Source organism: Chrysemys picta, chromosome 1 (genome assembly GCF_011386835.1).
Source record: "Chrysemys picta bellii isolate R12L10 chromosome 1, ASM1138683v2, whole genome shotgun sequence".
Taxonomy (NCBI): Eukaryota; Metazoa; Chordata; order Testudines; family Emydidae; genus Chrysemys; species Chrysemys picta.
Window position 1 is genome coordinate 350098214 of NC_088791.1, and position 70825 is coordinate 350169038.

At 49.5% G+C, this 70825-nt stretch overlaps 5 protein-coding genes across 5 annotated transcripts; 4 read left to right on the forward strand and 1 right to left on the reverse strand.

Moving 5' to 3' along the window:
• Nucleotides 1-13140: 13140 nt before the first annotated feature.
• LOC101935235 (olfactory receptor 51G2-like) lies at nucleotides 13141-14149 on the forward strand. Its single transcript, XM_005311408.2, has one exon. The coding sequence runs from the start codon at nucleotides 13214-13216 to the stop codon at nucleotides 14147-14149; it is 936 nt and encodes a 311-aa protein (XP_005311465.2). The 5' UTR covers nucleotides 13141-13213.
• Nucleotides 14150-29569: 15420 nt separating this feature from the next.
• Nucleotides 29570-30993, forward strand: LOC101941812 (olfactory receptor 51G2-like). Its single transcript, XM_008175563.2, has one exon. It carries the CDS (start codon nucleotides 29570-29572, stop codon nucleotides 30503-30505), a length of 936 nt encoding a protein of 311 aa, XP_008173785.2. The 3' UTR covers nucleotides 30506-30993.
• Nucleotides 30994-41433: 10440 nt separating this feature from the next.
• On the forward strand, nucleotides 41434-42369 carry LOC101942082 (olfactory receptor 51G2-like). The gene has a single exon (XM_005311431.2). It carries the CDS (start codon nucleotides 41434-41436, stop codon nucleotides 42367-42369), a length of 936 nt encoding a protein of 311 aa, XP_005311488.2.
• A 10156-nt stretch (nucleotides 42370-52525) lies between these two features.
• LOC101942337 (olfactory receptor 51G2-like) lies at nucleotides 52526-53461 on the forward strand. The gene has a single exon (XM_024112023.2). It carries the CDS (start codon nucleotides 52526-52528, stop codon nucleotides 53459-53461), a length of 936 nt encoding a protein of 311 aa, XP_023967791.1.
• Nucleotides 53462-66896: 13435 nt separating this feature from the next.
• On the reverse strand, nucleotides 66897-68093 carry LOC101942601 (olfactory receptor 51G2-like). The gene has a single exon (XM_005311433.4). It carries the CDS (start codon nucleotides 68057-68059, stop codon nucleotides 67124-67126), a length of 936 nt encoding a protein of 311 aa, XP_005311490.4. The 5' UTR covers nucleotides 68060-68093; the 3' UTR covers nucleotides 66897-67123.
• Nucleotides 68094-70825: the final 2732 nt, after the last annotated feature.

Sequence of the window (70825 nt, forward strand, 5' to 3'; positions counted from 1 at the left end):
CGTCTCTGGTTAAACATCCTTGGGCCATGAAAAAAAGCTGCAGAGGTGTTTTTCAGTCCCAGTCCAGGCCCTTCCTGAGCGCTCTGGGTGCTGCGTGATCCATCGGGGCTGCTCCAGCTGTGGTCAGGGGCTATTCCAGGGACACGGACACCCACCCTTCCCCCACTCCCTCAGCCAGGTGCTTCTGACTGAGTCGTGTCAGAGACGTGATTAACACAGGAGTCCATGGAGAAGCCATTCAGGCAGCCCCTCCCCCATTGATGGCCAGGCCCAGGTTCCCTCTCTGTCCCCTTTATTTGTCCTGCCCCAGCTGCTTGCAAAGGGGTAGAAACAGGCTTCAGCTCCCCCACAAAGGCATAGCTACCTACTATCCCGGCCCAGCTCATTCACTGTTGGTGACCATCTTTTCAAAAGGCAAAAGTAGGACACATGCAGGAGCCCCATCCCCTCTGTGACCCTGCCCCTGCCCCTCTTCTTCCACCTTGAGGCCCTAACTCCTACCAATCTTCTTCCTCCAAGGCACCTCCCTCTGCCCCATATCTTCCCCCAAAACCCCGCCCCTGCTCCTTCTCTTTCCATGAGGCTCCGGTCCGTCTCCAGGCCAGAAGCCAGAGCCGGGCCATGGTAGAGCTCAAGGAGCCAGAACCACTGCGAGGAGCCCCAGACCCTCCACCTGCTCTGGACAGGAGGCTGGGGGGTCAAGAGCAGCCCCCAGCCTGTGTCCTTACCCCCCAGGATGTACAACTCAGGGAAGGAGGAGAGTCTGGGGCTCCTCACAGCAGCCTGGGCTCCTGGGTTAGCTCTTACTACAGTCCGGCTCTGGTCTGGCTGGGGGTGGAGCATCAGGGGAAGTGGAGGAGCAGGTGACAGGGCCTAGTGGGAAGAGATGGGGCAGGGATGGGGCCTCAGGGGAAGAGATGGGGCAGGAGGCGGGGCTTGAGGAGGAAAAAGAGGAGACGAGGGTGTGACAAGACTGAACCAACACTGAGCCCAGTAAGCAGAGCTGTGGGGGGGGAGGGGGGGGGAGGGGGGATGTCCTGAGTAAAGGAGGAGGATGGGGCTAGAGGGAAAGAGAGCCTGTGTTTTGGAGAAGACTGAATTAATGTGACCCCACAAAGGGGGTTCTCGTTTCAAATATCCCAGGCTGAGAGTAAGTCATTGCAAGGACCTTAGAGGGAAGGGCAGGGTGCCTGCAGGGCTACCTCAGGCCCCAAGGGGACACTCTCTGGTGGCCCCCGTCCGCAGGGACTTGGCCAGAATGTGCTGTGCTCTTGGAAGCCATTACCAATGGGCGGAGGTCAGCCCAGCTCTAAACTCCGCTGTGGCAGGGGGAGAACTGGCCAGAGAATCAAACCTCTGTAACTGGCTCCTTGCCATCCCCGCTCTCTGCAGCACAGAGGGGAGCTCTGCTGGCACAGCAGAGAATCCATCCAGGCCTGTCACCGCTCAGATGGCTGGAAGGCTGGTCCTGTGGTGTGGGGACGGCTCTGTGACTCAAGACAGATGGGTTTGATTCTTTTGCTGTGTGTGACCATGGGCAAGGCATTGGGTGTCTCGGAGCCTCTGCACAGGTGGATAATAGCCCTGCCCTGCCTCACAGTGGTGACGGGAGAATAAATACATTCAAGGTGCTCATATACTCTGAGACCCTAAGATCAGGACTACGTCAGGGTTCCAAAGTGCAACACTTCTGACATATGTCTATAATAGGCCTCTTATCAAAGCTTCCTGTGAGAGCCGGCTTGAGGGAAGCCCTGTGACTCCAGCCCCTTGGTGTCCGTGGCAGAAAAGGGGGTGCTCGGCGGTGACAGAGAGGGGTAGGGAGTGGATTTCTGAGGGCAGAGATTGAGTGTCACAGAGTCCCTGAGTGTTTCAGTCACCGGACCGGTGTTTGCCAGCCATTGAGGCTAAATGGGTCTAACTGCCAAACAATGGTGGAACAGACAAAGGAGCCTCATCTTAGGCTACGTCTACACTATGGGGGGGGGATCGATTTCAGATAAGCAAATTCAGCTACGGGAATAGCGTAGCTGAATTCGATGTATCTGATCCGACTTACCCCACTGTGAGGACGGCGGCAAATCGACCGCCGCAGCTCCCCCGTCGAAGGCGCTTACTCCTACCTGAGCTGGTGGAGTACGTGTGTTGATTCGGAGATCGATTATTGTATCCCAATGAGACGTGATAAATCGATCCCCGAGAGATCGATTTTCTATCGCCAATCCGGGCGGGTAGTGAAGACCAGCCCTTGGAGAGTCTGGTTGGGAGAAAGCAGTCAGAAGGTAAAGGTCAGCTCCACACCTTGGCCCTGTAACACGCACATGGCTGATCACTACGGTGACAGGGACCAGTTTCACACCGGGAGGCTTTGAGAAAAGGCTGCTTCACAAGAAAGGGGCTGTAGGCTGCGTGTCCGTCCCTCCTTGTCAGTCTCTGAGGGAGACCACACCTCCTTGCTGTCATATACCTGCACAGGGGAGCTGAAAGTGGGGAATTAGCTACACTTAGTGTTCCGGTCCTACGGCCGGGCAGAACAGTACAGCAACCAACAATTGGTCGGGTCTGATCTGGAAGCAGGACAGAGAGATTTAGTAGTCCTTGAGTCCCAGGCCCTCAGCCAGAGTGGGGCAGTAACCAATGAGTAGGCTCCCTCTTGCAATCGGGGCAGAGAGGCTAAGCAGTCTATGAGCCCCGGGCCCAGTAAGCACGGGGCTGCAAAGCAATGTGTAGACTTTGGCCTGTAAGGCTACACAGTCTAGTGGCCCAGGTAAGGGTGAGCACCAATGAAGTCTAGGGGCTCGAGAATGCGGATATGAGGCCCGAGGAGCACAGGCCTCCTGGCCTAAGGAGGGGGAGTACTGCCAGCCATGGGGTGGAGTGGCAGGGGGGACAGGAAATGACTCGTTTAGAGGGTAAAGAAACCATATATCCCAGTTTTACTCTGACAATCCTAATTCTTCATGACCAGTGCATATCCTGGTTGAGGGCCTGTCTTCATTCAGAGTAGCAACTTGTTCAAGTTGCATCCAAGATAACGGTTCACTCAAGGCAATGATTCTTAGAGTCAGAAGGAGCTATTAGATCATCTAGTACAGAGGTTCTCAAACTGGTAGGGCGGGACCCCGTGGGGGGGTTGCAGAATGTATCCGGGGGGGGCATGAGAGCTTTAGGGAAAAAGCTTCCCTGTGCACATTTCACCCCCAGCAATGAATAACTAGCTAAGCTGATTTCTCTAGACAGATCCAGTCCTCAGACGGTGCTGTGTGTTTGACTCCAGGTGGCGCTGTGTATTTTGACAGATTTCTGTTAAGTTTGTGTAACTCACACACCTCCTGGGTGTGGTGTTCTGTCCTGTCTAGTGACACTGAGACCACTTATAGAGAGAGATAAAATGAGTCTATTCTACAGCCTTAGCTAAGAACCTGTTGGCTTTTAGCTCATGCAGTAGGTGCTCATGCACTAAGAGGTCCCAGGTTCAATCCCACCCTCTGACAACCAGGGTCTGTTGGCGTTATTCTTGCATAGAATTATACAAAGTCTTTACCATCTGTACATGGGTCCATTTGCTACGGCGCGGTGTGCACATTTCATTGTAAGCAGGGACCACAGTCACACTTTTGCTTTTGCTCTTATTCCACTGAATTGTTCGCTCAATTGTGCAACAGCAGCAAAAAAATGAAAAACATATATATCAGTATACGTATGTGTGTGGTGAAAGGGGTCTAAACTACTACAGACACAAAGAAGGGGTTGTGATCAAAAATGTGTGAGAATCACAGATCTAGTCTGACCTCCTGTATAGCACAGGCTGCAAAATTTCACCCTTTTATCCCGCTATTGAGCCCAATGACTTGTGTTTGACTAACACATCACTTGTGTTCCTCTAAAGCGTGTCTTCCAGGAAGGCATCCAGTCTTGGTTTGGAGGTATCAGGAGAATCCACTGTGAAGGTGCACCCCATAAGGCTTTATGGAAATATGCTTCTGAATGTATATCTGACATAACTGGAATATGTTTTAGGCTACATATGCCATGTAACCTATCTCTGTAAAGGTTATGATCTACTGAATCTATTCATTCTATTTGTATGCATGTGTCATTTTTGTATTCGAAGTTATGAATATTGGCTGCTTACTTGATTGATTTTTAAGTAGCCTTAGGAAAGCATTTGGTCAGCTTCTTGAAAAAGGAATGTGCAAGTTAAGTGCCCAGTCAAGAAGCATTTAATGGACAATGGATCTTGGAAGGCTCCAATCCACATAAAAAGTCTACATGAGGATGTTCAAGGTAGCATGTGAACCATGGCTGCTACCTGTAAGTTCTGAGTCATGCTGACACAGGCTTATGCATCGGATGATATGCTGGGGTCACCTGCCATGGCTGGGGACTGGGCTCATTGACCCAGAAGGTCCCTTCTAGGCCTATGTCACTATGGGTCACATTCACCCATTTTGCGTCATACTGGGAGTTCATGTGGAGTTACGTATCCACTATGACCTTACCCTGGGCCCTTGCCAATGGATTTCTCCATCAATAGATTTAGGAGAAAGTATGACTCAGCGTTATCGTCTGGAAAAGGAATTGTTCTTGGATTCCTGTGTAGTGATGTCACAGGAATTTAATTCCCTGAGTTTCTGGTAATCTCAGCATGCTGAGCTGCCAGCTGCCCCTTCCTCATCCACTTGCCCCTGAGAGGAAGGATGGTTCAGTGGTTAAAGTGCTGGCCTGGGACTCAGATGAACTGGCTTCAGTTCCAGGTTCTTCCACCAACTTCTTCTGTAAACTTGGGCAACTCACTTAGTCCCTTGTTGTCTCAGCAATATGTGTTTTAATATGGCTCAATGTAAAGGTTTACATCTAGGAACAAGGGACACAGGCCAGCCTTACCAGGTGGGGGCCCCAATCCTGGGAAGCAGTGACTCTGAAATGAAGGTTTCACTGTCTGAGTCTATGCCTGCACAAAGGGTATATAAAGGATGAAACCTCCTGACCAGTCTGTGTCTGGGGTACTGTGCCCATCAGCTACTCTAACCAGCCCTCCCATCACTATGCAGCCCCCTCCAACCTGTACAATGCCCCTTCAGCAGATCCTACGGGCAGTGGCTACTGTGACAGGACCTGGTAGCACATCTCCGATGAACCTGTGCTAGCCGGGAGCTGGGGAGGGTCCTAGAGCAGTTGTGAAGGCACAGAGATTGTGGGTGGGTGGGCCTAGCTACCGGTGGATCACTGAGATCTGTGCCTAACTTTGGGGATCCCTGTATTCTGGGTCACCCTTTTCATTGGTCATGGAGAAGGGAAGGGAAGGGACCTCCCCCACTGGAATGACCTGAGGGAAATTTCCCTGTACATATGTAACCCAAACACCTTCTGGGTGTGGCATTGTGTCCCACCTAGTGGCACCGAGACCACTTAAAGAGAGAGAGATAATATGAGTCCCCACTTGTAATACCAACAGACCCCTGTCACCAGGATCGAACAGGGGACCTCTGGAGCTTAGTACATGAGCCTCTACCGCATGAGCTAAAAGGCAACTGGCTCTTAGCTAAGGCTGTAGAGCAGACTCATTTAACTCTCTCTCTTACTAAGTGGCCTTAGTGCCATTAGATGGGACAGAACAGCACACCCCAGAGGTGTGCGGGTTCCATACTTCCCCTAGCTGAGGCAGCGTGTCCAGAGCTTCAGAGTCTTCCCAGATGAGCCCCCACTGGTAACGCTGACAGGCCCAATTATCGATGGGTGGGATAGAACCAGGGATCTCTGGAGCTTAGTGCATGAGGCTCTATCGCATGAGCTAAAAATCAAAGATCCCTAGTTAGCCACCCGCCGATGACTGGGGTTTGTCAGCCGTACACATAGCCTTGTGGAATCGCCCTTCCCTGGCTTGCACCCTGGGTTTGTAATGTAGGAAAGGGGGCTGGCGGGGAGAAAACTGGTCCTATATTATTATATTTAATTTTATTTCAGCAAGATCACAGCTGTGACAGCAACATTGTTGCCACTGGAGTGCCACCAAGGTAGCCCTGTGACTAATCAGAACCATACGAACAGTGGTAATACGCCCGGATTCCAGGAGTAGAGCCTGCAGCAGGGCTGGCGCTGCAGTACAGTTGGGCAGCATCACCCCACGTCCCCTGTGATTTGGCCTCCTGCAGTTTGCCATTGGCCATGATGGGGGTTACAGCTGCTGCACACTAAGCCAAGGAGAAGAAGTTCCCTGATGGCCAAGTGGCTCCCCAGGGAATGTGCAGACATGCCTCATAAAGACAGTTGCCTCCCTGTCTGAACAGATGCTGCCTGTGCAACCTGTCCGATGACTCCTTGTCCTTTAGGGTGAAGATCTCTGGTGTCAGCGGCTCCTCTTGTAGCAGGAATTGGTACGTTGGCAGGTTTCACTCTCTTTAAAATGCGAAGTGAAGGGGAAAGGCTGCAAGCTGTTTCCATTTGCAGATGTTCTGTGCAGCAGCAGAGGACTCAGCTGGGCTGTTGGGGTGACTCAGTGACGGGGCTGGAGGGCAGGCAGCACTGGGAAGTTTGGGAACCCCTCCCCGACATCTGCCCATGCTCCATGGTAGGCTATTCAAGCTACACAGAAATCTGACATTCAAAGCGAGCTCAGAGTGTTAAAACCCCGATGCCCCGAGTCAGGATTTCTCAAGGAGTTCCATTTCTAGATGTGCCGTGTGCTCTGGGCCCGATCCTTCCAGGGGCTGAGTGAGAGGAGACCCCACGGAATATCAGTGACTAGTTCCCAACTCACCTCAGGTTTATTTGCTCCTGAAAATTTAATCAGCAGATGCATTTTCAAAGATTTTATTCTCTGACTTAATTGTGAAGGCAGGAATTCAGAGCTGTGTTGCTCTGTGGCAACAGGTCCAATAGGGCATATTTCTATTTCCTGATTGTCTGAGGGTTTCAGCACTTCTGCACTGTAGATACGCCTCACAGTTACAGGGCTACCTGCATCTCTGCCCCCTCTGCCCCCTCTCTGAGTGCCAGATGTCAGGCCTTGTAGCCTTCCCTGTGATTGGGCTGAATCCCTCCATTTTTCCACCCTCAGACTGGTCCCAGGGCTACAGCCCACTGCCTGACGACTGTGATTGCTGAACAGGTCCAAGTGCATTTGGCACCTGTGATTCTTCCCTTTAGGAGTCCGCGACTAGTGGCGAGAAGAGTGACCTGCCAGCCTTCTTGACCCAAAATACTGTTTAATCTGAACATCAGGAAGAAAGCGTAACATGGGAGAATAAGAGGGTTTTCAAACAACAGTATGTACACGTCTCTGACCCGAAACTCTCCCTCTCTGACGGGGACCCAGGCCCTTCAGACTTCCCGAGTGCTCTCTGTGCCTGTCAGTCTGAAGAGCTTCTCAGCAACAGCTGCCCCAGCGCTGGACAGACTCCCAGCCCTGGCAAAACAAGCTGTGTAACGTGGCGGGAGCCCAAGAATAGGCTCCTCACAGCTTGTAGCTCCGGTGTTGTCTCTCGACCTCCCTGAAGTGCTCACTGAGAGATGACCTTTCTTCAGCTGTTGCTTCCCTTCCTGCTTGTTTTCCAGTAGCCTGGAAGAAGAGCCACACTGGTTTCACCCAATACAGCCATAACATAAACATCCTAGTAGTTAACCCAATATAATTCTATAGCAAACATCCCAACAACTGGGCTTAATGTACACTTTCATTATGGCAACGTTGTCTGTCCCAATACCGTTCCTAGGTGCTACGGATTTTATGAATACAGGACAGAGACAGTCAGAGAGAGAGAGAGAGAGAGCAATAGACTACTTTCATTGGTGAAATGAAGTTCTATGTCCATACATTTGACTATGAAATCCACTTCCTGCAAACCCTCATCGTGTCTGAATAACAGGTGCTGGGGTTACTATGTACTACAGAGTGAGAGCTCAGAGAATGAATATTTTATATACCGATCCCAATGCCTGTTACCACTCCAGATACAGGTCACAGACTGACAGAACAGAACCTGAGGAGAACCAGTCAGCTATTAACCCCTGGACAGAGGAGCTACTTTTGTTTACTGACAAGCAACTGAATGTGATCTTTTCAGGTTGTCATGAAATCCAGATGACAGATGCTACACTTTAAGTCCCACTCTAACCTGAGAAATCATCTCTGAAAGAAGATCAGAGGGAAAAGAATGGGTTGACATGTGTGTACTAAAGGACAGATGTGTAAATGTTATGCAAAAACTTTTCATTGTAATACAAATATTACAAACCAGACTTTACTTATCTCAGGCTAGGTCTACACTACCCGCCTGAATCGGCGGGTAGAAATCGACCTCTCGGGGATCGATTTATCGCGTCCCGTTGGGACGCGACAATCGATCCCCGAATTGACGCTCTTACTCCACCAGCGGAGGTGGGAGTAAGCGCCGTCGACAGAAAGCCGCAGAAGTCGATTTTGCCGCCGTCCTCACAGCGGGGTAAGTCGGCTGCGATACGTCGAATTCAGCTACGCTATTCACGTAGCTGAATTTGCGTATCTTAAATCGACTCCCCCCTGTAGTGTAGATGTACCCTCATAGAATTGGAAGGGACCCTGAAAGATCTTCAAGTCCAGCTCCCTGCCTTCACTAGCAGGACCAAGTACTGATTTTTGTCCCACATTCCTAAGCAACCCTCTTATGGATTGAGCTCATAACCCTGGGTTTAACAGACAAATGCTCAAACTACTGAGGTATCCCTCCCACCATAACATGCATGTATATTGAAAGCCAGCAGCAGAGTTGTTGGAATCTCTACAGGAAGGAGCAGTGGTAACTTTACTGCTTAATGGCTTTTGCTTTAGAAATTATTTCAGAAGTGCTCCACATACTGTTTGCAATGGGTTTGTGCTATTAACTCTTTGTTCACTGAACAGCTATATGATAGTCTCTCCTGGTAAGTGACCAGAAGCTGTTTCTAACACTTACATTCCAAGTCGTGCACTCAATAACTCTGCAATACTTGTGCAAGACTTTCCAAAATGTCACGAGAGACCAGACCACTGGTCTGTGTTTCAGCAAAGAGTAGAGCTGAGGTGGAGGAAAGGGGAGTGTAACAGTGGTTGTATAACATTAACGCCTATCACATGTTATACGAGCATAACTTAAGTAATTTACACACTCAACTGGATATTAGTGCAATCCTAGTGTTTCCACTATGCACCCATTTGTGACGCCAACCCCTTCCTCGCCCAGCTGAAGTAACTGTCTGTGTTAGCTTGTAACTTGCCAGGTATGAACAGACTCTTGCATGGGGAAGAGAAGGCTGTAGGATGATCGAACTCTCTGGATTCAGTCAACGCTGGCCAGGGAAAGCATTTCAGCTTCTTTTGGAGGGATCCTTGGGGAATAGCACACGTTTTGAATTTACACATGTAAATCTGGAGTGATGCAGTTAAAATCAATGTTATTGAATTAAGAACTTGTCCCTAAGAATTTATTGCATGTACTGCAAAGAGGCGGTGGAAAAATTTGAACTTTCAGGAGTGGAGAAAATAGAAAAAAACACATATAATGACGCAATGAAACACCTTTATATATAGCTTCAATGCAGGGCAGATAAAAACAATGACCGTTTTCACCATTCACTTGCCATGTGTTTACACACACATCGTGATACAATGGGCTACATTCAGAAGTGGAGGGCCAGAAAGCAGTGCTTCTATATCGTGATGCCAACTTTTCCCAACCTAGTGCAAAAAATTTCCCAAATCTGGTGAAAAATTCCCAGATAAAGTTTTTTATTTCAAAATCTCAAAGGAACGTAATATGTGTGTTTTTAATAACTATAACATATATATTATATCCAAATTATTCATTCTAGATATTGCACATTTATTATAATTTGTATACGTATAGACATGTTTTTCAATTTTAAACGTATGTTACTTATACAGTAAATAAAATATTTAACACATGAGGAGTAGGATTGAAATTATAGAAAACAATGTATTTTAAACAAATTTCACTATTTTAAAATCAAAAGTATTAATAAGTACGGCATGTGCCCTGCAGTGTACTGTACATCAAAGTTACTTTGAAAAAATAAAAAGTAAACATATAATTATAAAATAAGATAAAAAAGAAAACAGAAAGAACAAATAACACTCTTTTATATAATTTTCCTTATTATTATAATCTCTGAGTTTTATCCATTTTCCGACTCATGGTCTGAGTTGTCACTAGGAACATCATGACCATCATTAATATTTTTACTAGTTTTACTAGTCATTTTTACTGTATATATTTTTATAATGTAAATACAAGTGCTTAATAGTAACTACAAAATTAGAACATTTCTCTTGCTTTGCTTTCAAAGCTGACCTTACAACTACACTAGAATTGAGTGTTTTGGTTGTCATAGTTTATTATTTTGGTTTTTATGTCAGTTACTATGGAAACAATTCTTTCACATGCTGCATTTGAATGCGGTAATGTGAAAACCTTTTTAGCCAGTTCAGATATATTTGCAAACATGAATTGACCTGAATAATTTAAATTCATGAACTTTCCATTTTTCTACAAGTTCCTCAGTCTCAGTTTGCACCAAAACATTGCTAATTATAGCTGTACATTTATCTTTCTTTAATGTTACAGCGTCAGCAATTTTGGAATCAGGGAAACATTTTTTAACTATTTCAGTCAAGTGTTCTACAGATTGAATACTGACATTGAATACAACAAAAATGATTAGGGGTCTGGAGCACATGACTTATGAGGAGAGGCTGAGAGAACTGGGATTGTTTAGTCTCCAGAAGAGAAGAATGAGGGGGGATTTGATAGCAGCCTTCAACTACCTGAAGGGGGGTTCCAAAGAGGATGGAGCTCGGCTGTTCTCAGTGGTGGCAGATGACAGAACAAGGAGCAATGGTCTCAAGTTGCGGTGGGGGAGGTCCAGGTTGGATATCAGGAAAAACTATTTTACTAGGAGGGTGGTGAAACACTGGAATGCGTTACCTAGGGAGGTGGTGGAGTCTCCTTCCTTGGAGGTTTTTAAGACCCGGCTTGACAAAGCCCTGGCTGGGATGATTTAGCTGGGAATTGGTCCTGCTTTGAGCAGGGGGTTGGACTAGATGACCTCTTGAGGTCCCTTCCAACTCTGATATTCTATGATTTTATGATTCTATGATTGTGTTCAGCAAAGTAACAGGCCATTCTAATCTCTGCATTTTTAACTTGCTCTTCAAATTTTTGTGCTTTTTTAATTTCACAATCTTGTTTATTAAACATATCATCAATTTTCTTTGTATTAGATACTGTCTCAACCGTTGTTTATGGTTTTTACCATTAGCGTGCTTATCTAAGGCTTGGTCTACACTAAACCCCCAAATCGAACTAAGGTACGCCACTTCAGCTACGTGAATAACGTAGCTGAAGTTCGAAGTACCTTAGTTCGAACTTACCTCGGTCCACACGCGGCAGGCAGGCTCCCCCGTCGACTCCGCGGTACTCCTCTCGCCAACCTGGAGTACCGCAGTCAACGGCGAGCACTTCCGGGTTCGACTTATCGCGTCCAGACAAGACGCGATAAGTCGAACCCAGAAGTTCGATTGCCAGCTGCCGAACTAGTACCTGCCTGGATTTTTACATCACATCATTTGCAATAACCTAAAAAATGATTATTTTCTACTTTCTGCAGCCAGTCTTTGTGTTTACCTTCTTGAAGCCATGAGTCTTGAAAGGCTTTTTTGAAAGTAGATGGCTTCTCTTTTGGTGGAAGTTCACCCCAAGTCTTCAATACTCTGTCGGGGGTGCTATCCCATTGTTTTTGTTTCACCGTGGACAGATCTTTTTTTATTCCTGCAGTCCTCTTCCTCTTCTCACCAGCCTTACCGGTCTCTTTATTCATTTTTTATGTTAGATAAAAAATGGAAAGAGATCTCTGAAATAATGGAATGTGATAATTAGTATAATGTATATTTCAATTTATATTTAAATCAAAGAAGGGAACATATTATATATTATTACCTAACACAGAAGGCAAAGATATTTAATATTTGGCTGGAGAAAGGTGCTGTTAAAAATTTATGAACAGCTGAAAGCTCTAGTCCACATTCTCTGTGCAACTGCAAGCACGAAATACAAAATTTTAGAGATTTAATGACAGATCAAGAACTAATCATAATCAGTAAGTATTGCAATATATTTAATTATTGGAAGAAATCTTACCTAGAAGATAAATTTGATAACCATCTCCTCATTACCCGCCAGCCAGCTGTTGCTGAGGTTGGTTTGTTGTGAGTGCATGTGCGCACTTGTCCCTTCACTTGTGCCCTCATGAGATAGTATGTTGAAGCACCACCAGTAGGAGAGCAGCACAGCCCGATTATGAAAATCACATGACAAATATTCACCAATCGAAGAACGCATTTTGAAGGAACTGACCACTGGACAGGGCCGGCTCCAGGCACCAGGCACCCAAGCACATGGGGCGGCACCTGGTAAGGGGCGGCGGGGGGAGCGCGGCATTCCGTGGGGAGGGGGGGCACTCCGGCGGCACGACAGTCGGCGGGGGGCGGGCTCTGGCGGCGCGGGGGGGCGTTCCGGCGGTGCTCGGCGGGAGGCGGGGGCGGGCTCCGGTGGCGCTGCGCGGCGCTCGGCGGGGGGGGCAGCGCGGGGCTCGGCGCTCGGGGGGGCGGTTCTGGCGGCGCTCGGCACGGGGGGCGGGCTCCGGCATGTGGCGCTCGGCAGGGAGACGGCGCAGGCGCGGCGCTGGAGGTGGGATCCGGCGACGCTCGGCAAGGGGCAGGGGCGGGCTCCGGCGGTGCGGCACTCGGGGGGGGTGGCGGCCTCCGGCGCTCGGCGGGGGGGGTGGCGCGGAGGGGCGGCGCTCTGGGGGGGTTCTGACGGCGCTCGGCGGGGGGGCGGCGCAGTGCTGGGCTGGGGGGCTCGGGAGGCGGCGCTCGGCTGGGGGGCTCGGGGGCGCCGCTCGGCTGGGGAGTTCGGGGGGCGGCAAAAAAGCTAGAGCCGGCCCTGCCACTGGATACTGGGCTAGATGGACTTCAGGTCTGATCCAGTCTGGCAATGCCTATCTTCCCATAAGTGGTGTAAATTCAAGACTATGTTTTTGCTGATCTTCCTTGACCTCTTTGCTGTCTTTAAATATCCACTGAGAGCAGAAAGATGTCTTGTTAAATATCATCTAGTCTTCTGTTCTTTCTCCTTTCAGGAAGGAAAGTTCAGAACTCCTCAGACCTGCCCAGTACATTATGTCAGCTGTCAATAACACCAAATTCAACTATGAAGAGTTTCTTCTCACTGGGATACCTGAGCTGGAAGACGTCCATCTCTGGATCTCTATCCCCTTCTTTTTAATATATGGTATTTCTATAGTAGGAAATTCAGTCATTCTGTTCATCATAAAAACAGATCCAAGCCTCCATGAGCCCATGTACATTTTCCTTTCCATGTTGGCCATCACAGACCTTGCCTTATCGATAGCCACCATGCCGACGACACTGGCTATATTCTTGTTTAACTCTAGGGAGATCAGCCCCAATGCATGTTTTGCCCAGCTGTTCTTCATCCACTCGCTTTCAAAAATTGAATCCTCCGTACTCCTGCTGATGGCCTTTGACCGCTTCATTGCGATCCGTGACCCACTGAGATATGCTTCCATCTTAACCCCACCAAGAATAGCCAAGATGGGACTGGTATTAGTGCTAAGAGGGGTGGCCGTAGTATTCCCACTCCCCTTTCTACTGAAACGGTTCCGATACTGTCGAACCAATGTTCTCTCCCATTCCTACTGTCTACACCAGGAGGTCATGAAGATGGCTTGTTCAGACATCACAGTCAACAGTATCTATGGCTTGTTCATAATAGTCTCCACGGTGGGGTTGGACTCACTGCTCATCCTGCTATCTTATGTGATGATCCTCAAAACAGTGCTGAGCATCACATCCCAGGCGGAGTGCCTCAGGGCCCTGAACACCTGTGTCTCCCACCTCTGTGCCGTCCTGCTCTTCTACACACCAGAGATCGGCCTGTCTCTGATACACAGATTTGGGAATAGCTCTTCTCACTTGCTTCAGATTCTTCTGGGCTACATCGCCCTTCTGGTCCCGCCCCTGATGAACCCAATTGTGTACAGCGTGAAAAGCAAACATCTTCGTGCGAGGATAATCAGGGTGTTCATCAAGTGAAGGGTCAGTTCATCACCAGGCTCCAGCATTGGTTACATGGGAGATGAAAAACGCGGGCCACCTATTCCGTCCTGGACCTTTACATCCAAGATGATATGAGCTTCTGACCTCCACACTGTAGAGAAAGGTTCAGATGGGTTCTAAGGCCTGGAGCAATGGGAGAGGTGCTGGTGAGGGAGGCTAGCACAGTGGGGGAAGGTGACCAAGACAGGCAGCAGCATGTACAAAGTGATTATGTTCGGGGTGAGCCAGGGGACCAGTGGGATGTTGGTTCATAATGAGCCCTATCAGTGGAGGCTCCAACCTTAGAATTCCTGTTGATACAGTCAATAAAGAGAAGGGAGGTGGATGTTGTTTCCCATTACACCTGGCCTGTCACTCTCCCGTCTCTGGTTAAACATCCAAGAGCCATGAAAAAATCTGCAGAGCTGTTCTGCAGTCACAGTTCTGGCCCTTCCTGAGCACGTTTGGTGCTGCGAGATCCATTGGCACTTCACCAGCTGGGGACAGGGGCTATTCAAGGGGCACAGACACCCACCTTTCCTCTACGCCCTCAGCCAGGTGCTTGTGACTGAGTTGTGTCAGAGTCGTGATTAACGCAGGAGCCCCAGAAGAAGCCATTTAGTCAGCTCCTCCCCCATTGGTGGCTCTGTACACTGTGCATGTGCTGAGCCCCGCCCCTCCTCCGTCTGTAAAGTCCCCGAGGCAGAGCAGAGCTGCGTGTGTCAGTGAGGGTCTGACACACAGGAGTCCTGGCAAGAGACTCAAGCCCAGGTTCCCTCTCTGTCCTCTCCATTTGTCCTGTCCCAGCTGCTTACAAAGAGAGGGAAATGGTCCTCATCTTCCCCCACAGAGGCACAGCTAGCTCCTATCCCAGCCCAGCCCATTCACTGTAGGGTGACCACCTTTTCAAAAGGCAAAAGCGGGACACATGCAGGAGCCTCATCCCCTCTGAGACCTCACCCCCCCCCCCATTCTTCCGCCTTGAGGCCCTACCTCCTACTAATCTTCTTCCCTGAGGCACCTCCCTCTGCCCCATCTCTTCCCCCATGACCCCTCATCTCTCCTCTTCCCCCGAGGCTCTGCCCCCTCTCCAGTGCACAAGCCAGAGCCGGGCCATGATAAGAGCTGTCCAAGGACCCAGAGTCACTGTGAGGAGCTCCAGACCCTCCACCTTCTCTGGACAGGAGGCTGGGGGCCCAAGAGCAGCCCCCAGCCTGTGTCCCCACCTCCCAGGATGTACAACCCAGGGAAGGAGGAGAGTCTGGGGCTCCACACAGCAGCCTGGACTCCTGGGTTAGCTCTTACTACAGCCCGGCTCCGACCTGGCTGGGGGCGGAGCATCAGGGGAAGTAGAGGCACAGGGGGCAGGGCCTAGTGGGAGGAGACAGGGCAGGAGGCGGAGCTTGAGGGGGAAAAGGAGGAGCAAAGGGGTGTGGCAAGACTGAACCAACGCTGAGCCCAGCAAGCAGGGCGGTGGGGAGGCTGCTGAGTAAAAGAGGAGGATGTGGCCATAGGGTAGGAGAGTTTGTGGTTTGGAGAAAACTGAATTAACGTGACCCCACAAAGGGGGCTCTTGTTTTAAGTATTCCAGGCTGAGAGTAAGTCATTGCAAGGACCTTAGAGGACATTAGCGGGAAGAGCAGGGTGCCTGCAGGGCTTCCTCAGGGTCCAAGGTGGCTAGGGTGACCAGACGTCCCGATTTTATCGGGACCGTCCCGATATTTCCTTGTTTGTCCCGCGTCCCGACCGACATGCGGTCGGGACAACCGGACAAACAAGGAAATGCCCCGAGCCTCGAGCCCGGAAGTGCTCGCGCCCCCCCCCCCCCGCCCCGACTCCGCCCCCTCCTCCCCCGATTGGCTCCCTCCCCGAATCCCCGCCTCTTCCCCGGGCTCACCATTCCCCCTCCCTCCGCAAGTGCTGGAGGGAGGCCCGGGAGACGCAGGGGAAGCGCGGGGCCGGGGTGAGTAACAGTCCGGCCTGGCCCAGTGCAGGCAGGACTCGGGTGGTTGGGAGAGGAGGGGGGCGACCCGCGGGGCCAGGCGACGGGGGAGGAAGCGGCCATGGCGCTCGGCGGCTCTGGCGCCCCCGAACCCCCCGAGCCGGGGCCTGCAGCAGCGCGTACGCTGGGCCCAGCCCCTGGCTAGGCACGTCTGGGCTGCCCAGCTGGTGCTATCGCGCGGTGGCCCCGGGGCGGAGGCATCGGCAGCCCAGCCCCGTTCGTTCCCCTGCGGGACCCGAGCAGGACGGGGGGCTGGGGCCTGCTGCCCCCACTCCGGGGCCGCCGCGGGATAGCACTAGCTGGGCAGCAGCCCAGACGCTGGCCAGGGGCTGGGCGCAGCGTGCGCGCTGCTGGGTCCCCGCAGCAGGCCCCGGCTCGGGGGGTTCGGGGGCGCCAGAGCCGCAGCCGCGGAGCGCCATGGCCGCTTCCTCCCCCGCGGCAGTGGGAGCTGCAGCAGCGGCTGCTCCCGAGTCCCGCTGCCCGGGGGGACAACAACAGCCGCCGCCTGGCCCCGCGGGCCGCCCCCCTCCTCTCCTTACCACCCGACTGAGTCCTGCCTGCTCGGGACCAGGCCGGACTCTTACTCACCCCGGCCCCGCGCTTCCCCTGAGTCTCCCGGGCCTCCCTCCAGCACTTGCGGAGGAAGTTTTTTTTTTGGCCCCGCCCCCCGCCACGCGTCCCGATATTTGTCTTTGGTGATCTGGTCACCCTAAAGGTGGCCCCCATCCTCAGGGACTTGGCCACCGTATGATGTGTTACCGATGGGCATAGGTCAGCCCAGCCCCCAGGCTGCTCTAAACTCCGATGTGGCAGGGGGAGAACAGGCCAGAGAATGAAACTCCTGTAATTGGCTCCTTGCCATCCCTGCTCTCTGCAGCACAGAGGGGAGCTCTGCTGGTGCAGCAGAGAATCCAGCCGGGCCTGTCACCGCTCAGATCGATGGAAGGCTGGTCCTGTGGTCTGGGCATGTCTCTACGACTCAAGACAGCTGGGTTTGATTCCCTTGCTGTGTGTGACCATGGGAAAGCCATTGGGTGTTTTTGAGCCTATGCACAGGTGGATAATAGCCCTGCCCTGCCTCACAGCAGTGGCAGAAGGATAAATACATTCAAGGTGCTCAGATACTCTGAGACCCTAAGATCAGAGCTATGTCAGCATCCCACGGAGGAACACCTCTGACATTTGTGTATAAAAGGCCTCTTACCACAGCCTCCTGTGACATATGGCCTCTGGGAAGCTCCCTGACTCCAGCACCTTGGTGTCTGTGGCAGAGGTGGGGGAATTCGGCGGTGGCAGTGAGGGGTAGGTAGTGGATTTCTGAGGGGAATGATGGAGTGTCACAGGGATGCTGAGCCTTTCAGCACAGTCACTGGACCGGTGTTTCCAGCCATTGAGGCTGAATGGGTCTAACTGCCAGACAATGAAGCAAAGGCCACAGGGGCCTCATCCTAGATGTCTGGCTGGGAGAAAGCAGTCTGAGGGCAAAGGTCAGCTCCTTGGCCCTGTAACACGGACATGGCTGAGCGTGGTGATTGGGCCCAGGCTCACACCGGGAGGCTTTGAGAAAAGGCTGCTTCCACAAGAAAGGGGCTGTAGGCTGCGTGTCTGTCCCTCCTTGTCAATCTCTGAGGGAGCCCACACCTCCTTGCTGTCATATAACTGAACAGGGGAGCTCAAAGCGTCCTATGGCTGGGCAGAACAGTACGGCAACAAACAATTGGTGGTCTCTGACCTGCAAGCCGGACAGAACGATTTAGTAGTCCTTGAGCCCCGGGCCCTCAGCCAGAGTGGGGCAGTAACCAATGAGTAGGCTCCCTCTTGCAATCGGGGCAGAGAGGCTAAGCAGTCTATGAGCCCCGGGCCCTGTAAGCACGGGGCCGCAAAGCAATGTGTAGACTCTGGCCTGTAAGGCTATGCAATCTAGCAGCCTAGGTAAGGGTGATCACCAATAAAGTATAAGGGCTTGATAATGCAGGTATGAGGCCCGAGGAGCATAGGCCTCCTGGCCTAAGGAGGGGGAGTACTGCCAGCCATGGGGATAGCAGGGGGGATGTGGGCCCGCCCAACTCCACTGCGTCCCAGCCACTGGGTCCACGAGGATGCACCCACAACATGCTGACCTTGTATCAGGCCATTTCCCAACCAGGTAGTTACCTGGTTTCCTCGGGCTGCTTCCTACTCTCCCTCTTGAGTGTACCTATTCCCATCATCACAGGGAACGCTGGCCAGTCCACAGGAGGCAGCCGCAAAAGCACTTCGGCAACTCAGTCGGCTGGCGGCCTGGGGAACTCTGGCCGTCCTCAAGCGGCAGCCCTGGCAGCCGCTCTGCAGGCCTCAGAGCAGAAGAATGAAGGGGGATTTGATAGCTGCTTTCAACTACCTGAAGGGGGGTTCCAGAGCAGGCAGTGATGTGTCTGTCTCCTGCGGTGACTCCAGCCTAACTGAGCTGCGGGGCCCACCTTTTGTACTTCTCCTTTCTGTCCCGCCCTTCTGCTTCCGGCAGGGCGGACGTGGCTCTCCTGGTTCGGCCCAGCAGCGGGGGTACTGTGGTCCCTCTTTGTCACTCTCTGAGGGAGGACACGCCTCCTCGCTACAGGGGCAAATAGATGGGAAGATGCTCTCAGACCCACAGGGAAATGGCTGGGTCCCAAGAGCTCCTTGGCATCCCAAAAGAATGTAGGTTGGGCCAGTCCTGGTTCTTTATCTCCAGAGCAAAGCCTGTCTAACTTAGCTTGTAGTGATACGTGCGATAGATGAGTGTAAACATGGGACAGCTCCCTGTTATTTTAAAATCATTTTCTTTAATGCTTTGTGCTGTTTCTTAATAAAACTGCTAGTTTTAAGGAAACTGGTGATGACTGTATAACACAAGCACCCAAAGGGAATGGACTGAGGTGTCCCATCAGACCTGCTTGGTGATAAGCACTTAGCATAGATGGGGTGTTGTTCTCACTTTGACGAGTGGGACAATTGTGAGATTCCCACCAAGACAGGAAAGGACCTGATTTAGAGGGTAAAGAAACCATATATCCTGGTTTTACTGTGACAATCCTGATTCTTCTTGGCCAGCGTCTATCATGTTGAGTGCCTATCAGCATTCACAGGAGCAACTTGTTCAAGTTGCATCCAAGATAACGATCCACTCAAGACAGTGATTCATGGAGTCATAGAATTTAAGGCCAGAAGGAGCCATTAGATCATATAGTCCAGAGGTTCTCAAACTGGGGGGTGGGCCCGCCTGGGGGTGCGGAATGTATACGGGGAGTGGTGGGGTGAAGAAACTTTAGGGAAGAAACCTTTCTGTGCACAACCCACTGCAATGAATAACTAGCCAAGCTGATTCCTCCAGACAGATCTGGTCCTCAGATAGCACTGTGCTTTTGAGTCTAGGCGGTGCTGTGCATTTTGATAGTTTTCTTTTAAGCTCGTGTAGCATTATTCAATGACATTACCATCTGTACGTGGATCTGTTTGCTACGACGCGGTGTGCACATTTCATTCTAAGTGGGGACCACAGTCACAGTTTTTCTTTTTCTCTGATTCCAATGCATCGTTGGTTCATTCATGCAACAAAAAAATAAAACTCAAGTGAAAAACAAAGAAGCCGAACCTGATTCAGTTTGAGTCCTTCCCCCACATATATCAATATATGTATTTGTGTGGCAGGTGAGGGGGCATAAACTCTTAGAGACACAAAGAAGGGGCTGGGGTGTGATCAAATAAGTTTGAGGAACCACTGATCTAATCTGACCTCCTGCATAGCACAGGCTGCAGAATTTTACCCAGTTACCCCTGTATTGATCCCAATGACTTGTGTTTGATCAATGCATCACTTTTGTTCCTCTAAAGCGTGTCTTCCAGGAAGGCATCCAGTCTTGGTTTGGAGGTATCAGGAGAATTCCCCACCTTCCTTGGGAGTTTATTTCACTAGTTAAGCACCCTCACTGTTAAAAATGTGTGCCTCATTTCCAAATTTAATTTGTCTGGCTTCAGTTTCCTGCCACTGGTTCTTGTTATACCTTTCTCTCTTAGATTAAAGAGCCCGTTAGTAGCTGGTATTTCATCCCTGTGAAAGTGCTTGTACATTGTCATCAAGTCAGCTCTCAGCCTTCCCTACGTCTACTCACTGCACCCCTGTTTATTCAGCCAGCGGTAAGTTGGAAATGACAGAGAAGGAGAAAGACCTGGGTGTATTAGTCAGTCCCAGGATGACTGTGAGCCACCGATGTGATGCGGCTGTGAACAAGGCAGATGCGATCCTAGAATATGTCAGGTGAGATAGGGAACTATTAATATCCTTATACAAGGCACTGGTGAGACCTAATCTGGCAAACTGTGTAAAATTCTGGTCAATCGTATTCCAGAAAGAAGAATTGAGACTGGAACAGGTGCGGAGAAGGGCTCCTAGGGCAATGGAGGGCCTGGCTTATGAGGAGACTAAAGAACGTGGCTGGTTTAGCCTAAAACAACACAGGCTGAGCTGGGATTTGATTGCTCTATAAATACGCCAGTGGTGGGGGGTAAACGCCAGGAGGGAGATGAGCTCCTGAAGCTAAAGGCCAGTGTTGGCAAAAGAACAAACGGGGATCAACTGGTCAGGAGCAAATGTGTCTGGAAAGGAGAAGGAGGTTTCTGACCATTCGAGCAGGGAGGTTCTGGAACAGCCTCCCAACAGGAGCAGTGGGGATTGGGGGGGGGAAACAACTGAGCTTGTTTTAAGATGAAGCCGTGACTCTGTATGGAATCTGGGGGACACTTTAGGATATTACGAATACCAATATTGTATAATTGTAATGAGTTATGCCAGATGTGCCATGTAAGATATCTGCAAATATTATAATTTGCCAGATACGATAATTTTGTTTATATGTTTGTATCACCTTTGTATTATGAGTTATAGATAAGTATGTCTGTCTGTATTTCAAACTTGTGCTATGCTTCTGGGTGACATCCTCAGACAGTCTGGCATCAGCACTGTGTAGCTTGCTTGATGGCCCATTAAAGCACCATCAGCTATACAATTGACCCATTGAGAGAAGGCAGACGCACCATATGACTCAGCAAGGCATGCAGGGGCATGCCTATGGACAGAAAAGGCTTTCAAGCCATGTGCTGGGCAGCTTGTGTTTGAAACAAAGGAAGCACAGGCCACATGGCAAGAGACTATAAAAGACAGCTGCATCTTCTCCATTTTGTCTTCAGTCCTGCTTCTTACCTCTGGAGGAACTTTGCTACACACTGAAGCTCTGAACAAAGGATTGAATGACCCATCCAAATTGTGGATGTGATTCAGAGGGACTTTCAAACCAGCAAACTCACCAATACTGCAGGAACCTGATATATGGCCCTGCTGGGCTGCCCCTCGCTCTCATACTGACCGCACCCGCTGTCTCTTGAACTGAAATATCGCACTACTGTGTATGCTACATTTCTGAACTTGAGATAAAACCAGGATAAATTTGCCCTTTTAAAAGAAAACTAGAGTGATTAGTTCCAACACCTAGATAGCTATATAAATATTTATTAGACAATAATATATCAAAATTACTTTTCTTCAGAAATAACTACTATTCTTTCCTTGGCTTTATAGCTCTGATATTAATGACACCTAAAAAGATTGAATAAAACTTTTCTGCCTGACTGGTTTTGAAGAATTCTGAAGACAAAATGCTGGTCACGTTGTGGCTAGGTGGATTCTTCCAGGTTTCAGGAATCCTCTCAAATACCCTATGGCCAAAAAAGTCACCCACGTAGTAGTATGCTGATGCAGTCTCTGGATTCTAGCAATATTTTTGTTTCACCTCAGAAATAAAGTACAAAAATACATCAGATTTTTACAGTAAACATTGTGTAAAAGATTTCACTTAGATATTTTTTAAAATATTTATAAAAAGTTAAGTGGCATAAAATTCATCAAATTGTATTTGAGTAAGTATTTTTAAGATCACCTAACCATCTTAGTGCAATGCTTACCATTTTGCCTTTCCTAGGTTGAGAATCTCCCTTCACATACATAGTTAGCTTTATAAATATATTTAAAAACACTTGGATTATAAGAGCGAGAATAAAATCCCTCACCCAGTGCACTTTGATTAAACCTTAATTTCCAAAATATTTCCCTTTATGTATTGGAACAGTAATAATGGTTTGCACCACTATATGTTCAGACAGTTACATCACACTCATCACTATAACTTTAAACATGTATAGCATTTTTCTTCAAAGAATCTCAAGACATTTTACAAGGTTTATATCCTCACAATACACCTGAGAAGTAGCTAAACATTATTAGATCCAGTATCCCAGGCACAAAGGGGCTAGTTAGAGGCTCTGTATTACTGTTGTATTACAAAGACTAAATCATAATTATACAGATGGGGAAAGGTAAAGTAATTTCTCCAAGACCACATAATAAATCAATGGCAGAGCCAGAAATGGATTTGAGGAGCCCTGATTCAAATTTCCCCTCTCTAACCACAACAGCCACTATTGGGGGTGAGGGTTTGCCTTATGCTTTCACTTAGAGCTTGTGAAAACAAAATGAACCATTTCTCAAGTTTGAAACTGAATGCAGGAATCAGAATATGAAGAACCTAATGTAAGCAGAGTCAGGATGAGCTCTACCCTGACATCTGGTGGTGAATTATGGCGAGGGTGGAAAAGAACTCCAGGGACTGATCTTGTTTGCATAGGCACACCCACCCGCCTGGCATGAAACAACAGCAACTCAAAGTGGTTACTTTGGCTGGTGTGGGATCCCCAGTTTTCTCTGTTATTGGGGCAGGAAGAATAAAGTTTTGTTACCCTGATTCTGTGAATCAAGGCCAGTGGAACTGTTGTATGACAGAAGGACTGAGTGAGTCCTTCACCATTACCTAAGTAGCACTTGCTTGACAAGGGGCATGGGTTACAAAACCCAGTGAAGGGAGAGAGGATGGGGACAAGTATTTGTACCTGATGGTATGGGTACCCTCTGAGGGTTTAAAACATCAATTGCACTATCTTCTCTCTCCGCTGTTGAATATCAGAGCTAACTTTGATTCCATTAGGAGTCTAGTTACAGGCTGCTGAGCTGAATTTACTTTGGGCCAATGGTGCACTAGTACTGGGGCTCCCCTATTATGAGCTGAAATTACAAAAGAGCTAAAGCTGAGATCACTGAGTGCTGTGTTAACTAGTGGGGGAGACTGAAGCTATATTGCTACGCGGCTGGCGGAGCAGCTAGCAGAGTGGAGCCTTGTGGGGACGGTTGGAGCGGAGCTGAGCGGCTCACAGGTCGGTGAGCAGAGCGGAGCCTTGTAGGAGCGGCCCAAGGCATGGCTGAAGTTGAGCAGAGCTGAGCGGCTCACAGGTTGGTGAGCAGAGCGAAGCAGCTGCCAGAGCAGTTTGTGGGACGGTGGGAGCGGCTCACGGGACAGCTGGTGGAATGGAGTGGCTCGTGGTGAAGGCTGCGGCGGAACCCCACGGAGAGGCAGCCGGTCAGCCTCGGATCATGTAAGGTGCCCCTTAACACCCTGCAACCCCCACCCCCTTGAACTCTGGGGCTGCACTGACCAGGGACAGAGACTTTGGGGGGTTGTTGGACTTTTGGGACTTTGGTGATTCTTGGGTTGCTGGACCCAAGAGACTTTGGGGTTGTTGGACTTTTGGGACTTTGGTGACACAGCCCAATTTGCTGGGGTGGGTTTTTTGCTCATGGTTTGTGTTATGAATCCTGTTTGTGGTGTTTTTTCCAATTTAATGCTGATGTTGTTTACCTCATGTTATTAAACATTTTCTGTTACACTCAGACTCCGTGCTTGCGAGAGGGGAAGTATTGCCTCTTAGAGACACCCAGGGGGTGGTATGTAATTGTCCCAGGTCACTGGGTGGGGGCTCGAGCCGGTTTTGCATTGCGTTATTGAAACGGAACCCCTAGATACAGAACCCGGCCCTTGTTGCTGCCAACTTAGATGGGCAGAAGGGTTACACTAGTATTAAAATTTACATTAGAACTAGTCAAATCTCACTGGTTTAAATTGTCCTAATAGCACAGGAGATGCAGTTTTATCATAAGTCTTGTGATATTTGGTATTTTCCTTAAGTTCTGGTTTGTTGAGGGTCCTCCTTGGACTACAGGACAATCTTAGTTTGCATTTTTTAAAAACAAGTAAATTTCCAGCCTTTATGTTTGTTGGATGAAAAACAAGGAACAAACAAAACCTTTAAGATCTAATCCTTAAAGGCTCCAAAACCAGAAGGCAAATAAAACTATTTTTTTCTGTTCTGACACAGGTTAGCAGAGAATATGAACTGGCAACAGAAAATGGGGCTCCCAATAGGACAATAATTCTTTACTCTTGCTAGGAAGCTGTCAGTGGATTTTGGGGAATAATGTTATTCAGTCAGTTAGTCTTTCCTGGCGTACTGCACCCGCTGGTGATGTCTAACTAATAATAATTAAGAGCCAAGTTTTATTTCATGCAAATTGTGTCCAGCGCCATAGATTCGCTGGTCAGAGTAAACACGCGCTGTATAATATTAAAGTATCCTTCCTAAGGAAATAACAGGAGGAGAGAGAAACCAAAAACATCTGTGGATCACAATAGGGAACCGAGCAGTTTCTTTGTTACTGACTGCACCAAGATGTGACTGTTCAGGGAGCATGGGAGAGGAATGCATCTGAATAATTAAAACTAATAGTTTAGCTTTGATGTAAATAGGTGTGGATGACTACAGATGCACTGCACTTCAGGCTCAAGAAAATGCTGATAGATCTGAGCCTTAAGTGGCTTATCCCAGGTCTGTGATGGAGCAGGGAAGCTCCCAAGTCCTATGCTAGCACCTTAACCACTGCACCCTTGACTCTCTTTTATGTTTCATCCTAATCTGTGACTCTCCATACTTTCATTGTCTGTCATTGTCATATTCTTCTAAACAAGATTGTAGTAGCGCAGTGCACTGAAGTAACTGTATGTTTAAATATGTATTATGACTAAGTCTATAACTCACTGATTCCAGACCTCTGTGATGTAGTTTGCTTCAGCTCTCAGTAGCTGAAGCTGGAGCTGAAGGCAGGACTGGGGGTCTCCCCTCTGTGACTGCGGCTGGAGCCAGAGCTAGAACCGGGACCCTTCGCTCCCCCGCCCTGCAACTGGACCTGACTTTGCAACCAGGATCCTGCGCCCCTGTCCTGCAGCTTTAGCCGGGGGCTGGAGCCGGAGCCCTGTGCCCCTGGCCCCATGGCTTCTACTGGGGGCTGGAGCTGGGACCGTGAGTCCTTGCCCTGTGGCTTGTGGTGCGGGCTGCAGCAGGGGCCGTACAACCCCTCTCGCAGCTTCCTAGGGCCCCCTCTCATGGCTCTGTGCACCTGTGTCTGTCCTCGTCTCTCCCAATGTGTCTTGATATTTCACTCTTGCGATCTGGTCACCCTAAAGAAGACTCACCAGGTGGGGGATAAGCTTCCCCTAGGGCCTATTGTTTCCCTAATGTCCCATTACTCCGAATAGGCCCTTCACAACCTGAAGGGACTTCCCCTACTGGAATGATCCCAGACAAATTTCCATGTATGGAGCTTATGGAATCTCCCTTCCCTGGCCTGCACCCTGGGTTTGTAATGCAGGAAAGGGGCTGCTGGGGAGAAAATAGTCCTTTCTTCTTCTTCTTCTTATTATTATTATTATTATTTTTCTATTTTATTTTATTTCAGCAAGATCACAGCTGTGACAGCATCGTTGTTACCGCTAGGCTGCCCCCGAGGTAGCCATGTGAGTAATCAGAGCCATAGGAACAGTGATGAGAAACCCGGATTCCAGGAATAGAGCCTGCAGCAGGGCTGGGGCTGCAGTCCAAGTGGGCAGCATCACCACATGTCCCCTGTGATTTGGCCTCCTGCAGTTTGCCATTGGCTCTCACGGGGGTTAAAGCTGGTGCACACGAAGCCAAGCAGCTGAGGTTCCCTGATGGCCAAGTGGCCCCCAAGGAAATGTGCAATCATGCTTCATAAAGACAGTTACTTCCCTGTCTGAACAGACACTGCCTGCTGCCCCTGCAACCTCTCTGACTCCTTGTCCTTTAGGGTGAAGACCTCTGATCTCAGCGGCTCCCCTGCTAGCAGGAATTGGGTACGTTGACACGTTTCACTAGCTTTAAAATGTGAAGTGAAGGGGAAAGGCTGCACGCTGTTTACATGTTCCAATGTTCTGTGCAGCGGCAGAGGACTCAGCTGGGCTCTCAGGGTCACTCAGCGATGGAGCTGGAGGGCAGGCAGCACTAGGTAGCTTGGGAACCCCTCCCCTATATGTGCCTATGCTGCACACTTGCTTATTTAAGCTACACAGAGATTCAAAATGATCTCAGAGTGTTAAAAAAATGTGCCCCAGGTAGATTTCTCAGTGGTTCCCATTTCTAGAGGTGCCGTGTGCTCTGGGCCCAATCCTGCCAGGGGCTGAGCGAGAGGAGACCCCACTGAATATCAGTGATTAGTTCGCAAATCACCTCCAGGTTTATTTGCTCCTGGAAATTTAATCAGCAAATGCATTTTCAATGATTTTATTCTCTGGTTCTATTGTGAAGGCAGGAATTCAGAGCTGCTTTGGTCTGTGGTAACAGGTCCGATAGGGCATATTTCTGTTTCCTGACTGGCTGAGGGCTCTAGAATCTCTGTCCTGTAGACACTACTCAGAATTACAGGGCTACAGGCATCTCTACCCCATCTCTGGTCTCTGAGTGCCAGATGTCAGGCCTCATAACCTTCCCTCTCATGGGGTAGAATCCTCTGATCCTCCTACCCTCAGACGGGCCCTGGGCTACAGCACACTGTGGGTCGACTGTGCTTGCCCAGCAGGTCCAAGTGGGTTCAGCACCTGTGGTTCTTCCCTCTAGGAGTCTGGGAGTAGCAGTGAGACCAGTGACCAAACAGCCTTTTTGCACCAAAGTATTGTTGTATCCGAACAGTAGGAATAAAGCGTAACACGGGAGAATATGATGGTTTTCAAACAGCAGTCTGTACACGTCACTGACCTCCAAACCCTCCCTCTCTGACTGGGACCCAAGCAGGGTGGTGTGTGCCTGTCACTCTGACGAGCTTCACAGCAACAGCTGCCCCACATCTGGACAGACTCCCAGTGCTAGCAAAACAAGCTGTGTAATGTGGCTGGAGCCCAGCAATAGGCTCTTCCCAAATTGCAGCTCCGGTGTTGTCTCTCAACCTCCCTGAAATGCTGACTGAGCGATGGCTTTTCTTGAGCTGTTGCTTCCCTTCCTGCTTGTTTTCCAGCAGCCTGCTATGAAACTAAGAATAGACATACTGGTTTAACCCAATACAGCCAGAACATAAACATCCCGATAGTTAACCAAATATATCTATAGAGCAAACTTCTCCAGAACTGGGTTTAACATACACATAGCATTATGGCAGCTCAACTGCACATCTATCCCAGATGTATTCCTGGGTACTGCAGATGTTATGAATACAGGACACAGGCAGTCAGAGAGAGAGAGAAAGCGACTACTTTCATATGTGAAATGAGGTTCCATTCCCATGAATACTCATGCATTTGACTTGAAATTCACTTCCTGCAAACCCACATCATGTCTGAATAACAGGTGCTGGAGTTACTATGTACTAGAGAGTAAGAATTCAGGGAATGAATATTTCCTATACTGATCCCAATGCCTGTTACCACTCCGGGTATGGGCTACAGATTGACAGCACAGAACCTGAGGAGAACCAGTCAGCTATTAACCCAGTGACAGAGGAGCTACTAGACTTTTGTTTTCTGACAAATGACTGAATGAGGGCTGAGACGCTGCGATCTTTTCAGGTTGTGATGAAATCCAGATGACAGACGCTACATTTCAAGTCCCACCCTAACCTGAGAACTCAGCTCTGAAAGCAGATCAGAGGGGAAAGAATGGGTTGACATGTGTGTACTAAAGTACAAATGTGTAAATGTTATGCCAAAACTTTTCATGGTAATACAAATATTACAAACCAAACATCCATGACAGGCACATATATCAAAAGCCAGCAGCAGAGTTGTTGGAATCTCTACAGGAAGGATCAGGGGTAACTTTACTGCTTAATGGCTTTTGCTTTAGAAAGTATTTTAGAAGTGCTCCACATACAGTTTGCAATGGGTTTGTGCTGTTAACTCTTTGTTCGGTGAACAGTTGTATGATACTGTCTCCTGGTAACTGACCAGTAGCTGTTTCTAACACTTACATCGAGGGACATGAATACAATCCATCTGCAATACCTGTGCAAGATTTTCCAAAAAGTCCTGAGAGAACAGAACCGCTGGTTAGTGTTTCAGAACGCTTGCTGCGTTGGTGCCTGGACCTGCCCCTGCATGTACGTAATTTATGCCCATTACCTCTTACACGTGCATGGCTGAAGTAACTTGCACACTCAAATGGATATTAATGCAAACATAGTATTTGTATATTCACCCATTTTTTATGCCAAACCCACCCCGGCCAAGCTGAAATAACTGTCTGTTGTCAGCTTGTACCTTGCCACATATCGACAGACCATTGCATGGGGAGAGGGTGCAGGTCCTGTGAGGATGAATAGAAGCCTGTAGGATGATAGAACTCTCTGTATATAGTCAACACTGGCCAGCCAAAGCACTTCCCCTTTTCTTGGAGGGATTCTTGGGGGTCAGAGTATATCACCGGGAGCTTAAGGGAAAGTTAATGGAGCCTCCTTCTGACTGAATTTATACATGTAAATCTGGAGTGACCCTGTTGAAGTCACTGTTATTGAATTAAGAATCTGCCCCTAAGAATTTATCCCATGTGCTGCAAAGAGGCAGTGGCATAATTTGGACTCTCGGGAGTGGAGAAAATAATATATATATATATATAGAATGAGACAATGAACATGTTTATAAATGGCTTCAATGCAGGACAGAAAAATACAATGACAGTTTGCACCATGCACGTGCCATGTGTTTACACCACACAGGTCATGATACAATGGGGAACTCCCAGCCACAAGACAACAACCAGGTCAAGAGTTTAGCAGGATTCAAAGAGGGACAGGATGTTTATATAGGTAACCAGAAAATCCAATTCCTGATTTACACCACTAAACATATCTAATTACTGGGTGTCAGGGAAATTTTCCCTGGGAGTAGATTATCTCATGGCGGCCTATTGCAGGGCTTCTTACATCTTCCTCCAAAACATCTGGAACTGGCCACTGGATACTGGGCTAGATGGACTGCAGGTGTGATCAAGTCTGGCAGTGCCTAGCTTGCAATCGGTGGTGTAAATCCAAGACTATGTTTTTCTGATCTTCCTTGAACTCCTGAAAGTCTCTAGACTTGCACTCAGAGCAGAAAGGTGTCTCGTTAAATATCATCTAATCTCCTGTTCTTTTTCCTTTCAGGAAGGAAAGATCAATACTCCTCGGACCTGCCCAGTACATTATGTCAGCTGTCAATGACACCAAATTCAGCTTTGCACTGTTCCTTCTCAGCGGGATACCTGGCCAAGAAGACGTCCATCTCTGGATCTCTATCCCCTTCTGCTTAATGTTTGTCATTTCGATAGTAGGAAATACAGTCATTCTGTTCATTATAAAAACAGATCCAAGCCTTCATGAGCCCATGTACATTTTCCTTTCCATGCTGGCCATCACAGACCTTGGCTTATCGATAGCCACTATACCGACGATACTGGGCATATACTTGTTTAACTCTAGGGAGATCAGCCTCGATGCTTGTTTCACCCAGCTCTTCTTCATCCACTTTCTCCAATGTACTGAATCCTCTGTGCTCTTGTTGATGGCCTTTGACCGCTTCATCGCAATTTATGACCCGCTGAGATATGCTTCCATCTTAACCCTGCCGAGAATAGCCAAGATGGGATTGGTGTGTGTGCTAAGAGGGGTGGCTGTAGTAGTCCCACTCCCCCTTCTCCTGCAACGGCTCCGATACTGTCGAGCCAATGTCCTCTCCCATTCCCACTGCCTGAACCACGACGTCATGAAGATGGCTTGTTCGGATATCACAGTCAACAGCATCTATGGCTTGTCAGTTAAACTCTTAACGATGGGGTTGGACTCACTGCTCATCTTCATCTCTTATGTGATGATCCTCAAAACAGTGCTGAGAATTGCTTCACACGCAGAGTGTCTCACGGCCCTGAACACCTGCGTCTCCCACCTCTGTGCTGTCTTGCTCTTCTACACACCAGAGATCGGCGTGTCTCTGCTATACAGATTCGGGAAGGGCTCTTCTCCCTTGCTTCAAATTCTCCTGGGCTACATCTCCCTGGTGGTCCCTCCCCTGATGAACCCAATAGTTTACAGCGTGAAATGCAAACACCTTCGTGTGAGTATAATCAGGGCATACTTCAAGTGAAGGGTCAGTTCATCACCTGGCTCCAGCGCTGGTGACATGAGAGATGAAAAACATAGGCCACGACAATGGCCCCATATTCCATCCTGGACCCTTACATCCGAGACGACATGAGCTACTGATCTCCACTCTGTAAAGAAAGGTTCCGACTGGTTCTAAGACCTGGAGCAATGGGAGAGGGGCTGGTATGGGAGGACAGTGCACTGGAGGAAGGAGACCAAGGCAGGCACCAGCATTTACAAAGTGACTTTGTTCGTGGAGAGCCAGGGGACCAGTAGGATGTTGGCCCAGAAAGAGCTGTATGGGTGGCTGCTCTGACCTCAGAATTCCTGCCTATGCACTCAATAAAGTGAAGGGGTTTGTGTTGGGATATGTAAGGGTTAAGTACAGACCTGGGAAACCGCTGGTGTGCTGATATGTTATTAGGGACTAGAGTCACAGGCAGGCACTGTTTCTTTGCTTAATATATAAGTGTCATCCCTCGCCCTACACTTCAGCTTGTTGGGAATAAATAAGGGTTGCAGCTGCTTAAGAAATGTAATTGTCTAAAGGATACCCTTTGTGTAAAGAACTGTTATCTCCCCCTCCCTTCCTTTCCCAGATACATAAATGAGAACTACTCCTGGCCCCTTCCTCCCTGCCCTGAGAACTGCTAATTAAGGGAACTTGTAGCAACAAATTACTGCAGAGAAATGTATTTTCAAGGTAAAAATGCCTGTATAATATATGTAATGCTGTGAATAATAGATACGGGTGGGTATACTAATAGTATGGGTGTTTTTATTACGTAATAAGGGTTTTTGGGGTGTTGTAACGGATGTAGGCATTTACATACTAACTTAGGTAAAAAGAGTGTGCTTTAACTAATCCAGTGCTTACTCGACAATTGGGTCGAGGGGAACAAGTATCGAAATTACTCAAATCCACCTCTGGTCATCCCGCTCTCTTCTCTAACTGTTTGGGTGTTGTTTCCCATTGCCCTGGCCTGTCACTGTCCCGTCTCTGGTTAAACATCCACAGGCCATAAAAAAGTTGCAGAGCTGTTCTGGAGTCACAGTCCTGGCCCTTCCTGAACACTCTGGGTGCTGCGTGATCCATGGGGGCTGCAGGAACTGTGGACAGGGGCTATTCAAGGGGCACGTACACCCACCCATCCCCTACGCCCTCAGCTAGGTGCTTGTGACTGAGTCGTGTCAGAGACACGTTTATCGCAGGAGCCCAGGAAAAGCCATTCAGGCAACTCTCCAATCCCCCATTAATGGCTCTGAACACAGCAGACCTGATCAGTCCCCTCCCCACCGAGGCAGAGTAGAGCTGCATGTGTGAGTGAGGGTCTCACACACAGGTGTCCTGGCAAGAGACTCAGGCCCAGATTCCTTTCCCAGCCCCTCCATATGTGCTGTCCCAGCAATGCAAAGGGATGGAAAAGGGCCTCAGCTCCACTGCAGAGGAATAGCTAGCTCCAATCCCAGCCTATCCCATTCAGTGTAGGGTGACCACCTTTTCAAAAAGCAAAAGTGGGACACATGCAGGAGCCCCGTCCCCTCTGTGACCCTGCACCTACCTCTCTTCTGCCCCCTTGCAGCCCCATCCTCTGCTCCTCCTATTTCCCCAACACCACACCCCTGATCCTCCTCTTTTCACGAGACTCCACCCCCTCTCCAGGCGGGAAGCCACAGTTGGGCCATAGTAAGAGCTGCCCAGGGAGTCAAAGTCACTGTGAGGAGCCCCAGACTCTCCACCTGCCTTGAACAGGGGGCTGGGGGGCCCAAGAGAAGCCCTCAGCCTGCGTCCTTGCCTGCTAGTACCTACAACACACAAGGTGGATCGTCTGGGACTCCCAACAGCGGCCTGGGCTCCAAAGGCACCTCTTACCATGACCCGGCTCTGGCCTGGCGACAGACGCTTGTGGGAAAAGGAGGATCAGAGGGCGAGACCTGAGGGGAAGGGAAGGGGCAGGAGCAGGGCTTTAGGGGAAAAGGAGGAGCAGGGGGTGCATCAAGCCTGAACCAATGTGGAGCCCAGCAAACGGGGAGGTGGGTGGCTCTTAAGTAAAGGAGGAGGATTGGGCCAGAGGCTAGAAGACCTTATGTTTTGGAGAAGATTGTAGAATTGCGACCCCACAAAGGGGGCTTGTGTTTTAAGTATTCCAGCCTGAGAGTAAGTCATTGCAAGAACCTTAGAGACAAGGGCAGGGTGCCTGCAGGGCTACCTCAAGCCAAAAGGGGGCACTCTGGGGTGGCCCCCATCTGCAGGGACTTAGCCGGAGTGGGCTGTGCTCTTAACAGCCTTTACCAATGAGCGGAAGTGAGCCCAGCCCCCAGGCTGCTCTAAACTCTGCTGTGGCAGGGGGAGAACAGGCCAGGGAGTCAAACCCCTGGAACTGTCACTGCTCAGATGGCTGGAAGGCTGGGCCGGTTGGTCTGAGCATGGCTCTGCGACTCAAGACAGCTGAATTAGATTCCCTTGCTCTGTGTGACCATCGGGAAACTATTGGCTGCCTCTGAGCCTCTCTGCAGGTGGATAATAGCCCTGCCCTGCCTCACGGTGCTGGCAGGAGGATAAATACTTTCCAGGTGCTCAGATACTCTGAGACCCTAAGAGCAGGGCTATGTCAGGGTTCCACAGAGCATCACCTCTGACATTTGTCTATAAAAGGCCTCTTATCACAGCCTCCTGTGACAGCTGCTTCTGGGAAGCCCTGTGAGTCCAGCACCTTGGTGTCTGTGGCAGATGTAGGGGTGCTCGGGGGTGACAGTGAGGGGTAGGTAGTGGATTTCTGAGGGGAGTGTTGGAGTGTCATGGGGGCTATCTGCCAAACAATGGAGGAAAAGCCATGGGGGCCTCCTCTTAGATGTCTGGTTGGGAGAAAACAGTCTGAGGGCAAAGGTCAGCTCCACACCTAGGCCCTGTAACACAGACATGGCTGAGCACTATGGTGACTGGGCCCAGGCTCACACAGGTTTCAGCAAAGGCTGCTTCCACAAAAAAGGGGCAAAGAGATTGGAAGATGCTCTCAGAGACACAGGAAAACTAGGCTGGGTCCCAAGAGCTTCTTGGTAGGGACGGTGAGTTGTATGGGCCCGTGGCGCCCGGGCTCCAGCAATGTTCGGGGCCGGGTCTCTCCCCCGTTCCTGCCTGCTGCACCCGCGCGCCTCCCCTGAGCAGGGCCGGCTCCAGGCACCAGCCGAGCAAGCTCGTGCTTGGGGCGGCAGATTGTACAAGGCGGCATTCCGCCCAATCCTAGGGCGCCACGGCCACTTTTTGTTGTTGTTGTTGTTCCGCTCCGGCTGCCCTGTAGGGGGCGGCGGTGCAGACGAGGGGAGCACCCTGCTGGGAGCGGGCTGCATGCTCTGTCTACCCCAGCCGGTGCCAGGTCTGTAGCAAACCCGGCAGGGCAGCCCGCGTCCTTCCCTCCCCGCTGACCGGAGCGGCACAGAGACATCCTGGCAGGTGGTGCGGCGATTGGGGCCGCGTGGTGAGCTCCCTGCTGAAGCCCTGGCAGCCCCCACTCTCTCTCTCGCCCCGCTCCCCCCCCCACTAGCCAGGGCACATCTGCAGCGCAGGGAGTCCCCCTGCACCCTGGCTACGGCCACGCCGCAAGTTTTTTTCCTTGTGTTTTTTTTTTTGCTTGGGGCGGCAAAAAACCCAGAGCCGGCCCTGCCCCTGAGTGTCCCCTGGCCCCCACTTGCTGCCCCCGTGCACCTCCCCCAGGCCTGGAGCATCCCTGCCTCTTCCCTGCAGCTCCCCGCTGCCTCCACCCTGCTGGCTCCTGGCATCAACTGCCGCCGCAGGGTCCCAGTGCCCCCCATCCACTAGTGCCAGGCACTGACAGTGGTGTGAGGTGAGTGTGGTCTGCCTGCACCCCAAACTCCTCATCCCCAGCCCTGCCCCGCCCCAGAGCCCTCACCCCCCGCACTCGAATCCTCTGACCTAGCCCTGAGCCTCCTCCCACACTCCAAACCTCTTATCCCCAACCACAGTCCACAGCCCCCACCCCTGCACCCCAACCCTCTGCTAAGCCCCTCCCACACCCCAAACACCTCATCACCAGCCCCACCCCAGAGCCCTCACATTTTTACATTATTTTAAAAAAATATACAATAACTCCTTGCTTAACATCATTTCCATCATCACCAAGTTTTGGGGTTGCTGGATCTGGGGGGAGGTGGGGTTTTTTTTGGGTCCAATAGAGAACTAGCAGCAGGCATTCGGAGCTGGGCTTGGCTTATGCCCCTTTCTATTAAGATTGTACATGGCCTTCCTTACCCGGTGTGTGCACGTCTCATGCCTGAACATGAAGAGAAACCTCTGAGCTGTGTCTCAGTTACTCCGTGACTCTGCAAGCGTGTCACTGCTATGTCCGGCTGTCTGTGGCGTAACCCTGTTCCGTGCCACAAGTACTCCTGTTCTTCTTCTTACAACCAGGGGCTCTGTAGCCCAGTGCAGAGGGAAAGAGCATCTCTGTCACTGATGGACTGTGTGACCAGAAATGTCCACTAACCCACCCTCAGTGCTTTTGTTTGTGGGTGCTCCCCTTGAGATACAGCCAGCAGCACCAACTCCTGGGATTTCATTGGGAGTATCACACTAGTTCCTGTCTTTCTTAAAGGCCCAACTTCTGAAATCAAGAGACTGTGTAGGAATCTCAGCTTTCAGTTTTCCTAAGGAATTTTTTTTAAGTGTGTTGCAGAAAAGCTAGAAACCCTGAATCAGGTGACCCCAAAGGCTTAGAAACCAAAGGCACATGAAAATGAACACCACATTAGAATATTTTAAAATCTCATTTATTTAAACCAATCTCATGAATTTGAGAGTGTGAATCATAATTTTTGAATGGGGCTTGGTGATACTGGGTACCTAGTTTAAGAGATCTGAAGAGCAAGTAGCAAAAGACACAAAAATTAACAGCAAGCTTTTTAAGGTACATCAGAAGCAGTAAGCCTGCCTATCAGTCAGTGGGGCCATTGGATGATTAGGGGGCTGGTGCACATGACTTATGAGGAGAGGCTGAGGGAACGGGGATTGTTTAGTCTGCGGAACAGAAGAATGAAGGGGGATTTGATAGCTGCTTTCAACTACCTGAAGGGGGGTTCCAAAGAGGATAGATTTAGACTGTTCTCAGTGGTAGCAGATGACAGAACAAGGAGCAATGGTCTCAAGTTGCAGTGGGGGAGGTCTAGGTTGGATATTAGGAAAAACTTTTTCACTAGGAGGGTGGTGAAGCACTGGGATGGATTACCTAGGGAGGTGGTGGAATCTCCGTCCTTAGAGGTTTTTAAGATCAGGCGTGACAAAGCCCTGGCTGGGATGATTTAGTTGGGATTAGGTCTTGCTTTGAGCAGGGGGTTGGACTAGATGACCTCCTGAGGTCCCTTCCAACCCTGATATTCTATGATTCTAAGGGGGGCCCACCCACCACTCATGTTGGGAACCATTAGGAAAGGGATAATTAACAAGAGAGAAAATAACATTTAGCCTCTAATCCATGGTATACCCACACCTTGAATACTGTGTACAGTTCTGGTCTCCCCATCTCAAAAAAGTTATATTTGAATTTGAAAAAGTACAGAGAAGGGCGACAAAAATGTTTTGGGGTATGGAACAGCTTCCACATGAAGAAAGATTAAAAAGACTGGGACTGTTCAGCTTTGAAAACAGAGGACTAATGGGGGATATGAGAGAGGTCTATAAAATTATGAATGGTGTGGAAAAAGTGAATAAGGACATGTTATTTACCCCTTCAAAAGAACCAGGGGTCACCCAATGAAGTTGAAAGGAAGTAGGTTTAAAAGAAACAAAAGAAAGTACTTTATAACACAACGCACAGTCAACCTGTGGAATTCATCGCCAGGGGACATTGGGAAGGCCAAAAATATAACTGGTCCAAAAAAGAAGTAGGTAAGTTCCAGGAGGAGAGGTCAATCAATGGCTATTAGCCAAGATGGTCAGGGATGCAGCCCTATGCCCTGGGTGTCTCTGAACCTGACTGACAGAAACTGAGAGCAGATGACAGGGGATGGATGACTCGATAATTGCCTTGTTTAGTTCATTTCCTCAAAAGTATCTGCATGGGTCGCTGTCAGAAGAGAGGACATTAGACTAGATGGACCATTGGTTTGATCCAATATGGCCGCTCTTATGTTCCTAAATCGTTTCACTGATGCATGGGCTGCTGCAGACAAGCCTTTCCAGGGGATCCCTGTGTTATAGCTGGTAAAGCCACCCTGCAGAGGTCCAGGGCCTGCTGGGTGTGGGAAGTTGATGGGGGGGGTTAGTGCTGCCACCTAGGGGTGTGGACCTGTAGCATGAGAGAGAGGCTCATTGACTGAGCCAGAGCTGAGCTGGAAAATTGAATTTATTTCCCTCCACAAAAAATGTTGAGCCAAACTGAAATGTTTCCTCTTCATCCATTTTTGGGGTGAGTTTTCAAGAAAACTGATAATTTTTCTCTGAAACCTCAGTTGTGACTATGCTGCACAGATGTAGCGGCCTGGATCCCCAAGAGAAATTGGAGGCTTTTCATCTGCCTCTCCCTCACAACATCAATGAAGGTGGCACTGAGGGAGTCTATGGCTGCACTCCGATTATAGAAAGGTTGAAATCTCCCGACCAGTCTAGGGCTGGGGTATTATGTCCATCAGCTACTTTAACCCACGTTCCCATCTCTGTGCAGCCCCCTCCACCCTGTACAACATCCCTTTGGCAAATCTTACAGGCAGTGGCTGCTGTGTCAGGCCCTGGTAGCACATCTCTGATTAACCTGTTCTAGCAGGGAGCTGGAGAGGGTCCTAGAGCAGTTGTGGAGGCTCAGAGATTGTGGGTGGATGGGCCAAGCTACCAGTGGATCACTGAGATCTGTGCCTAACTATGGGGATGTCTGGATCCTGGGTCCACCTTTTCATTCCTCAGGGTAAAGGGAAGAGAACCTTCTACTGGAATAATCCAAGGCAAATCTCCATGTCTGGAGCTTATGGAATCTCCCTTCCCTGGCCTGCACCCTGGGTTTGTAATGCAGGAAAAGGGGCTGCCGGGGAGAAATCTGGTCCTAAATTATTATTATTATTATTATTTTATTTTTCTATTTTATTTTATTTCATTTAATCAACATCACAGTTGTGACAGCATCATTGTTACCACTTGGTCGCCCTCGAGGTAGCCCTGTGACTAATCAGAACCATAGGAACAACAATGACAAACCCGGATTCCAGGAACAAAGCCTGCAACAGGGCTTGGCACTGCAGTCCAGATGGGCAGCATCACCCCACATCCCCTGTGATTTGGCCTCCTGCAGTTTGCCATTGGCCGTGACAAGGTTAAAGCTGGTGCACACGAAGCCAAGCAGCTGAGGTTCCCTGATGGCCAAGTGGCCCCCAAGGAAATGTACAAACATGCTTCATAAAGACAGTTCCCTCCCTGTCTGAACAGATACTGCCTGCTGCCCATGCAACCTCTCTGATGACTCCTTGTCCTTTAGGGTGAAGACCTCTGGTGTCAGCGGCTCCCCTGCTAGCAGGAATTGGGTACGTTGGCAGGTTTCACTATCTTTACAATGCGAAGAGAAGGGGAAAGGCTGCAAGCTGGTTACATTTCCAGATGTTTTGTGCTGCAGCATGGGACTAAACTGTGCTCTTGGGGTAAATGAGTGACGGGGCTGGAGGGCAGGCAGCACTAGGTAGCTTGGGAACCCCTCCCCTATATGTGCCTATGTTACACACTCAGTTATTTAAGCTACGAAGAGATTCAAAACAATCTCGGAATGTTAAAACCACAGTGCCCAGAGTCAGGATTTCTCAAGGGGTCCCATTTCTAGAGGTGCTGTGTGCTCTGGGCTCGATCCTGACAGCGGGTGAGTGAGAGGAGACCCCACAGAATATCAGTGACTAGTTCCCAAATCACCTCAACTTTATTTGCTCCGGGAAATTCAATCAACAAATGAATTTTCAACAATTTTATTCTCCGGCTCGATTATGAATGCAGGAATTCAGATCTGCATTGTTCTGCAGTAACTGGTCTGATAGGGCATATTTCTGTTTCCTGATGACAGAATGAGGGCTCTACAATCTCTGTCCTGTAGATACACCTCAGAGTTACAGGGCTACTGGCATTTCTACCCCTTGTCTGGTCTCTGAGTGCCAGAGGTCAGGCCTCGTAACCGTCCCTCTCATGGGGTGGAATCCTGTGATCTTCCCATCCTCAGACTGGGCCCTGGGCTACAGCACACTGTGGTCGACTGTACCTGCCCAGCAGGTTCAAGTGAGTTTGGCACCTGTGGTTCTTCCCTCTAGGAATCTCAGAGTAGTGATGAGACAAGTGATCAGCCAGTCTTCTTGAACCAAAATACGGTAACAGTAGGAATAAAGAGAATGGGAGAATAAGATCATTTTCAAACAGCAGTCTGTACCTGTCTCTGACCTCCAAACCCTCCCACTCCCCGGGGACCCAGGCAAGCTGAGGGCCTTCAGCCTTCCCCAGCTGGTGTGTGCCTGTCAGTCTGAAGAGCTTCTCAGCAACAGCTGCCCCAGCTCTGGACAGACTCCCAGCTCTGGCAAAACAAGCTGTGTAATGTGTCTGGAGCCTGGAAATAGGATCTTTCCAGCTTGTAGCTCCGGTGTTGTCTCTCAACCTCCCTGAAGTGCTCACTGAGTGATGACTTTTCTTCAGCTGTTGCTTCCCTTCCTGCTTGTATTCCAGCAGCCTGCTGTTAAACTAAGAGCCATACTGATTTAATACACTACAGTCATACCATAAACATCCCAATAGTTAACCCAATATAGCTCTACAGGAAACATCCGAAGAACTGGGTTTATCATACACATTCGTTATGGCAGCTCAGCTCCATGTCTGTCCCAATATCGTTCCCGGGTTCTACGCATTTTATGAATACATGACGTAGGCAGTCAGAGAGACAGAGAGAGAGAGAGACAGAGAGAGCAATAGACTACTTTCATATGTGAAATGAAGTTCCATTTCCATGACTACTCATGTTTTTGACTTTGAAATCCACTTCCTGCAAACCCTCATCATATCTGAGTAACAGGTGCAGGGGTTACTATGTATTAAAGACTGAGAGGGAATGAGTATTTTATATCCTGATCCCAATGCCTGTTACCACTCCAGCTACAGGCTACAGACTGATAGAACAGAACCTGAGGAGAACCAGTCAGCTATTAACCCGGGACAGAGGAACTACTAAACTTTTGTTTGCTGACAAGTGACCGAATGAGGGCTGAGACACTACGATCTAACCTATGAAATCATCACTGAAAGAGTATTGGAAGGGAAAGAATGGGTTAACATGTGTGCTAGAGTACAGATGTGTAAATGTTATCTCAAAACTTTTCATTGTAATACAAATATTACAAACCAAACTTTCATGACATTCATGTACAGGTATATCGAAAGCGAGCAGAAGAGTTGTTGGAATCTCTACAGGAAGGAGCAGTGATAACTTAATGGCTTTCGCTTTAGAAAGTATTTTAGAAGTACTCCACATACTGTTTGCAATGGGTTTGTGCTATTAACTCTTTGTTCAGTGAATAGTTGTATGATACTGTCACCTGGTAAGTGACCAGTAGCTGTTTCTAACACTAACATTCAGGGTCATGAACCAGTCCCTCTGCAATACCTGTGCAAGATTTCCCCAAAAGTCCTGAGTGACCAGAACCGCAGGTCTGTGTTTCAGCAAAGAGTGGAGCTGAGGTGCAGGAAAGGGGAGTGTAATAGGGGTTGTATGTAACTTACACCTATCACCTATTACATGAGCATGGGTGAAGTAACTTGCACAGTCAACTGTATATTAATGCAAACATAGTGTTTGTATATTCATCCATTTTTTATGCCAACCCCACCCCAGCCCAGCTTAAATAACTGTCTGTTATCAGCTTGTACCTTGCCAGATATCTACAGACCATTGCATGGGGAGAGGTTGCAGGTCCTGTGAGGATGAAGAGAAGCCTGTGGGATCATCTAACTCTGTGGATTCAGACAACACTGGCAAGCAAAGCACTTCAGCTCCTCCTGGAGAGATCTTGGGGGTCAGAGTGTATCACTGGGAGCATTTGATAATTCAGCCTGGTTCTGATTGAATTTACACCTGTAAATCTGTAGTGACACATTTAAAGTCACTGTTATTGAATTAAGAACCTAGCCCCTAGAATTTATCCCATGTGCTGCAATGAGGCAGTGGAATAATTTGGACTCTCAGGAGTGGAGAAAAATAAAAATAAAATGTATATAATGAGGCAATGAAACACATTAACAAATAGCTTCAATGCAGGACAGATAAATACAATGACCTTTTTCACCATGCACTTGCATTTTTTGTACATATGTCATGATACAATGGGCCACACTCCGAAGTAGAGGGCCAGAAAGTGTGTCTGTGTGAAGGTCACAATTGTAAAATAACACAGTGCTTACGTAGGCTGCAGAATTCCCAGACACAAGATATCAAGGGGGCCAAGAGTTTAGAAGGATTCAAAGAGGGACTGGATGTTTATATGGGTAAACAGAAAATCTAATTACTGTAGTGAGGATGGTGTCAAAAAGTCTCGGAAGGGCTCTAAACCTTCCTGATTTACATCACAAAATATATCTAATTAGTGGGTGTCAGTGGGAAATTTTCCCTACGAGCAGGTCATCTCATAGCTGCCTATTGCAGGGCTTTCTCCACCTACTTCCGAAACATCTGGAACTGGCCACTGGATAGTGCACTAGATGGACTGCAGATGTGATCCAGTCTGGAAGTGTCTATCTTCCTATTGGTGGTATAAATCCAAGACTATGTTTTTCTGATCTTGTTTGAGTTCCTGGGAGTCTCTAGACTTCTGTCAGAGCAGAAAGATGTCTAGGTAAATATCATCTAGTCTCCTGTTCTTTTTCCTTTCAGGAAAGAAAGATCAATACTCCTCGGACCTGCCCAGTACATTATGTCAGTTGTCAATGACACCAAATTCAGCTTTTCAGTGTTCATTCTCACTGGGATACCTGGGCAAGAAGACATCCATCTCTGGATCTCTATCCCCTTCTGCTTAATGTATCTTATTTCGATAGTAGGAAATTCAGTCATTCTGTTCATTATAAAAACAGATCCAAGCCTTTATGAGCCCATGTACATTTTCCTTTCCATGTTGGCCATCACAGATCTTGGCTTATCGATAGCCACCATACCGACGATACTGGGCATATACTTGTTTAACTCTAGGGAAATCAGCCTCGATGCCTGTTTAGCCCAGCTCTTCTTCATCCACTTTCTTCAATGCACTGAATCCTCTGTGCTCTTGTTGATGGCCTTTGACCGCTTCATCGCAATTCATGACCCGCTGAGATATGCTTCCATCTTAACCCTGCCGAGAATAGCCAAGATGGGACTGGTGTGTGTGCTAAGAGGGGTGGTTGTAGTAGTCCCACTCCCCCTTCTCCTGAAACGGTTCCGATACTGTCAAGCCAATGTCCTCTCCCATTCCTATTGCCTACACCAGGAGGTCATGAAGATGGCTTGTTCGGATATCACAGTCAACAACATCTACGGCTTGTTTGTTAAAGTCTTAACGATGGGATTGGACTCGCTGCTCATCTTCCTCTCTTATGTGATGATTCTCAAAACAGTGCTGAGCATCACGTCTCACACAGAGTGCCTCAGGGCCCTGAACACTTGTGTCGCCCACCTCTGTGCTGTCGTGGTCTTCTACACACCAGAGATCAGCTTGTCTGTGTTACATAGATTCGGGAAGGGCTATTCTCCCTTGCTTCAAATTCTCCTGGGCTACATCACACTGCTGGTCCCACCCGTGATGAATCCAATAGTTTACAGCGTGAAAAGCAAACACCTTCGTGCAAAGATAATCAGGGCATTCTTCAAGTGAAGGGTCAGTTCCTCACCCAGCTCCAGTGCTGGTGACATGAGAGAAGAAGAACTTGGGCCATGGCCAGGGCCACCAATTCCATCATACATCCGAGACAATATGAGCTACTTATCTCCACTCTGTAAAAAGAGTTTCTGACTGGTTCTAAGGCCTGGCAGAAAGGGAGAGGAGCTGGTGAGGGAGGACAGGGCAATGGGGGAAGGAGACCAAAGCAGGCCTCAGCATTTATAAAGTGAGAGAGCCAGTGGACCTGTGGGATGTTAGCCCATAAAGAGCCATATTGGTGGCTGTTCTGACCTTAGAATTCCTCTTTATACAAACAAGATGGAAAAATACAGGTAGCAAAATAGAGTCCAGTATCATGTGGTCTGGTCCCATGCCCTGGCATGTCCTGGTGAGTCATCGCAGCCATTACCCGTAGGCTGGCTGGAGTGATCTCAGGAAGGTGGCCCATTTCAAACAGTTGACAAGAAGGTGTGAGTATTTAGCAAAGGCCACCTTCTTTGGTCTCATTAACAGTACAAAAGTGATTTCCACTCCTTCTTGTCAACTGTTGAGAATAGCCCACCTCCAACTTAATTGAATTAACTCATTAGCACTGACCCCTCCACTTGGTAAGGCAACTCCCATATTTTCATATGCTGTGTATTTATACCTCCCTACTGGATGTTCCACTCCATGCATCTGATGAAGTGGGTGTTAGCCCATGAAAACTAATGCCCAAATAAATGTTAGTCTCTAAGATGCCACAAGGCCTCCTCATAGTTTTTGCTGATACAGACTAACACGGCTACCTCTCTGAAACCCCTTAATACAGTCAATAAAGAGAAGGGAGGTGAATGTTGTTTCCCATTACACTTGACCTGTCACTGACCCATCTCTGGTTAAACGTCCACTGGCCATGAAAAAAGCTGTGGAGCTGTTGTGCAGTCACAGTCTTGGCCCTTTCTGCTAGGTCTGTCACCGCTCAGATGGCTGGAAGGCTGGTCCTGTGGTCTGGGCATGGCTCTACGACTCAAGAGAGCTGGGTTTGATTCCCTGACATGTGTGACCATGGGCAAGCCATTGGCTGTCTCTGAGACTCGGCACAGGTGAATAATAGACTTTCCCTGCCTCACAGCAGTGACAGGAGGATAAATACATTCCAGTGCTCAGACACTCTGAGACCCTAAGATCGGGGCTACGCCAGGGTTCCACAGAGCAACACCTCTGACATTTGTGTATAAAGAGCCTCCTGTGACAGATGGCTTCTGGGAAACCTGGTGACTCTTGCACCTTGCTGTTTGTGGGAGTGCTCGGGGTGACAGTGAGGGGTAGGGAGTGGATTTCTGAGGGGAGTGTTGAAGTGTCACAGGGATGCTGGGAGTTTCAGCAGAGTCACTGGATCAGTGTTTGTAAGCCATTGAAGCTGAATGGGGTTAACTGTCAAGCAATGGAGCAACAGCCACGTGGGCCTCATCCCAGATGTCTGGCTGGGAGAAAGCAGTCTGAGGGCAAAAGTCAGCTACACACCTTGGCCCTGTAACACGGACACGGCAGATCCTGCATGAGGAACTGGGCCTCCGCCGAAAGCCCGGACAGGAGTTGCCACAACACCCTGCACATGGAGATCACGGAGGCCATCGAGCGAGTCGCCGTATCCGCCGCGTCCGATGCTGCCTGCAGGGCTGCTTTGGCTGCCGTCGCCCCCTCGTCCACCAATGCCTTAAAGTCCTTCCTATCCCGCTCTGAGAGGAGTGGCTCGAACTTTGGCAGGTACTCCCATAAATTAAAATCATATCGGCTCAGTAAGTCCTGATGGTTGGCCACCCTGAGCTGGAAACTCAAAGAGGAGTAAAGTTTTCTACCAAAAGAGTCTAGTCTCCTGGCGTCTTTATTCTTGGGGGTGGGTGCGGGCTGGCCCTGCTGCTCCCGGTGGTTCACTGATTCCACCACCAGAGAGTTAGGTGCTGGGTGAGAGTAGAAGTATTCGTGGTTCTTGGCCGGCACAAAATACTTCCTCTCAGCCGTCTTGGAAATTGGGGCCAGAGGGACTTAACCACAGGGCCTTGGAGATGTTGGTTACTCCTTGGTGAAGGGGTAAAGCCACACGGCCCGGCACCAAGGGGGACAGTACATTAAAGAGGGAATCGGACTGGCCCTCCATCTCCTCGGCCTGCAGCTGGAGGCTCGACACCACCCGCTTTAGCAGGTCTTGATGCGCCCTGAAGTCTTCCTGTGGAGCGGAGGGCGGTGGTGCCGTGATGGTATCATCTGGTGCAGGAGAGGAGGCCGGTACGAGGTTGTGGGCCGCAGCTGGTGCCGAGGATCAACCCCCAGGTCGGAGTCCGGGCGCGGAGCTGACAACTCATGATCTGTCGATTTGTCCCTTGGCCTAGATAACGAGGCCAACGATGAGCAGCGGGTTCCTGGTTGGGTGGGCATCGGCGGCCACGGTGCCCATTGACACCATTGTCCCTGCCATGGGGCCCATTGCCACTGTCCATGCTGCAGGCCAGGTGGCACTATCTGGTCCAGCTGATTGGTACGGCCCAGCGAGGGGTGGCTGGGTGCCGAGGCCGAGGTCACCACCGACCGAACAGTACCATAGGAGCGGTGGGAGCGACAGTGCCTACGATGCCGTCTTCCACGGGACTGGGACCTCGATGTCGAGGACCAGTAGTCCCCGGAAATACTGTTCCGAGATTCGCTTCGGTGCCTAGAGCTGCGGTGCCATGGTGCCAGTGACGTATGTGACGTCTGACAGAGCAGGAGCTCGAGCGGGAGCATCGACGTCGGTCGCACCGAGACCGGCTACGATAGCTGCGTTGTGAAGAGGAACGCCTTCTATGCCTATCTCAGTGCCTGCGCCCACTGCTGCATGGCGTGGAGGGACCCTGAGACTCCTGCCCAGATGGCACTAAACCCAATAACCCGGCTGGAGTCGAGGGTGGTGGACACGGGCTGCGAGTGGACCTGTTGCTGCGTGCCGAATGAGGTAGAGAGCAGTCTTCGGAGTGAGAACTGCACCATACCAGGGAGGCCTGTCGAGCCCTGGGCCCACTCTAACAACTGACAACTACTTTCTACGAGCTACTAATAACTAGCTAAAGGTACCACTAAGATCAACTGGAAAGGCTGCAGCAGAGCAGGAGCAAGAAGTTCCAACGCACCTTTACTGGCGGTCAGAAGGAACCGAGGGTGGGGGGAGCGCGCTGCTCCCCTTATAGCGCGATATAGAGGTGCCACTCCAGGGGTCGCAGCAGTCCTCCCCTCCTACGGGTACTGCTAAGGGAAAAACTTCTGGCACTGGGGCACGTGGTGCACATGAACACCTGCTGTGGAATACACATGAGCAAGCACTCGAAGAATAACTGTAGTAGGCTGGATTTGTTTCTGTGTGCTAGGCAGTACGGTGGAACAGGAAGTTGATGCTCTCTGAGATTTCACAGGAATCCTTCACAGAGATCTCTAGGAAACTTTCCTGGAGGTACTCCGCAGTCCTCTACTGCAGGCTCCTTGCCAGAGCTGCTTTGACCTTGCCCCACTGAAAAACAGTTTCCTGCGCCATTCTGCAATTACTGGGCAGGGACCAAAGCTGCACACAGGCGAGCAGCATAAGAACTGGGGCGGAAGCAGGGATGGCTCCAGGCACCAGATGAGAAAGCACGTGCCTGGGGCGGCACATTGTAAGGGGCAGCATTCTGGCCAATCTTGGGGCGGCCAGCCCAGCCCTGAAGGGGCACGGACCCCTACCGGGGGGGCAGGAACTAGTGATCCACGCTGCTCATCGTGCTGCTGGGCTCCCTAGGACGCGCCACTCCCCACTCCTGGTTTGAGCTAGAGGTCGGCTGGAAAATAGAGTTTCCTCCCCTCCCCCATGAGAAATGCTGACCCAAACTAAAATGTTTCCTTTTTTTTGCAGTGAGTTTTCATAGAAAATGGATCATTTTCCCCTGAAAGCTCATCTGCCAGCTGTTTTTTTCAAACAATGCACAGTCAACCTGTGGAACTCCTTGCCAGATGATGTTGTGAAGGCCAAGAGTATAACAAGGCTCAAAAAAGAACTAGATAATTCATGGAGGATAGGTCCATCAATGGCTATTAGCCAGTTTGGGCTAGTGTCCCTAGCTGCTTTCTGTCAGAAGCTGAGAATTGTTGACAGGGGATGGATCACTTGATGATGACCTGTTCTGTTCATTCCCTCTGGGGGCACCTGGCACTGGCCACTGTAAGAACACAAGAAACTGGGCTAGATGGACTTTGGACTGTCCCGGTATGGCCGTTCTTAGTTCTTATGTTCTTATGCCATGATGCTGCTCAGCTGCAACTACCTGGATCCCCAAGAGAAATTGGAGGTTTTTATCTGTCTCATCCTCGTAACGCAAATGAAGGTTTCACTTGTGGAGTCTATGGCTGCACTCTGATTATGGAAAGGTCAAAAGCTCCCTGCCAGGCCATAGCTGAGGTATTGTGTCCATCAGCTACTCTAACCAGCCTTCCCATCTCAGTGCAACCTCCTCCACCCTGAAGAAGGCCGCTTCAGCAGATCCTGTGGGAAGTGGCTATTGTGACAGGCCCTGGTAGCACATTTCTAATGAACCTGTGCTAGCAGAGCTGGAGAGGGTCCTAGAGCAGTTGTGGAGGCCAGAGATTGTGGGTGGGTGGGCCTAGCTACCAGAGGATCACTGAGATCTGTGCCTAACTATGGAGATCCCTGGATTCTGGGGCCCCTTGTTTGTTACTCTTGGAGAATTGTAGGACTGGAAGAGACTTCTAGAGGTCATTGAGTCCAGACCCCTGTGCTCATAGCAGGACTAAGTATTATCTAGGCCATCCCTGACAGGTCTTTGTCTAAACTGCTCTTAAAAATCTCCAATGATGGGGATTCCACAACCTCCGTGGGTGATTTATTCCATTGCTTATCTACATTGACAGTTAGGAAGTTTTTCCCCTACTGGAACGATTCAAGGATTACAGCTGGTGCACATGAAACCAATCAGCTGAGGTTCCCTGATGGCCAAGTGGCCCCCAAGGGAATGTGCAGACATGCTTCATAAAGACAGTTGCCTCCCTATCTGAACAGATACTGCCTGCTGCTCATGCAACCTCTCCGATGACTCCTTGCCCTCTAGGATGAAGACCTCTGGCAGCTCCCATCTAGCAGGAATTGGGTACGTTGGCAGGTTTCACTATCTTTTAAATGCGAAGTGAAGTGTAAAGGCTGCAAGCTGTTTCCATTTGCAGATGTTCTGTGCAGCGGCAGAGGACTCAGTTGGGCTGAGGGCAGGCAGCGGTGGGTAACTTGGGAACCCCTCCATTACATCTGCCAATGCTCCATGGTGGGTTGTTCAAGCAACACAGAAATCTGACATTCACTGACTGAGCCTGTAGTGTTAAAACCCCGATGCCCAGAGTCAGGGGTCCCATTTCTAGAGGTGCTGTTTGCTCTGGGCCCAATCCTGCCAGGGGCTGAGCAAGACGAGACCCCACAGAATATCAGTGACTCGTTGCCCCATTGAAAAACAGTTTCCCGCGCCATTCTGCAATTACTGGGTAGGGACCAAAGCTGCACACAGGCGAGCAGCATAAGAACTGGGGCGGAAGCAGGGCCAGCTCCAGGCACCAGACAAGAAAGCACGTGCCTGGGGCGGCACATTGTAATCAGCAATACATTTTCAAAGGTTTTATTCTCTGGCTCGATTGTGAAGGCAGGAATTCAGAGCTCTGTTGCTCTGTGGTAACAGGTCCGATAGGGCATATTTCTGTTTCCTGACTGGCTGAGGGCTCCAGCACTTCTGCCCTGTAGAGACCCCTTAGAGTTACAGGGCTACCAGCAGCTCTGCCTCCTCGCTGGTCAGTGAGTGCCAGATGTCAGGCCTTGTAGCCTTAGCTCTCATGGGTGGAATCCTGCGATCCTGCCACCCTCAGACTTGGCCCTGGCTACAGCACACTGGTGGTCAACTGGGCTTGCCAAGCAGGTCCAAGTGGGTTCAGCACCTGTGGTTCTTCCCTTTGTGAGCCTGTGACTAATGCTGAGATGAGTGACCAGTCAGCCTCCTTGAACCAAAATACTGTTTAATCTGAACAGTAGGACTAAAGCCTAACAGGGGAGAATGAGCGTTTTCAAACAACAGTCTGTACGTCTCTGACCCCAAAGCCTCCCCCTTCCGATAGGGACCCAGGTGAGCCGTGCACTTTTAGATTTCCCCAGTGATGTCTGTCCCTGTCAGACTGAAGAGCTTCTCAGCAACAGCTGCCCCAGCTCTGGACAGGCTCCCAGCACTGGCAAAACAAGCTGTGTGATGTGGCTGGAGCCCGGGAATAGGATCTTCCGACCCTGTAGCTCCAGTGTTGTCTCTCAACCTTCCTGAAGTGCTGACTGAGAGATGGCTTTTCTTGGGCTGTTGCTTCCCTTCCTGCTTGTTTTCCAGCAGCCTGCTGTTAAACTGAGGAGATCCATACTGGTTTCACCCAATACAACCATAACATCAACATCCCAATAGTTAACCCAATGTAGCTCTACAGCAAACATCCCCAGAACTGGGTTTAACACACACATTCATTACAGCAGCTCAGCTCCATGTCTGTCCCAGTGCCGTTCCCGAGTGCTATGGATTTCATGAATACAGGACATAGACAGTCAGAGCGCAATAGACGACTTTCATCTGGGCAAAGAAGTTCCACATGCATTTGACTTTGAAATCCACGTCCTGCAAACCCTCAACGTGGCTGACTAACAGGTGCTGGGGTTACTATGCACTAGACCAGTGGATTTCAACCTGTGGTCTGTGGCCCATGGGGGTCTCCAGACCATGTCTAACATTTCCAAAGGTATTCAGACCTCCGTTCAAAATTTATTAGGGCTCCACACATGAAAAAAAGGTTGAAAACCACTGTACTAGAGAGTAAGAGCCGATAGAATGAATATTCCATATACTGATCCCAGTGCCTGTTACCACTCCGGGTACGGGCTACAGCCTGACAGAACAGAACCTGAGGAGAACCAGTCAGCTACTAACCCAGGGACAGAGCAGCTACTAGACTTCTGTTTGCTGACAAGTGGTTGACTGATACTTGAGATGCTGGGATCTTTTCAGGTTCTGAACAAATCCAGGTGACAGACAATACATTTTAAGTCCCACTCTAACCTGAGAAATCATCTCTGAAAGAAGATCAGAGAGGAAAGAACGGGTTTACATTTATTTGAGAAGTACTCCACATGCTGTTTGCAATGGTTTTGTGCTATTAACTCGTTGTTCAGTGAACCGTTGCATGATATCAAGTATCAGAGGGGTAGCCGTGTTAGTCTGAATCTGTAAAAAGTAACAGAGGGTCCTGTGGCACCTTTAAGACTAACAGAAGTATTGGGAGCATAAGCTTTCGTGGGTAAGAACCTCACTTCTTGCATCTGAAGAAGTGAGGTTCTTACCCACAAAAGCTTATGCTCCCAATACTTCTGTTAGTCTTAAAGGTGCCACAGGACCCTCAGTTGCATGATACTGTCTCCTGGTAACTGACCAGAAGCCATTTCTAACACTTACATTCAGCACATAAGAACATAAGAATGGCTACACGGGGTCAGACCAAAGGTCCATCCAGCTGAATGTCCTGTCTTCCTAGAGTGGCCAATGCCAAGTGCTCCAGAGGGAATGAACAAACCAGGTAACCATCACCTGTCACCCATTCCCAGCTTCTGGCAAACAGAGCCTAGGGAAACCATCCCTCCCCATCCTGGTTAATGGGTTCTCCAACTATAATTGTTAATTTGGGGTGTACATTTAAGTTGAGCCTCTATTATGGTTTCTTCCAGAAGTTTCCATGCTGCTGGCAGGGATTTCATTTTTAGGGCTGTACCTTTTAATTTCTGTTTCACTAACTTCCTCATTTTTGTGCATTTCCCCTCTCTGAAATTAAATGCTATTGTACTGGGCTGCTGTGGTGTTTTCCCTGCCATAGGGATGTTAAATTTAATTATATTATGGTCTCTATTACCAAGCGGTTCAGCTACATTCACCTCTTGGACCAGATCCTGTGCTCCACTTAGGACTAAATCAAGAATTGCCTCTCCTCTGGTGGGTTACAAAACTAGGTGCTCCAAGAAGCCGTCATTTAAGATGTCATGTACCCAGTCAATATGGGGATAGTTGAAATCCCCCATTATTATTGAGTTTTTTTATTTTTAAAGCCTCTTTAATGTCTCTGAGCATTTCACAGTCACTATCAGCATCCTGGTCAGGCAGGCAATAGTATATCCCTCCTGCTATATTCTTCTTATTCGAGCATGGAATTACTATCCATAGAGGCACAGTTTGGTTCATTTAATATTTTTACTTCATTTTATTCTACACTTTCTTTCACGTATAGTGCCCCTCCCCCACCAGCAGAACCTGTTCTGTCCTTCCGATAGATTTTGTACCCTGGTATTACTGTGTCCCATTGATTATCCTCATTTCACTATGTTTCTGTGATGCCTTTTATATCAATATCCTCATTTAATACAAGACACCCTAGTTCACCCATCTTATTATTTAGACTTCTATCATTTGTATATAAGCACTTAAAATTGTAATTTTTTAGCTTTCTGCCATTACATGATGTAATTGAATGGGACTTTTTTTTCATTTGACTATTTCTGATCAGATCCTACCCATATATTATCATCTTCCATCTTCTCCTACATACTAGGACATAGAGAATCTCCATTAATAGATCCTCCCCTAAGAGATGTCTCTGTCCGAACCATGCGCTCCTCCATATCTGTTGGCTTTCCCCCAGCCCTTACTTTAAAAATTGCTCTACAACCTTTTTAATTTTAAGCGCCAGCTATCGGGTTCCATTTTGGTTTAGGTGGAGCCCATCCTTCCTGTATAGGCTCCCCCTTTCCCCAAAGTTTCCCCAGTTCCTAAAAAATCTAAACCCCTCCACCCTACACCATTGTCTCATCCACACATTGAGACCCTGCAGTTCTGCCTGTCTACCTGTCCCTGCGCGTGGAAATGGAAGCATGGTGTCTTACACAAGCATGGCTGAAGTCACTTGCACACTCAGCTGGATATTAATGAAAACCGAGCATTTCCACTATTCACCCACTTGTGACACCAACCCCGCCCCTGCCCAACTGAAGTAACTGTCTGTGTTAGCTTGTAACTTGCCACATATGTACAAGACCTTGGAATGGGGAGGACGCTGGTCCTGTGAGGACAAAGAGAAGCCTGTGGGATGATTGAATGCTCTGGATTCAGTCAATGCTGGCCAGGCAAAGTACTTCAGCTTCTCTTGGAGGGATTCTTGGGTATCAGAATGTATCACCATGAGCATTGGGTAAGGAAAAGTTAATAGAGCCTGGTTCTGATCGAATTTACACATGTAAATCTGCAGTGACGCCATTGAAGTCGCAGTTATTGAATTCAGAACCTGGCCCTGAGAATTTATCCCGTGTGCTGGAAAGAGGAAGTGGCACAATTTGGACTCAGGAGTGAAGAATATATATAATATATATATAATGAGGGAATGAAACACGTTGATAAATAACAGGACACATAAATATAATGACCATTTTCACCATGTACTTCTCATGTCATGATACAATGGGCCACACTCAGAAGGGGAGGGCCAGAAAGGGTGTCGATGGGAAGGTCACCATTGTAAACTCACACCGTGCTCAAGTAGGCTGTGGAACTCCCAGGCACAAGATATCAGGGGGCCAGGAGTTTAGCAGGATTCAAAGAGGGACTGGATGTTTATATGGGTAACCAGAAAATCCAATTACATTAGTGAGGATTGTTTTAAAAAGTTTTGGAACGGCTATAAACCTTCCTCATGTACACCACAAAGTATGTCTAACTAGTGGGTGTCAGGGGGAAACTTTCCCTGGGAGCAGGTTATTTCAGAGCTGCCTGTTGCAGGGCTTCTTCCACGTTCCCCTGCAATATCTGGAACTGGCCACTGGATACCGGGCTGGATGGACTACAGGTCCGATCCTGTCTGGCAGTGCTGATCTTCCTATCTGTGATGTAAATCCAAGATTATGTTTTGGTGATCTTCCTTGAGCTCCTGGGAGTCTCTAGACTTGCACTGAGAGCAGAAAGATGTCTCGCTACATATCATCTAGTCTCCTGTTCTTTCTCCTTTCAGGAAGAAAAGTTCAAAACTCCTCAGACCTGCCCAGTACATCATGTCAGCTGTCAATGACACCAAATTCAGCTCTGCAGTGTTCCTTCTCACCGGGATATCTGGGCAGGAAGACATTCATCTCTGGATCTCTATCACCTTGTGCTTAATGTATGTTATTTCTATAGTAGGAAATTCAGTCATTCTGTTCATTATAAAAACAGATCCAAGCCTCCATGAACCCATGTACATTTTCCTTTCCATGTTGGCCGTCACAGACCTTGGCTTATCGATAGTCACCATACCAACAATACTGGGCATATACCTGTTTAACTCTAGGGAAATCAGTCTCGATGCCTGTTTTGCTCAGCTGTTCTTCATCCACTCTCTTTCATTCATTGAATCCTCTGTGCTCCTGTCGATGGCCTTTGACCGCTTCATCGCAATCTGTAACCCATTGAGATATACTTCCATCTTAACCCCACCGAGAATAGCCAAGATGGGATTGGTGCTTGTGCTAAGAGGGGTGGCCTTAGCATTCCCACTCCCCTTTCTCCTGAAACGTTTCCGATACTGTCAAGCCAATGTCCTCTCCCATTCCTACTGCCTTCACCAGGAGGTCATGAAGATGGCTTGTTCGGACTTCACAGTCAACAGTATCTATGGCTTGTTCATAATAGTCTCCACGGTGGGGTTGGACTCACTGCTTATCCTGCTATCTTATGTGATGATCCTCAAAACAGTGCTTAGCATCACATCCCACATGGAGTGCCTCAGAGCCCTGAGCACCTGCATCTCCCATGTCTGCGCCGTCCTGGTCTTCTACATGCCAGTGATCAGCCTTTCTGTGATACACAGATTTGGGAAGAGTTTTTCTCCCTTGCCTCAGATTCTCCTGGGCTATGTCTACCTGCTGGTCCCGCCACTGATGAATCCAATCGTGTACAGCATGAAAAGCAAACAACTTCGTGCGAGGATAATCAAGGTGTTCGTCAAGTGAAGGGTCAATTCATCCCCCAGCTCCAGCTACTATCTCCACTCTCTACAGAGAGGTTCAGAGAGGGTCTAAGGCCTGGAGGAATGGGAGAGGGGCTGGTGAGGTAGGACAGTGCACTGGGGGAAGGAGACCAAGGCAGGCAGCAGCATTTATAAAGTGAGTGTATTCGTGGAGAACCAGGGGACCAGTGGGATGTTGGCTAATAAAGGGCCATGTCAGCGGCTGCTCCAACCTCAAAATTCCTGTCAATACTCTCAATAAAGAGAAGGGATGTGGATGTTTTTTCCCACTATACCTGGCCTGTCACTATCCCATCTCTGGTTAAACATCCACAGGCCATGAAAAAAACCCAGTGCACCTGCTGAACCCACCCCTCGCCGAGGCAGAGCAGAGCTGAGTGTGTGAGGGAACATCTGACACACAGGTTTCCTGGCAAGAGACTCTTGCCCAGATTTTCCCCTCCTCCCCTCCGTTTGTGCTGTCTCAGCAATGCAAAAGGGAGGAAATGACCTCAGGTCCCCCAGAGAGGAATGGCCAATTCCTATCCCAGCTCACACCATTCAACGTAGGGTGGTCACCTTTTCAAAAGGCAAAAGCAAGACACATGCAGGAGCCCCACCCCGCTCCGTGGCACCCCCCGTGCCCCTCCTCTTCCCCCTGAGGCCCCACCCCCTGCTCCTGACCCTGGCCAGGCCAGACCATGGTAAAAGCTGCCTAGGGAGCCCGGATGTTTTACCTGCCATGGTCAGGAGGGCCAGGGGGCCTGAAAGCAACCCCCAGCCCATGTCCCCATCCCCAGGACATGCCATCAAGGGAAGGTGGAGAATATGGGGCTCCCCATAGTGGCCTGGGCTCCATGGGATGCTCGTACCACAGCCCATCTCTGGCCAAGCTGGGGGCGGAACCTCAGTGGAAGAGATGGGGCAGGGGTCGGAGCCTCGAGAATAGAGGAACCACAGGGGATGTGGCAAGTCTGAACCAACGCTGACCCCAGGACGCAAGGTGTGTTGGGGCTCCTGAATAAAGCAGGAGGATGGTGCTGGAGAGTAGGAGAGCCTGTGTTTTGAAGAAGACTGAATTAATGTAAACAAGAGGACTCTTGTTTTAAGTATTCCCGGCTGAGAGTCAGTCTTTGCAAGGATTTAGAGAGAAGGGCAGGGCACCTGCAGGGCTACCTCAGGCCCCAAGGGGGCACTCTGGGGTATCCCCCATCCGCAGGGACTTTGCCAGAGTGGGCTGTGCTCTTGGAAGCCGTTACCAATGGGTGGAGGTCAGCCCAACCACCAGGCTGCTCTAAACTCCGCTGTGGCAGGGGGAGAACAGGCCAGTAAATCAAACCCTTGTAACTGACCATCTCCATTTTCCACAGCAGAGAATCCAGCCGGGCCTGTCGCCACTCAGATGGCTGGAAGGCTGGTCCTGCGATCTGGGCATGACTCTGCAACTCAAGAGAGCTGGGTTTGATTCCCTTGCGCTGTGTGACTGTGGCAAGTCATTGGCTGTCTCTGAGCCTCTGCACAGGTGGATAATAGCCCTGCCTCACAGTGGTGGCAGGAGGATACATACATACAAGGTGCTCAGATATTCTGAGACCCTAAGATCAGGGCTGGGTCAGGATTCCACAGAGCAACACCTCTGACATTGGTCTATAAAGAGCCTCCTGTGACAGCTGGTTTCTGGGAAGCCCCATGGCTCCAGATCCTTTGTGTCTGTGGCAGATGTGGGGGTGCTTGGGGGTGACAGTGGGTGTTAGGTAGTGGATTTCTGAGGAGAGTGTTGGAGTGTCACAGTTATGCCGGGAGTTTCAGCACAGTCACTGGACCGGTGTTTGCAGCCATTGAGGCTGAATGGGTTTAATTGCCAAATAATGGAGCAGCAGCCACGTGGGCCTCATCTTAGACGGTCTGGATGGGACAAAGCTGTCTGAGGGCAAAGGTCACTATGGTGACTGGGCCCAGGCTCACACAGGTTTCAGCAAAGGCTGTTTCCACAAGAAAGGGGCAAACAGAGGGGAAGATGCTCTCAGAGACACAAGGAAACTAGGCTGGGTCTGAAGAGCTCCTTGGTTTCCCAAAAGAATGTAAGTTGGGCCAGGTCTATTCCTGTATCTCCAGAGCAAAGTCTGTCTAAATTAGGTTGTTGTGATAGATAAGTGTAGACATGTGACAGCTGCCTGTCATTTGAAAACCTTTTTCCCTGATGCTTTCTCCTGTTTCCTAATGGGGGTGACTGTATAGCTCTGGTCACAAGCACCTGAAGACAAGAGACTGAGGAGTCCAGTTGGACCTTCTTGGTGATAAGCATTTAGTGTAGATGGGATTTTGTTCACAGCTCAAAGAGTGGGTCAATTGTGAGACTCGACCCAAGACAGGAAAGGACCTGATTTAGAAGTTAAAGGGACCATATATCCTGTTTTTACTGTGACAATCCCCCTTCTTCTTGGCCAGCGAATGTCCTTGTTGAGTGCCTGTCAGCATTCAGACTGGCAACATGTTCAAGTTGCCTCCAAGATAACAATCAACTCAAGACAATGGTTCACAGAGTCATAGAATTTAAGTCCAGAAGGAGCCATTAGATGATCTAGTCCAGACATTCTCAAACTGGGGTCGCACCCTCCTGGGTGGGAGGTGTGGTCATGCGGAATGTATTCAGAGATGAGGGGCGTGAGAAGCTTTAGGGAAAAAGCCTTCATGTGCACATTTTATCCACAGCAATGAGTAACTAGCCAAGCTGATTCCTCCAGATAGATCCGGTCCTCAGATGGCGCTGTGCTTTGTCTCTAGGTGGTGCTGTGTATTTTGATGGATTTCTATAACCTTGCACAGCATTATACAAAGTCCTTAACATCTGTACATGGCTCCATTTGCTACGGCGCGATGTGCACATATCATTGTAAATCAGGGACGACAATTGCAGTTTTGCTTTTGCTCTTATCCCAATGGATCGTTGGCTCATTTATGCAACAAATAAAAAACGTAAGTGAAAAAGAAAGAAGCTGAAACTGATTGTGTTGATGCCCCGCCTCTGCATATATCAGTATATGTGTGTGTGTGGGAGCTGAGGGGGCATAAACTCTTACAGACACAAAGAAGGGGGGCATAATCGGAAAAGTTTGAGATCCACTGACTTAGTCTGACATCCTGTATTCAGGCTGCAGAATTTCACCCAGTTACCCCTGTGTTGAGCCCAGTGACTTGAGTCTTCATCTAAAGGGTATCTTTCAGGAAGGCATCCAGTCTTGGTTTGGAGGTATTAGGAGAATCCATCACCTCCTTTGGGAGTTTGTTCCACTGGTTAAGCACCCTCGCTCTTAAAAATGTGAGCCGCATTTTCAAATTTAATTTCTCTGGCTTCAGTTTCCAGCCATTGGTTCTTGTTATAGCTTGCCCAGATAGTTTAAAGAGCCTATTAGTACCCAAGTATCAGTGGGGTAGCCATGTTAGTCTGGATCTGTGAAAAGCGACAAAGAGTCCTGTGGCACCTTACTAACAGACGTATTGGAGCATAAGCTTTCAGGGGTGAATGCATCCGATGAAGTGGGTATTAACCCACGAAAGCTTATGCTCCAATACATCTGTTAGTCTGTAAGGTGCCACAGGACTCTTTGTTGCTTTTTACAGATCCAGACTAACACGGCGACCCCTCTGATATATGAATCTTACTGTTTTGCATGAATAGTGTGTGTACTTCAGTTTCCCTGTGTATTGCACCACTGCCTTGGTGGTTGAAAATAAGGGTGTGTGCCTTTTGCTGAGACTCTCAGGGCCAGGAGACACCACTCCCTCTGCATATGGCCGATGCCCTTCGTAACCTGAGACCCAAGTCGGGGAGGCGACCAGGACACCTGGCCCGGGAAGCAGACAAAGAAGAGGGGGCACAATGGGTGTGTCGGAGGTCAGCTTGCTGGGAGCTTGGAGTCTGCGATGAGGGACTGAGGGAGGAGAGAGGCCAGGGTCCCAGCCCAGGGTCCTGCCAAGATGGACTTGGCTGAAAGTCACTGATTTCTGTGCTAACAAGCTCTGTTCTGCACTGTGTTCCTGTCGACTAATAAACCTTCTGTTTTACCTGCTGGCTGAGAGTCATGGCTAATGGTGGAGTTGTGGTGCAGGGCCCTCTGGCTTCCCAAGGGGTCCTGTCTAGCTGGACCTGCCTAGGGGAAGTGCATGGTGTGAACAGGGATGCTGAATGCTCCGAGGTCAGTCCAGGAGGCCATAGCCAAGGAGGCTTTTTGGTCTGGACAATGTGCCCTGAGGGGAGTCACGCCACTCCAGAGTCCTGGCTGGCTTCAGATAAAGCGGTTCCAGAGCGTATGACCTGTGCTCTGTGACAGAAGGCTTCTGAACATCTGAGGAGGGAGGTTCTGGAACAGCCTCCCAACAGGAGCAGTGGGGGGCAAACAACCCAGCTGGTTTTAAGATGGAGCTTGACAGGTCTATGCAATGGACAATGTACCAGGGTCGCCTGCCATAGCTGGGGAGTGGACTCATGGACCCAGGAGATCCCTGCCAAGCCTATGTCCCTATGGGTCACATTAGCCCATTTTGCGTCACACAGGGAGCTGATGTGGAGATTCTTGTCCACTATGACCCTGCTCCGTTCCCTGGCCGATGGATTTGTCCATGAATAGATTCAGGAGAAGGCACAACTCAGCGTTATCATCTGGAAAAGGAATTGTTCTTGGGTTCCTGTTTAGTGATGTCACAGGAGTTTAATTCCCTGAGTTTCTGGTAATCTCAGTGTGCCGAGCCGCCAGCTGCCCCCTCCCCAGCCACTAGCCCCAGAGAGGAAGGATGGTTCAGCGATTTAGGTGCTGGCCTGGGACTCAGAAGAACTGGCTTCAGTTCCAGGCTCTTCCACAGACTTCTTCCATGACCATGGGCAACTCACTTAGTCCATCTGTGCTCAGCAATGTGTGTTTTAATACGGCTCAATGTAAAGGTTACATCTAGGAACCAGGGATGCTGGCCATCCTTATCGTATGGAGGACCCAATCCTGGGACTCAGAAGAACTGGGTTCAGTTCCAGGCTCTTGTACATACTTCTGTTCCCTTGGTCAACTCATTTAGTCCCTCTGTGCCTGGGTCGGTGGGCCTAGCTAGCAGTGGATCACTGAGATCTCTGTATAACTTTGGGGAGCCCTGGATCCTGGGTCCCCCTTTTCATTCCTCAGGGACAAGGGAAGGGAACCCCCTACTGGAACCACCCAAGGGAAATTTCCATTCCGGCAGCTCCCTGCCCATTTATGGCTCAGCACACCACACACCTGCTGAGTCCACTCCCCACAATCTCTGGGCCTCCACAACTGCTCTAGGACCCTCTCCAGCTCCCTGCTAGCACAGGTTCATCAGAGATGTGCTACCAGGGTCTGTCACAGTAGCCACTGCCCACAGGATCTGCTGAAGGGACCTTGTTCAGGGTGGAGGGGGCTGCACAGAGATGGGAGGGCTGGTTAGAGTAGCTGATGGGCACAATACCCCAGCCATAGACTGGTCGGGAAGTGTGCACTGTCCTAATGATCCCCAGTCTGGTTTAGATAGATCTATATAGGCTCCATTAGTAATCTTTTGTTATTTTTATGCTCAAAAGAATGCTGAAATCACTCAGGATGGGATAGCATTTCTGCCCAGCCTGCTAAAAGCTGAAAATCACTAAGCTCTGACAATCACTAAGAAACTGACCTGCAGAGGTCCCAGCAGAGAGTCAGGTGTCAGAAGAAGATGACTGATAATTGGCTGGGGGGAGTGGAGTGGAACAAGCAGCTACCGGGGTGGCCAGCAGAGAGGAACCGCGGCTGGCGGGGTGGCCAGCAGAGAGGAACCGCGGCTACCGGGGTGGCCAGCAGAGAGGAACCACGGCTGGCGGGGTGGCCAGCCAGAGCAAGTGCTGAGATGGCAGCACAAGCCAGGTGCCTTCTTCCCTGGTTTGGAGGTGAACTTACACAGATGCGCCTCTGAACCCTGAGTCCTCACTGACCAAGGACAATCATTGTGAGTGGGGGTGGGGTGAGGGAGCAGAGAGGGGCACGGTAAAGGAACTTTTGGTTGTAAAACCCAAGAACATGAGGCAGAAGACACTGCCCCAGGCACTCTGGGGTGGGGTGTCCTGCTGACAGCTTTATGTTTATGAATCCTGCTTGTGGCATTTTCCCTAATTAATCTCGGGTGACTTCCCATCTTTTATTAAAAATTTCTTTTCTACACTCAGACTCTGTGCTTGTGAGTGGGGAAGTATTGCCTCTCAGAGGTGGCTGGGGTAGGATGTCAATTTCCCATGGGGCTCGAGCCACTTCTGTGTTGTATTGTTGAAAAGGAACCCCTAGAGACTGAAACAAGTCCTGGTTGCTGCTGGTTCCACCTGGCAGAAAGGTGATACCGGTCAAGCTCCATCTTAAAACCAGCTGGGTTGTTTGCCCCACGCTGCTCTTGTTAGGAGGATGTTCCAGAACCTCCCTCCTTGTATGGTCAGAAACCTCCTTCTCCTTTCCAACCTCTATTTACTCCTGGCCAGTTTCTCCCCATTGGTTCTTGTGCCAACACTGTTCTTTAGATTCAGGAGCTCATCTCCCTTTCTGGTGTTTACTCCTCCCTCCCCCGAGGTATTTATAGAACAATCCAATCCCTGCTCAGCCTGTGTTGTCTTAGGCTAAATGAGTGAAGCTCTTCCAGTCTCCTCATAAGAGAGGGCCTCCATTGCCCTGGCCATCCTAGGAGCCCATCTCTGCACCCGTTCCAGTCTCAATTGTTCTTTATGGAACAGGAGTGACCAGAATTTTGCACAGTTTGCCAGAGGAGGTCTCACCAGTGCCTGGTATAAGGATATTAATACTTCTGTATCTTGCCTGACACATTCTAGGATCTCATTTGCCTTGTTCACAGTCACATCCCATCAATGGCTCACAGTCAGTGGTCTCCAAACTTTTTACATCCAAGATCACTTTTTGAATCTAAGGGCAACTCAGGATCTACCCCACCCCTTCCCCAAGGCCCCACCCCTTCCCCAAAGCCTTGCCCCACTCACTCCATTCCCCCACCCCCCGTCGCTCGCTCACCCCCACCCTCACTCACTTTCACCGGGCTGAGGTGGGGGTTGGGGTTTGGGAGGGGGTGCAGGCTCTGGGCTGGGGCCAAGGGGTTCACAGTGTAAGAGGGGGCTTTGGCTGAGCCTGGGGCAGGGGGTTGGGTTGCAGGAGGGGTTGAGGGATACAAACTCTAGGAGGGATTTGGAGTGCAAGAGGGTGCTCCAGGCTGGGGCAGAGTGTTGGGGTGCAGGAGGGGGTACAGGGTGCTTGCTCTGGAAGTAAGGACAGGGCTGAGGATTGGGGTGCAGGAGAAGCTTTGGGGTGCTGGCTCTGGGAGGGGGCTCAGCGTGGGGTTTGGGGTGCAGGTGGGGGTATGGGGTGCTGGCTCTGTGAGAGGGCTCAGGAATGGGGATTGGGGTGTGGCCTCCCGCCGGGCATCGCTTTTCTCCAGTGGCTCCTGGTCGGCGGCAGGCAGAGGGAGGCTAAAGCAGGCTCCCTGCCTACCCTGCACCCACACAGCTCCCGGAATGGGCAAACGTGCCCCTGAGGCCCATGGGGTGGGGAGGGCAGGGGGCACATGGCTCCGCATGCTGCCCCTCACTACAAGCACTCCCCCCTCAGTTCTCCTAGCCAATGGGAGCTGTGCGGGTGGTGCTTGCAGGCAGGAACAACGTGCATCGAGGGAGACCCCTGCCCCCCCCCCCCGCCCCTGGGGCTGCCGGGCTTCAGTGGCAGCTTCCAGGAGCAGTGTGGGGCCGGGGTAGCTTTAGTGGCAGCCATGCTGCACTGCCGCCAGAGATTGCGATCGACCGGTTGGTGACCACTGCTCACAGTCAACCTGGAACTGACTAATACACCCAGGTCTGTCTCCTCCTCTTTTGTTTCCAACTCATCATTCGCTGCATAAACAGGCACATAGTGAGTAGAAGTAGGGAAGATTGAAAGCTAACTTGATGACAGTGGACAAGCACTTTCACAGGAACGAAATGCCAGCTACTAATGGGCTCTTTAATCTAACAGAGAAAGATGTAACAAGAACCAATGGCTGGAAACTGAAGCCAGACAAATTAAATTGGGAAATGAGGCTCACATTATTAACAGCGAAGGTGCTTAACCAGTGAAACAAACTCCCAAGGGAGGTGGTGGATTCTCCTGCTACCTCCAAACCAAGACTAGATGCCAACGTGGAAGACACGCTTTAGAGGAACACATGTTTTGCGTTAGTCAAACACAAGTCATTGGGCTCAATACGGGGGTAAATAGGTGAAATTCTGCAGCCTGTGCTGTACAGGAGGTCAGAGTAGAGAGTGGGTCTCATAGTTTTTTGATCACGCCCCCCTTCTTTGTGTCTGTACAAGTTTACCCTCCCCCTGCCACACAAATACATCTATTGATGCATGCAGGGGGGGGCTTCAACTGAATCATTTTCGGCTTCTTTCTTTTTCACTTGAGTTTTTTATTTCTTGAATGAATTAGCCAACGATCCATTGGAATAAGAGTCAAAGCAAAACTGTATTTGTGGTTCCTACTTACAATGAAATGTGCATACCGCGCCAGCAAACAGATCCACATACAGATGGCAATGACTTTGTATACAGGTGTGCAAGCGTAACAAAAATCTGTCAAAACGCACAGCGCCACCTACAGTCAAATGCACAGTGCTGTCTGAGGACTGGAACTGTCTCGTGCCCCCCCTAAATATATTCTGCCCACCCCCCAAGGATCTCGCTCCCCATTTGAGAACCTCTGGACTAGATGATCTAACGGCTCCGTCTGGCTTAAATTCTATGAATCATGACTCATTGTCTTGAGTTGATCATTATCTTGGATGAACAAGCTGCTCCTCAGGATACTGATAGTCACTCAACAAGGATAGACGCTGACCAAGAAGAATCAGGATTGTCACAGTAAAACCGGGATAGATGGTCTCTTTACCCTATAAACCAGGTCCTTTCCTGTCTTGGGAGGAAATCTCACAATTGTACCACTCTTCCTGCTGGGAACCACAGCCCCTCTATGCTATATAACTCTCTCAAAACTGGATGAATGGGCAACAAAATGGCAGATGAAATTTAACGTTAATAAATGCAAAATGGTGCATATTGGAAAACATAATCCCAACTATACATGTAAAATGATTGGGTCTAAATTAGCTGTTACCACTCAAGAAACAGATCTTGGAGTCATTGTGGATAGTTCTCTGAAAACAACCACTCCATGTGCAGCGGCAGTCAAAACATGCTGGGAATAATTAAGAAAGGGACAGAAAATATCATGTTGCCTCTATATAAATCCATGGTACACCCACATCTTGAATACTGTGTGGAGATGTCATCACCCCATCTCAAAAAAAGGTATATTGGAATTGGAAAAGGTTCAGAAAAGGTCCACAAAAATGATTAGGGGTATGGAACGGCTACCATATGAGGAGAGATTAATAAGACTGGGACTTTTCAGCTTGGAAAAGAGATGGTTAAGGGGAGATATGATTGAGGTCTATAAAATCATGATGGTGTAGAGAAAGTAGATAAGGAAGTGTTACTTACTACTTCTCATAACACAAGAAGTAGGGGTCACCAAATTAAATTAATAGGCATCAGGTTTAAAACAAATGAAAGGAAGTATTTCTTCACACAACGCACAGTCAACCTGTGGAACTCCTTGCCAGAGGATGACAGGGTTCAAAAATACATGACAGGGTTCAAAAATAACTAGATAAATTCATGGAGGGTAGATTCATCGATGGCTATTAGCCAGGATGGGCAGGAATGGTGTCCCTAGCCTCTGTTTGCCAGAAGCTGGCAATGGGTGACGGGGATGGATCACTTGATGATTACCTGTTCTGTTCATTCCCTCTGGGGCACCTGGCACTGGCCACTGTTGAAAGACAGGATACTGGGATGAATGGACCTTTGATCTGACCCAGTAGGGCCATTTTTATGTTCTTATGTTCTTATATGCTTATCACCAAGAAGGTCCGATTGGACACCTCAGTCTCTTCCCTTCAGGTGCTTGTGACCAGAACTATACAGTCAACCCCAGCCTCCTTAAAACAAAGAGGTCTATTAGCAAATAGCACAAAGCATTAGAGAAAATGGTTTTGAAATACCAGGCAGCTGTCACACACCTACACTCATCTATCCCACGTCTCTCTACAAGCTAAGTTAGACAGGCTTTGCTCTGGAGATAGAGGAACAGAACTGGCTCAGCTTACATTCTTTTGGGAAGCCGAGGAGCTCTTGGGACCCAGCCTAGTTTCCCTGTGTCTCTGAGAGCATCTTCCCATCTGTTTGCACCTTTCTTGTGGAAGCAGCCTTTGCTGAAACCTGTGTGAGCCTGGGTGGAGTCACCGTAGTGCTCAGCCATGTCTGTGTTACAGGGCCGAGGTGTGAAGCTGACCTTTGCCCTCAGACTGCTTTCTCCCAGCCAGACCATCTAAGATGAGGCCCCCATGGCTGTTGCTCCATTACTTGTCAGTTAGACCCATTCAGCCTCAATGTATTGCAAACACCGGTCCGGTGACTGTGCTGAAACTCCTGTTGTCCCCATGATGCTCCAAGACTCCCCTCAGAAATCCACTACCTACCCCTCACTGTGACCTCCGAGCACCCCCACATCTGCCACAGACACCAATGTGCTGAAATCACAGGGCTGCCCAGAAGCCGGCTGTCACAGGAGGCTTTGGTAAGACACATGGCAGGTGTGTTGCTCTGTGGAACCCTGACCCAGCCCTGATCTTAGCGTCACAGAGTATCTGAGCACCTGGAATTTATTTATTCTCCCGCCACCCCTGTGAGGCAGGGCAGGGTTATTATCCACCTGTGCAGAGGCTCAGAGACAGGAAATGGCTTCCCCATGGTCACACACAGCATGGGAATTAAATCCTGAGTCCTAGAGCAGTGCCCAGATCATTAGACCAGCCTTCCAGACATCTGAGCAGTGATAGGCCTGGCTGGATTCTCTACTGCACCAGCAGAGCTCCCCGCATGCTGCAGAGAGCAGGGATGGCAAGGAGCCAGTTACAGGGGTTTGATTCACTGGCCTGTTCTCCTCCCTGCCTCAGCTGAGTTTAGAGCAGCCTGGGGGCTGGGCTGACCTGCACCTGATGGTGACGGCTTCCAAGAGCACAGCACACGCTGGCCAAGTCCCAGCGGACGGGGGCTACCCCAGAGTGTCCCCTTGGCACCTGAGGAAGTCCTACAGGTGTTCTGCCCTTCCCTCTAAGGTCCTTGCAATGACTTACTCTCAGTCTGGGATACTTGAAACAAGAGCCCCCTTTGTGGGGTCACATTAATTCAGTCTTCTCCAAAACACAGGCTCTCCTACCCTCCGGTTCCATCCTCCTCCTTTACTCGGGAGACCCCATCCTCCTGCTAGCTGTGGTTAGCATTGGTTCAGCTTTGCTGCACCACCTGCTCCTCCTTTTCCCCTGAGGCCCCGCAAACTCCCCTATCTCTTCCCACTAGGTCCTGCCCCCTGCTCCTCCGCTTCCCCTGAGGGTCTGATACCGGCCAGGCTAGAGCCCGGCCATGGTAAGAGCTGCCCAGGGAGCCGAGGCTGCTGTGTGGAGACCCGGATTTTCCATTTTCCCTGAGTAGAACATCCTGGGGGGTGGGAACACAGGCTGGGGGCTTCACTCGGGCCATTCCCAGACCATGAGGACGGTCTGGGAATCCACAGAGTGGCTCTGGCTCCCTGAGCAGCTCTTACCAGGGCCTGTCTCTGGCTTCAGGCCTGGAGAGGGGGTGGAGCCTCGAGTAATGAGGAGAAGCAGGGGGTACGGTCTTGGGGGAAGAGATGGGGCAGAGGGAGGAGAAGAGAGGGAACAGGTGGAGCAGAGGGTGGGGCTTCAAGGGGGAAGACAAGGGATGGGCAGGGTCACAGAGGTGACCGGGCTCCTGTATGTGTCCCACTTTTACCTTTTGAAAAGGTAATCCCCCTACATTGACTGGGCTGGCCTGGGATAGCAGCTAGCCGTGCCTCTGTTGGGGAGTGGGGACTGTTTACACCCTTTCCAATCAGCTGGGGCAGCACAAACGGAGGTGAGAGGTAGGAGGAGGGAATCTGGGCCTGAGTCCTTTGCCAGGACTCCTCTGTGTCAGACCCTCACTCACACACAGCTCTGCTCTGCCTCGGTGGGGAGTGGGATGAACAGGTGTGTGGTGTGCAGAGCCATCAATGGGGATGGGGAGGTTTCCTGAATGGTTTCTCCTGGGCTCCTGTGATAATCATGTGTCTGACATGACTCAGTCACAAGCACCTGGCTGAGGGCGTAGGGGAAGGGTGGGTGTCCGTGCCCCTGGAATAGCCCCTGTCCACACCTGGTGCAGCACCCATGGGTCATGCTGCACCCAGAGCGCTCAGGAAGGTCCAGGACTGCAACTGCAGCTTTTTCCGTGACCCATGGATGTTTAACCAGTGACAGGCCGGGTATAATGGGAAACAACATCCACCTCCCTTCTCTTTATTGACTGTATCGAGAGGAATTCTGAGATTGGAGCAGCCAGAGACAGAGCTAATTATGGGCCAACATCTCACCCGTCCCTTGACTATCCACGAACAAACTCACTTTGTAAATGCTGCTGCCTGCCTTGGTCTCCTTCCCGTAGTGCCCTGTCCTCCCTCACCAGCAGGTGGGGACAGCCCCTTGCTCCATGCCTTAGACCAGTGTTTTTCAAACCGTGGGTTGCAACCCGGTCCTGGGTCACGGCATGGAAGTCACTGGATCACCTTGCTCTGGTCAGCACCGCCGACTGGAACATTAAAACTTCCATCGGTGGTGCTGCCCAGCTAAGGAAAGCTAGTGCCTAGCTTTTCCAACACCGCGCTGCACCCCAGAAGTGGCCAGCAGCGGGTCCTGCTTCTAGGCAGGGGGGCCAAGGGGCTCTGTGCACTGCCCACGCCCCGAGCACCGGCTCTGCACTCCCATTGGCCGGGAACCAGCCAATGGGAACTGGGGGAGGGAGGCGGTGCCTGAGGGCTAGAGTCACGCAAAGCTGCTTGCGCACTTCCATCTAAGAGCTGGGCCTCCTGCTGGCTGCTTCCGGGGCGTAGCGCAGTCTGCGGTGCCAGGACTGGCAAGAAGCCTGCCTCTGCACCCCGGCTGTGCCGCTGACCGGGAGCTGCCAGAGGTAAGTCCGTGCCCCAAACCACACCCCAACCCTCTGCCCCAGCCCTGAGCCTCCCCCAAACCTGGAACCCCTTCCTGCACCCCAAACCCCTCATCCCTGGCACCACCCCAGAGCCTGCACCCCTAGTCCAGATCTGTGACCCTCTCCTGAACCCCAACCCACTGCCCCAGCCCAGACCCCCCCACATTCCCCAAACCCCTCATACCTAGCCCACCCCGCAGTCCTCACCCCTGCATCCCAACCCTCTGCCCCAGCCCTGAGCCCCTCCCTCCCCCCCAAACCTCTCATTCCTAATTCCGTTGTGTCACAGGTATCAACAATTTTCTTCAACTGGGTCCCCAGAAAAAACGTTTGAAAACCACTGCTTTAGACCTCATCTGAATCTCTTTCTACAGATTGGAGATCAGTAGCTCATTTCTTCTCGGATGTATGGGTCCAGGATGAAATAGGTATCCCTAGCTGGTGTTCTTTGTCTCCTGTGTTATGACCGCTGGAGCCAGATGAGGAACTGAACCTTCACTTGACGAACACCCTGATTATCCTCGCACGAAGGTGTTTGCTTTTCACGCTGTACACAACTGGGTTCATCAGGGGTGGGACCAGCAGGGAGATGTAGCTCAGAACAATCTGAAGCAAGTAAGAAGAGCTATTCCAGAATCTGTACATCACAACCAAGCTGATGTCTGGTGTGTAGAAGAGCAGGATGGCACAGAGGTGGGAGACGCAGGTGTTCAGGGCCCTGAGGCATTGAGCATGGGATGCGATGCTCAGCACTGTTTTGAGGATCATCACATAAGAGAGGAAGATGAGCAGCAAGTCCAATCCCATTGTTATGAGTTTGGTAAACAAGCCAAAGATATTGTTGACTCTGATATCCGAACAAGCCATCTTCATGACCTCCTGGTGCAGGCAGTAGGAATGGGAGAGGACATTGGCTCGACAGTATCGGAACTGTTTCAGGAGAATGGTGAGTGGGAGTATCACAGCCACCCCTCTTAGAACACACACCAGGCCCATCTTGGCTATTCTTGGCAGTGTTAAGATGGAGGCATATCTCAGTGGTTCACGGATAGCTATGCAGCGGTCCAAGGCCATCAACAAGAGGATGGAGGATTCAATACATTGAAGCGAGTGGATGAAGAACAGCTGGGCTAAACAGGCATCGACGCTGATCTCCCTAAAGTTAAACAAGAATATGCCCAGCATTGTTGGTATCGTGGATATCGATAAGCCAAGGTCTGAGACAGCCAACATGGAAAGGAAAATGTACATGGGCTCATGGAGGCTTGCATCTGTTCCTATAATAAACAGAATGACTGAATTTCCTACTATCGAAATAACATACATTAGGCAGAAGGGGATAGAGATCCAGAGATGAACGTCTTCCTGCCCAGGTATCCCGGTGAGAAGAAACACAGTATGTGTGAATTTGGTGTCATTGAGAGCTGACATAATGTACTGGGCAGATCCGGGGACTTTTGAACTTTCCTTCCTGAAAGGAAAAACAGGACACTAGATGATATTTAGCTAGACATCTTGATGCTCTCAGTGCAAGTCTACAGAGGTTTTTTTTTAAATCCTTACTACTGTATTTGGATTTTCTGGTCACTCATATAAACACATCCAGTCCCTCTTTGAATCCTGCTAAGCTCTTGGCGCCATTGATATATTAAGGTTGGGAGTTCTGCAGCCTACTTGAGCACAGTTTGATTTTACAATTATGACCTTATCACAAAAAAACCCATCCTTTCCAGGCCTCCACTTCTGAATATTTCCCACTGTATCATGACATGTGTAAACACATGGCAAGTGCATGGTGGAAAAGGTCATTGTATTTATCTGTCCTGAATTGAAGCGATTTATAAACTTGTTTCATTGCCTCATTATATATAATTATTTATTTTCTCCACTCCTGATAGTCCAACTTATGTCACTGCCTCTTTGCACCACAGGGGATAAATTCTTAAGGCCAGGTTTTGAATTCGATAACAGTGACTTCAGCAGCATCACCCCAGATTTCCATATTTAATTTCGGTCAGAGGCAGGCTCTGTTAACTTTCCCTTACCAACTGTTCCCGATGATACACTCTGTCACCAAGAATCCCTCCAAGAGAAGCTGAAGTGCTTTACCGGGCCAGGGTTGACTGAATCCAGAGAGCTTGATCATCATACAGGATTCTCTTCATCCTCACAGGACCTGCATCCTCTCTCCATGCAAGGGTCTGTAAATATCTGGGAAGTTACAGCCCATCACAGACAGTTACTTCAGCTGGATGGGGGAGAGGATGGCATCACAAATGAGTGAACAGTGAAAACACTATGTTTACACTAATATCCAGTTGAGTGTGCAAGTTACTTCAGCCATTCTCATGTAACAGGTGATGGGTGTCCATTATATACAACCACTCTTACAGTCTCCTTTCCTCCACCTCAGCTCCACTCTTTGCTAAAACACAAACCAATGGATCTGTTCTCCCAGGACTTTTTGCAAAGTCTTGTACAGGTAGAGCAGAGGGATTGTGTTCATGACGCTGAATGTAAGTGTCACAAACAGCTTCTGGTCAGTTACCAGGAGACAGTATCATACAACTGTTCACTGCACAAAGAGTTAACAACACAAACCCATTGCAAACATTATGTGGAGTATTTCTGAAATACTTTCTAAAGCAAAAGCCATTAAGCAGTAAAGTTTCCACTGCTCCTTCCTGTAGAGATTCCAACAACTCTGCTGCTGGCTTTCAATATACAGGCATGCAATGAAGGTTTGATTTGTAATATCTGTATTACAATGAAAAGTTTTGGCATAACATTTACACATCTATATGTCAACCCATTCTTTTGCTTCTGATCTTCTTTCAGAGATGATTTCTCAGGTCAGAGTGGTACTTAAAATGCACCATCTGTCATCTGAATTTCTTCACAACATGAAAAGATTGCAGCGTCTCAGCCCTCATTCAGTCATTTGTCAGCCAACAAAAGTCAAGTAGTTCCTCTGTCCCTGGGTTAATAGCTGACTGCGTCTCCCCAGGTTCAGTTCTGTCAGTCTGTAACATTCCCCTCTGGTGTTATCCGGACCAGTGATCTGCTAGGTCACTCCAATCTTTGACTGGGAGCCAGTCTTACCCTGCTCTGCTGTGAGAACCCCCACACCTGGGCTGTTCACTCACAGCCTCTAGCATGTAAACCGCTCCCAACTACTTGCAACCGAATGACACTAGCCAATATCTCCAGTCCCAGACACAACCCTAGGAACCTCCATCTTGCAGTGTCCAGTTATGCTCGCTGGATGCTGAAATCTTATATAAGTTCATCAATTTAACAAATAAATTGATATGTACCAGGCTTATTATCCCCAGGGGAGTCTCTGACACACTTCAAACCAAGCGCACTGCTTCAGGTAGAATAAACAAACACATTTATTAACTACAGAGATAAATTTTAAGTCATTATAAGTCAGAACACAACAAGTCAGATTTGATAAAATGAAATAAAAACAAAACACATTCTAAGCTGATATTAACACTTGCAGTGCCCTTACAAACTTAGGTGCTTCTCACCACAGGCCGGCTGGTTGCTCTTCAGCCAGGCTCTCCTCTTTGATCAGTGCTTCAGTCGCTTGGTGGTGGTGTCTGTAGATATAGTTGGAAGAGAGAGAGAGAGAGAACCTGGCAAAATCTCTCCCTTTTATCATGTCCTTTCTTCTCTCTTGGCTTTACCCCCCCCCCCTTCAGAGTCAGGTGAGCATTACCTCACTGCAGTCCCAAACTGACCAGAGGAATGGGGGTGACTCACTCGAGAGTCCAACAGATCCTTTGTTGTTGCCTAGGTCAGTGTCCTTCGTTCCTGTGAGGCTGCGCCGGGTTTCTCCCTTACATGCCCTGATGAGGTGCGAACTGCCCCTCTGCTCTTGGAGAGCTTTTGCCTGGGCTTCCTTTAATTCATAAGGATACATTTTCAACCTCATAACTATATACATGAAATTACAACCTATAACATCATTATAACATCACTATAACAATTACTATAACAAGCATGCTCAGTGCATCATGAGCCTTCCGAAAGCACCCAACATGACAAACTTTGCATTGGACACCACACAATCATATTACAAAGATGAACATGGGGGTGCAGGGTTTTCCCCAGAGGTACAGAGTGTCACACAGTCTGTAGCCTGTATCCGGAGTGATAACAGACATTGGGATCCTTGAGCTCTTACTC

Excerpts from the sequence above, each read along its gene's own strand:
- LOC101942337 (XM_024112023.2), top strand. The coding sequence starts at position 52,526 with ATGTCAGCTGTCAATGACACCAAATTCAGCTCTGCAGTGTTCCTTCTC.
- LOC101942082 (XM_005311431.2), top strand. The coding sequence starts at position 41,434 with ATGTCAGTTGTCAATGACACCAAATTCAGCTTTTCAGTGTTCATTCTC.
- LOC101941812 (XM_008175563.2), top strand. The coding sequence starts at position 29,570 with ATGTCAGCTGTCAATGACACCAAATTCAGCTTTGCACTGTTCCTTCTC.
- LOC101942601 (XM_005311433.4), bottom strand. The coding sequence starts at position 68,059 with ATGTCAGCTCTCAATGACACCAAATTCACACATACTGTGTTTCTTCTC.
- LOC101935235 (XM_005311408.2), top strand. The coding sequence starts at position 13,214 with ATGTCAGCTGTCAATAACACCAAATTCAACTATGAAGAGTTTCTTCTC.